We start from the raw sequence: 57,921 nt of genomic DNA on the forward strand, positions 1-57,921 counted from the left end.
TATGAATAAGTTCAACTGAAAGGAACAGAAATGAATGCTGAGAATCTCATTAGGCACTTAAAACATGAATAATTTTCATTTGTATTAGCAGGATATTGATGTTTTATTAGCACTGCCTTATTCTGCATGGCAGTGAATGGTCAGTCTATGTTCCCTTACTTTTTTTTCTTTACATAGCACCTTTCATACAAAGACTGTAACTCGGGCACTACAGAGCGAGCCGGGTCTTTAGGGTTAAAAGACCCGACCCTGCACCTGGCCAGCAGAGCCTCTTTAATCCTTAATTCATCTGAGAGCCTGCAAATGGCCTCCAGCATGTCAACTGGTGTCTTAGTGTGTGTCCTCTCTGGAGGATGTGAAGGTAGCTATAGCATGTAGCTTAGCATACAGCATCAGCTAAATTTGCCCTGTGGATCAGTATAATTGCTGTCTTCCCACTTGCAGTTACTCCTTTTGAGTGTTTTTGCAGAAAACTACCTGCTCTGTTTTCCATTTAATTTATTTTCATCCAAATGACCTCAATAGAAAATTTAGTATTAGCGGAAACACGAGCAAGCTCACGTTTGAGCATATTTGATCTTAAATTAAAAAATACACCTTTCAAATTCTCTTCTACTGTCAAAATGACTTTTGAGAAGAGTTTTTTCATGAGGGCGCCTCTGAATATATTCACCATAATATCGGGGAGCTGATTTTTTTGTGGGAAAGTTCTCGATTACATCATGAAGTCATAATTCAATCATGTTTACAGTAGTGAGACAACAGGTTTTCTTTGCTATACATTCCGGTTTGTTTCATCAAACCTTTATTTCCATGGTAGTCCGGGTTTCTTGACCTGGCAGCAAGCTGCTTTTTCCCATTTGAATGGAAAATCTTACACAACAGTTGCTGCATTTGCATACATTTTGCATATTCCAGAAAAGTACACATACTGTAAGCACTGTTCAAACAAATCTACACATCTCTAGTTAACTTTAGATTTAGAATTTTTTCGTGGCTGAAACCAACCTAACAAGATGGAGTCCATGAATCACATGGTGTGAGTCATGAAAATGCATCACTGGCTCATGGTAGATCCCATAGTGACTCACTACTGCCTGTGGCGTCTTCGTCTCTCGCAGAGATCCCCAGAACCTCCCCGAGTGTTGTGTTCCACTGGCGAAGAAAGGGAGAAAACGTATTCTACAGCAGAAAGTTTGATTCGGACAATTGCCAGATGTCTTCAAGCGTTTCGAGCGCGAGCTGACAGGCGTCCTTCTCATCAAAGATCGAGGCGCGTCAGAGACCCGCGTCTTAGAGGAGTGCGAGATGCGTCTTGCTGACCAGCAAGACGTTTTTCAAATGTCCCCCCCCCCTCCTTCGCTCTCAATTTCTCATACCCTAATGATGACCCTAGGCCTGCTTTTAATCACTATTTGTGTTGCCCTTTTAATAATTCTTCCACTTTCCTGCACAATTTTAACTCCAGAAGCCTGAGACGGACACCGCTGATTAACAGCCTTATAGACGGGACATCCCCCTCCCCACCGGCGGCTCCTTCACAGACTGCTTTCGCTGTATCGTTTACCAAGGTATAGGCTTCATTTAAAAGACTCTGACTGCCACTCAGCTCCACTCTTAAGAGACTGTACCAACTCTGCTGTCAGAGCAAAAAAAGCCACCAATTACAAAAATATCATCATGGAGAGCCAAAACTAAATGAGGTCCCAAGTTCCACTGAAACCTTATGCTAACATGTCATAACCATGACAAACACACAGCCCACACATTATGTTATATAAGTGTTTCATGAACAGGAAAAGCAGATTTAGCGTGCAGATTTGACTTTTGCTGTCGGGGGAACCGGACACACAGGTTTGAAAAGAGACCGTTGAACCTTTGATCACATGACTGATGCTTTTTGGCTCCTCTTCATTTGTCCTGTAAATGTTTGTACTCCTTTGAATAGTCAACTAGCCTTTAAGGTTTCGGCATCTACTTTGAAGTCCTCTCATCATGCTGCTTTACATATATTTTAGTAGGAGGGCCAAAACAAACAAACAAATAAGCAAACCTAATTTCTTTGTTTCATTTGAATTTCATTTTAACTCACAGTCACCATGACGCACTCCCATTCCTTCCACCCATATCTATTTAAAATCTTCACAGAGACAGTTTATCTACAGTATGTATTTATTTTTTATTTTTCTTTTATCTATTTTTGAGCAATGAACACTAAATCTCCCTAAAAAATTGGCGCTATTGATCAATGAGCTCTAAAGAAGCCGCAGTGTTGCATATCAGAATGTGCAGTAAAAGTAAGAAGTCGAGCCTGAATAACAGCTGTATTGAGATAAAATGTCACCCCGAATGCTGAGAGAAAACAATCTCAGCACAATATGGAGAGTGAAGATGAAAAAAAATGCACTTAATCAACTAACATTGATATTACTTCTGGCAATTAGGAGCATGCTGGTAATGATATGAGTTTTCAGCTGTAAATAATTATGCTGCCTGCAGGCCAGATTTTAATTCTCGGCTGTATCTATAAACAATAATCAAACCAACAGCAGCAGGCTAAAAGTTAGAGATTTGTGGTTCGCAGAACGGCAGCTGAGGAGCAGCTTATTGGAGCCCTGTGGTGTTGCCAGTAGTCAGGGTCACCTTCAGGTGCTCTCCCCTCCACACCCTCATGCAGAGCTCTATTGATCACCCACACACACACAGACACATACACACACAGACATGCATGCACATGCAGGTGCACACAGAGTTGAAGTCACCCAAAATAGCATATTCATACAGCCACGACACAAAAAAGATGCAGGTTAATCACCACTGTTATGAGCAAGAAAATGCACAGAGAAGAAAAAGCAAGATATTAAATATAAATACGAGTCTAACTCTCACTCAAACAGGAGACGGCTGCCAGCTGGTTTTAAAAGGACTAAGATGAAGTGTATAATTAAGGAAACACATGAAAGCTTGCACTGGGCCCGAGATTAATTAGGCGTGTGTCAATACCCTCATCAATATCCGGTTAACTAATGACACATGGCCCAACCAGGGCTATTGATCTCCTCCAAGTCTGCTGTGCTAATAGGTTGAGGCTGACATTCGGTGGGTAAGCTGACAGGAAACTGTAAGCAGAGTCTGGCAGCATGCAATCTGTGCACTTCGCAGGGCGCTAAATGCAGCACAATCAGAAACGTCCCCTCGTGTCATAAGTAGTCAAATCATATTCCTGGAGTAAGAACTCATGGGGTTTCAGTCACGGCCACAACTGAACCTCGGCAGCTTTTCTAGAATTCCCATCAGTTTATTGATAATTAAATATGACCCCAAAGGACCAAAGATGGGGAAAAAAAGTGAATTCCGATTAATGGTGATAGAATAGCCAACGTCATAAGTTAGCCCTACAATGATTGTAACGATAATAATGAACGCTCGGATGAAGAATGAACTAAGCCCCGTGCCTATACAGGTTAATTAGGAAGGATAACGTCATTAGCCCCTCTTGTGCCTGCACAGAGAATTAATGGGACGGGATGGAAATTTAAGTCTATATTTAATCGCATAAACGATTGACAGCTTAGCCAGGTAATGGGAGGTTTAAATCAGTGGGCATTTTATTTAGATTCCATTAAACCAGCCTAATGAGCAAAAGACTCCATTGGTTTACAAATGTTTGTGCAATCATGTATTATTGTGCCTTGTTAGACATTTAAGCATAGTTGATTTGATAGGCATTGGGTTGCAATTGGACAAGATGGACATGCCCCTCTTCTTCTTTGTGTTTCAGTTCAATGACGATCCTATATGGTTTATGATGGGCCATTAGAAGATGGAGTGACCGATAACTGCTGTGTTCTATATGTAGCTATCAAAACGCAGACTCCTACACAAGAAATACGTCTCTTTCTTAGATGTGCAGCCAAGAATAAATAAAATGAATTATTTAACCTCCAGTTGTTGTTGTGGCTATACCATGCTAATTAAACAGCCTTTTACAGAATAACCCTGGAGCTTCAATAAAACACTTCTAGTTTTTTTCTCCTCAACATCCAATGACGAAAATGACAGAATAGTAATACTTAATGAAATTTAAGGAATTGTATGTTGTTTTCTAGTTTGGATCCAGACTGTACATCTGTGTCTGGCTTTCATTGTGGAAAATTTGCATTTGTGTTGAGTTTGGTACCTTTGCACTGTTTGTTGATATCCTGGAGAGGAACGTCTTGATTGACAGATGAACTCTGCTCCCTCTCCGGCTGCATGTACTATGAAGCTGCATCACCACTCGCACCGCCACGGCACCACCCATCTCCTGGGTAGCCTGACCTCCGCTGTGCGCTGTAGGAGGACGGCAATGTCCTCACCATCCCTCTTTTAATCTTTTCTTTTTTAAAAAGCCGCGTACACCCAATAGTTTTGGTGCGAAAGGGACTTCATCAGCTGGATTACCTCCTGGTTTACGTTTGTATGCTGTTGCCTGTCTAAATAATGCAAGGGGAGCTTTTCTGTGAGGTTTTATATTCACAACGGCTCTCAACAACGGGGCGACTCCTTTCATTGTCATTGTTTTTGGGAAAACAGATGATAAAGAACTTTGCCTGAATGTGGCCAAACAATAAGCGAATGTGTTTGTTTTAAGAGTGCACGCCAGGCGTGCCATTAATAATTGAAGATGTCTTAGAACAAAACAATGATGCAGAAGACTGGCACATAGATGGGACTCTGCCTCAGCACAAGTTCTACTATTTACTTAATGCATCCATTAAACAATGACTGTTATGTCTACTGCTCTGCCTTCAAATAGCATACAGACCCCACTTTAATCAGTCGACCACTATTTTTCCTTTGGAATAACTCAATTTATACGACGATATAGCTACCAGACAGTCTCTTGAAACCTGAGATGCAATGTGCTTTTTCTGTTGGAGAGCTGTGTAATTTAATTCAGACTTTCTCCGTTACTTTGGGTTTCTGTGAGTGAGAGCGAACACGAGCAGGTTACCTGACACTGTGAGCATATGTGTGTTGTTAGGAACCACATTATAGTCCCCTTGACGACTGAAGTGTAGCTGACCACGAGAAGGAAAGAGACGGCTCGCCGATGGTAACAAGTCTTTCTTCTCATCCTAGAAATGAAAGCAGCTGCTTTTTTTGTTAGCAGGCGATGTGTCTGAAGTAGCTTTGACAGAAGTGAGAGGACTTGTAAGGGAACATAACAGTTTCTGGAGCAGGTCAGCCTCTTCTCTACCTTCATTTTGATCAACATCCTGAGCGAGATTGTCAAACAGCAAAAGCGGGCCTCTGTTTGGAGGCAAATGAAATGGTCTGTGTGTCCCTTAGTGACTATTGAATTACATCCCTCATCCACGATGGAAAGAGAGGAAGCAAAATTGTCAAGTGAAGATTTCAGGGTGCAGTTTACCTTTGAATAAGGGAAGGGCCTTGTTTAGCCCAACACAGGCCCCACTGTCGTTCCAGATTAGGAGCTAATTGAGCTTAGCCAACAAGATGACAGAGGAGAGCGAGATGGGAAGAAATGAGGTTTGGATTAATAAAAAATGTTTCCTTAGCAATCATTTTCAGGGAAAGGCTGCAGTGGTGTGATCATTCATTCTCTGCAGAGCTCAGACACAAGAAATATTTTCATGCTCAACACATTATGCAAAATTTACAAAGGTTAGGTCTGTTTTTAGGTTAAAGACAAGACTGTGCAAAGAGGACCTTGGTGTAATGTGGAATAAAGCTTAATGAATGAGTCCAAATTCAACTTCACAACCCACAGTTGTGTTCTTTTTTTTATTTATGTTTTTTTTTTTTTTGCTCTTTTGCTATCAGCAGGATGCTCTTATTAATGCAGGGAACAGTGTTGCGATGTGTGAGTCAAAAGTTTTGGAGGTGCACATTTATTTTATTGTTCATTGATACTCTGATCCTGCTGTGGATTCACATCTGCGTCTCTGCGGATCGATGCTGCTAAGTCCAGCGAGTGAAATCAAACTGTGCCTGATTTCAGGGCGCTGCTGTAATATATTCTCATATGACTTTTGACAGGAAGCCTGAACTACAAATGCAAAAATGAGTCAGTAAGTTATTTGGTTACAGTGGTGTTGGCATGCTCATTGGTCAGGGAGCCAAAATCTGGCAGAGAAAACAGTTTTAACAACGAAGGCACCCTTTTTTTTTTCTTTCGGCATCCACATTTTACAGCTTGTAAAAAAACATTTGCACATGCACTCACATCCACAAACAGCTCTATTAGCAACTTGGAAAACAGTTAATTACAAGCAAGGATTCTTTTGTGGGGGTGTCTTTGTGTCATCTTTAATTCATTAAAACACATGAAAGAAAACAATCTTCATTTGTTCTTTTGCGTGCTATTTTTTCCCACACACGGTAGTTGTTGACAAGGTTTTTATTTTTGGTAGTCTGTGATAAGGCGCACGGATATCCTGTGGTCTTAGGCCAGCTAATGTGTGGAGGACTGCGCACCGGCTCTGCTTTCACTGAGTTATTACACCGAGTGTAATTTGAAACAATTACAAAAACACTGGCCCACTTGTTACAACACTCATTTTGCCTCACATATACAGACCACATATTCAATAGCTTTACATGTTTTTCAATCACACCCAGTGGAGCAGTGTTCAGTGTGAAGAAGTATAGCATTTCATCCGAGCTCGCATGCTGTGGGATAATCTTTCACATTTTGCCTGGGGTTTGTTTTGCTATTTCAGCAGAAACTTGGTGCAAGCCATGTGAATTACCCTAGGAAAAGACGATAAAAATCCCAAATTATATCCTATCAGATGCAAATGAATAAACTATTGGAATTATCGGGGCAAATAATGTGTTATCTCTGGTAATGAATTAGGTTTATTGTCCCTTATTGTCCTATGAGATGCATTGCAGCGATAACAGTTTTTAACAGGAGCAGAAGAGAGATAGTGCAAGACTCAGATGGATGGAAGCATGTTGTGCTTCATTCATGCTAATAAAAGCCTTCTAATAGCACTTTTAATTCTGGCGATCTGAAAGACATTTAGTCCGTTGTGGCTTTTCCTCGCGTGTGGTTCAGATCGCAACAATCCACCAAACTTTAGAATCTGTCTAATTCGTTCTGTGGTGATTTGCACTTTCCCCGCTCTCTGTTTTGGAGACCTCGCCGTTGTTCAGAGTCCGGGGTCAGTCCGTGATGATCTCTCCAGCAGCGTGCAGCGATGGACACCTTGAACAGAGTGAGTTGTGTTTCACTTCTGGCCCTGCTTAGAAATGTAGCAGAACAGAGGACAGTCAGGCCTCGAACCTCTCTCTCACTCTCACTCTCCCCCTCTCTCTCTCCCTCTCTCTCTCCCCCTCTCTCTCTCCCTCTCTCTCTCTCTCCAAAGGTGCTGCTGCAGTCTGACCATTGACATTTTGCATTCCTCTGCTCTGCCTCTGGGTTTCCAATGGGGGATTGAGGGGTGCAGAGGCCAGTGCCTGGTTCTCAAGGGTAAAAACAAAAAGGCTCTTGAATATCCCAAGGAGTTCCCATGATCCAAGGAAAGACCTTGATCTGACCTGTGTCAAATTTCCATACTGCAGATTATGACACACAAAAAGTACATATCTGGCTGGTTTGTGATCCATTTTGTGGCAGATTTGCAATTATTTTCAGGGTTTCCTTGATTGGATTAAACTATGCAAGATGGCGATCTGAAAATAATAACAATTTGTGAAGGATTTGTCTTTCATTTTCATTATCAAATGTCATTTCTAAGCCAGCGCAAAACCTCTCAGTGACATTTAAAGGTGGAAAGTTTTCAAAGTCATTTTTCAAGGTTTTTTCCTCCAACATACATAATCTGTTAGCATCAAAGGAGCACACATGCATGAATAATTGACTAATTCACTTAAAGGGGGCCAGTGTAGATTAATTAAGCTTGAATACTAATTATGTTTTCTGTCTAGAGCAACTGACACAGTTGTTGTTTAATAGGAAACTGTTGATGGGTCACGTTTCCTCTTCATTTCAAGTAGAAAACAATGCTAACTATGGGCTCATTTATTTAAAGGCATTTTTAGCACTAAATATTTAGCAATGTTGTGATGTAAAAAAAAATGAAAACAACATTATTTAGTCATATGTGATTACAGGATTTGACATCTTCCAACTGCTGTTTCTGACATATATTCTTTGTTTAAATGTAGAGGCTTATATTCACTACGTGAAGCCCACACCGCAACCCTCTACAAATAGACACAAAACCTTTAACCTACAGATTTTCCAACGCAGTTCAAAGTCAGCGCAATGAGCTTTACATTCCAATCATTTTCAGAAGCTGGGTTGTCCTTGTCACACAGGGTGCTCGTCAGGAAATTAAGCCTTAAATCTGTGTGTGGAGGTTTTGGTCTCCGCTCCCGCGGCCGGCAGCACGAGCAGGGACAGAGGAAGACAGCTCGACGCTCAGGTCTTGTTTACAGCTGCGTGGGGAAGAAAACAGGCAGACGTAAATGAGGGTTGACGGTTTCATGAAGCACAATTGGTTGATGGCAGATTCAATGTGACTGGGCTGAACTGGGCGATGATCCGTACAGTATGCAAAATTCCCTTTCTAGCTGGTCTATGCCCACCAGCCCCTAGCAGCACGCGGTCTTCCCCAAGCCCTTCTAGCTATGCCTTTGAATGCAACAAGAACTGAACAATGCTCTGTTGTCCTCGATTCCATTTGACAACAATCACATTTTGAATAGAGGAGGGGAAAAAAAAAACTTTTTTATGTCACCCGTTTGATTTTTTCCCCCGTCTTAATCTTACTGCAAAGTAAGCATTCATGTTTGCTGCAAGCAGAGGGAGCGCCGCTTAAAGCGACATGTATGAATGTCTTCGCAGCTCCCACGATGAGTACGCCTGCTCTGATATACCGACGTTTTTCTGGCATGTGCCACGAATGTAACATGCTTCCGTGCGATGTGTCAGGCGAATGGTACGAATTCCCCGTCAGTCAGTTTACCCTCCCGCAGAAGTATTAAACGGCCATACGTCTGAAAATCCAATTTGTTTCCTGAGCCTCTCTGATGCTTTTTCTTTTCTTTTTCCCCTACTGGATTGAATTGTTGTTTATCGTTTTAGAAATGCAACATCTGCACGTTCCATCCGGTTATGGCACATTAAACAACAGTCCTTGTATTACAAGGAGCATGCTGTCATTGTCAGTGGGGTCTTGGGAGCGAGATGAGAACCAGGCTTTTTTTTTTTTTTTCTTAGCTCTCTAGACAGAGAGGCTCACATGGTGCTGTGTGGATTAAATTTTTAGTGACAATGACCCAGAGCTTTAGGCCTGGGGTGTATGTATTGTACTCCTTCTGTGTGCTTTCCCTTGTGTGTTTACTCTCTCATCCCCACAGAAACTGAACTTAAGGCAAGAATATAATCAAAGTAATCAGAGGACGTATTGATATTTGCAGTACATGGATGGAATTTATTTTACATGCTGACAACCCTGGGCCAACCTCTACAGGATAACTGCTTCAGATTTAGCCTGGAATATCACAAGAAGCAATAGTCTTTTTGGAACAGCTCATTTCAAACATCAACTATCATAGCTGTTGTAAAATTGCAGTGTGATGACAGTCTCGATTATGTTTTATTCTGTAATTATATTTGTGTAATATATTGTTTATTTCTATAGCCTAGGATGCAATTCTATGTGATTTGTGCTTTGATTTTCCCCCCCTCATCTCTCCAAAGTGCCTTTAGCGCTGATGGGAAAAAAACAATAATCTGCAACATAAAGTGCTTTATCATCCTTCATTATCATAATATGAGGATTAATTACTCGAGGAAGAAAATGCATCAATCCCAACACAAATGTTCGTAGAATATGACTTAACCACAAAGCTACAATATCGAGTAAATAGAATTTACTTTAAGCATGGCCTATTATTTTAAATTTAAGGTTGCCTAAAATGGTTCCGAGGCCCTAATAACAATCAAAATTTTAATACCACATAATGAATGCAAATGTAGCTTATTTAAAGTTTACAGCACGATGGTGCTCCACTCTTGTGCTGTAATATAAATGCTCATTTTCTTTTATTAGTAAAATGACTTGATTCATTTTCCGATAATCGTTTCGGGGAGTTTCTCAATTTGTGAACGTGCCCAAACAATATTGGTGTTGCAGGAAGGTGCGCGTGCCCTGTGAGGTTGGGGGAAAGAAAATAAAGAAATATGGAGATCCCTGTGCTCTCACACTACACAGCGTGTGAAGCCCAGAAAAACTGATGGGTATCCAGTTGAAAAGAAAATGGTTTTTAAATAAGTTACAATTAGATAAGCATTAATCTCTGTGATAGAAATGAATGTCTTGCTGTAGGGCTTGTTGAATGTAAAAACAGATTTAAAAAAAAAAACCCTCCTCTTAGCAAATTGGTCGGGAACTAGTCCCTCTCTATTTTAATTGCTCTGTCATTTAGAGCTGAAATAAGCCCCCCCATGCTCATCCTGCCCCTTCATGGTTCCTTTGAAACCAAATATTGTATACAAATACATGCTGTTCACGGGCAGCAGCACAGTTCATCATTGAAATCTGCATAAAATGATTGGTAAAGTGCTCCATACGCTCTTCTTCCTGTGTAAACATATCCATAAGGAAAATAAGTCCTCTGCATCGGGCTGCATCTCTCTTATTGTTCCTGCTCGTCTGCAGGAATGAGACAATTGGGGGACTACAGTTTGTTCTCTTGATTTCAAAGAAAGACAGAGTTGCTTTTGTTCATGTAGACCACCTACAAGACTGGGCCCTAACCCCTCCCCCCCAATGAATGACAAATCAAGTTAGCATAAATTATCTTTGCGTCCCTGCAGCCACTGAAAGAACAGAACACACAAGCCAAACATCAATATCCCAGCAGAGAGCGGTCGGTCATCCAGTTTAGAAAGAAGGATTTTATTGTGACCTTCATTACACATTCATGTCAACTTTTCTTATCTATTTATGATAAAATTCCTTTCCACTCCTGTTGTTCAATTAGTGCTTGACCCCTTTAGCGGCGATGTAAATTAAATGACATTTTAGTGTCACCCCATATTTAAAATACTGTGTTAGTTGCGGATCATAAATGATGATCTTCATTCTGCAGCTAATTTATTCATTTAACAATTTCCCTCCAGAAGTTACAGCAGAAGGCTCTGCAGCAACCTAAGCAGAAGAAATCCAAGTCGGCTGAATTTCTGATGGGTGAGTCCTGCTTGATGAGTTATTGCTCATAATTTGTGTAAGGATTAATTAACTAATTACAGACAAATGGCCTTGGGCTAAATTTTGCTCTTGCTTGTCAGGGCACAATTTGTAATTATTTTAATAATTTCTTCTTTTCCTCTTTTCCCCCCGTCTTCCTTTGCTAGACTCTTAAATTTGAACCTAATTGTGTTTTAGTGTCACTCTTGGAGGATGCACTTAATCATTTCTGGGAAAGGAAAAAATCAACAGGGGGAGAATGGGAGCTGCATTGTCCCCCCCCCCTCAGATCACTGTCACCGAGTTGTTGTTGTGCCCCCTCATGTCAGTCTTTTTATTTTTATTCATGTTTCTACTTATTCTGTCAGGGGGAAGATAGAAAGACGCTATGGTTGGCAACAGAAAACGCTAGCCGTTGATAAAAGATGAAGCCCTTTTACATTCCTGAAGTTGGGCTGGGGAGAGCAATTCGAGGTGACAGGCCAGATAGCACCCTTGCAGCTCACCAAGAGAAAGAAATGGCGCTGCAAGCCCCTGCCAAAGAAAGAGGTGAGGCTTCATTCTTCATTATCCTCAAATTTGTTGACAGCAGATATGTTCCTGATCTAACCTTTCTCTCCCTCTCTTTCCATTTCTCTCTCCGTTCGGGGGTCCCTGCATTCCAAAGCGAGCGTGTCCTAACAAGCATCTCTCATATATAAGTTCTTCCTCCGCTGGAGAACGCTGTGGTAGTGGGTGTTCTGTCTCAATGTAGAAGCACCCTCGACACAGTCAGCCTTGACTCCCACTCTCGGCTACATGCCTTGTGGTGGGCTGGAGTCATAGGAGAGTGCATTTACATATGCTACTACGCTACCAAGCCGATCCGCTGTCTGTGTGTTGTACTCACAACGCCCCCGAAACACGGCTTAAGGCCAATCAGGCACTCGAATATGCCCCCTTATAATTCAGTATGTCAGGGAGAACTCCTGAGGAACGGGATGGCAAATTAGGATGCGTTCAAGGTTGCAAGTGTGCCAGTTTTCTCAGGAATGAGTCACATGCTGAATTCTCGATTTAATGCCGCGTATTTTGCTTTCGCTGCGTATGGCCATTATTATCAGTTATTGTCATGAGGAGTTGTTGCAACTTTGCCGCGCCGTGCAGGAATGACAGGAAAGCGAGTGTTTTTCAGGCAGGTCAAGTCAGAGCTCAAGCACATGTGCTATAAGACTGTTGAATCTGCCCTGGTTTTGCTAAAATTGTTCGTTTGTAGGTATCTTGTGGAAAGGAAAGAGACCTTCCAACCTATGTTGTTGGCAAACATACCAAGGTCATGGCAAATTAGGCAGATTAACTGTGGATTACTAAATATTACTCAAGGTTTTGGAGCTAATGAAGGTTCGGTTCATTAGTCTAAATTCAGTGTTGCTTAATCATGAATTTTTCTAACATTACAGCCATTAAATTCTTGAGCTTTTGATTTTGATGTTATGCCGAGGTCACCAGGAAATCTGACACCAATCTTTGGTTTCGCAATAAGATGATATGTAAAGATTACAGCCATTTTCTCATCTTCCCCACAATCTAATTTAGGGGTAAAATACTGTTTATTAAAAAATAAATGCAACATTCTCTTCCACTGAAATGACTGACTTACTGAATAAATGACTGAATGAATAAAAAATTAAGGGGCAGTGAATGATTGATGCTGATTCTCAGATACTGTATTTCACTGTTTAACTTTGAGTGTGGAGTAGGAAAAATACCAGAGGTTACAAAGTTATGTGGATATAACAATTTGTTTTTCGACTCCACAACTGGTGCAATTGGAGTCACATATCCAAGTCATGTAATGGGAATGATCTGGGGTTAAGAAAGCTTCTTGGTGGGGTGTACACTTAATAGAAAGACCCCAAAGCCATTAGATTCCCATAAACTTTGTGGAGCATACTTGATACCCATAGGTCAGTGATTGCTAATAAGAAGTCAATGAGACATGGGCTCAGGTTATTTTTCTTTGGATCTACTCCGCCCGCTCCTCTAGGCCTCTGACCTTGAAGTATTTAAAAGGTATTGTTTTTAAATTTGAAGTACTTTTGAGCTTGTAGACTTTCTCATTAGTTCCTTTTGAACACGTCAAACATACATATGGCCGTCGTATTTAAGAGATTGCCTGCCGTGACCTTTCGCGGCATGCTAATTAGGCCCCAGAGCAGACCGTGGAAAGGTGCAGCAGTTTCTTTACCACTTTCCTCCATTTCTGTGCTCTCGTCCTTTTCGGACTCTGCCTTATCCGGCAGGAGCTGCTGCCCCAACCTCTCAACGGCGCAGTTTCAAAATTAACATTTCGCTTCATGTGCTTCTAATAACCACTAACCTGAACCTGCCTCTTTTCCCCCGCCTGACTACCAACTGGTCTTTCTCTCGTTCTCTCCTCTCTCGCTCTTTCCACAGGAAATGAATGTACCCAAAATTACTTTGACCCATTGTCGGCGGAGCAGACAGACCCAAGGCATAGCGGGACGGCCAGGGTCAGCGCTGAAGATGAGCTGGAATTAAGTATGCCATTCTCTGCCATAATGGTTCTCCTTGGTTCATTAAAGTGAGGTGAGAGAGATCACTGGTAGCAGGCAGCTGGATGATCTATGTAAATACACCAAGTGATGGCATCACAAGATTTGCCTGCCAACCCGCTGTCATTGACGAAGGTCACGTTTCATTGGTCAGTTTTCATTTCTCGCTTGCTGACATGCAGAGCCATATCAATAGTTGGTAGCCCCCTCCCGAAGAAGGCCTATTAAAAGGGAACTCTTGGGAGTCAAGTAATATGCACGTTATAATGAAACATGGTTATTAATGGAGAAGCCATTTTACCTGTATCTTTCAGATATCACCGCCGTGTAATATCAAAGGTTTGGCCAAGCCAAAGCTCATCACATTATGACAAGCCAGCTAACATACATGCTCATTCCCCTCTTACTCCTCTGCATGGGCATGAATTTCTCAGTTCCATGGCGAACAACTGCAGTTTGCGCGTTAAGATGTGATTTGAATTGAACTGTTTGAGTTGAAATTGTAATTTTGCTGCACAAAGGTTAATATCATTTTAGTGTCGAATGACTGTGTCATTTCTTTTACTTGTAGTGATGCTGAACACTGGTGAAAACAAGCAAAAAACTGTGCTGGATGACACCTTCATAAACATACCTGGAACCTACAGTATGTACATGCACATACACACACGCACACAAACACACACACACAGAGAATTACATAAAGGTACATTATTATTACAGTGTCTTAAGTACTTACAATACCAGCATCCCACATACCTCCATGTTGTACAATATGTGTAAATAGTTAAATGGTAACATACACAGGCAGCACATCCTTTGGTACAAATACAACAAAGATACAATGTACAGTCAAAACCTCAGCAAAGTCTCTGCTTTCCAAGCACTGGCATGGTTTTCAGTTTCGTAGGCATGCCTTTACTCATTAGCTCCGTCTCACCGAAACATGTAGCCAATCTGGCATTATTCAGTTGGTTTAATCTTAGCATTGTTCTGGGGAGAAGACAGTTGCACCACATCCTGTTGACAGGACTCACAGCTTCCTTGTAATTCTAGAGAGCAAGTGATGGGTTTAGGCCCGTTTCAACGTGGTAGAATTTAGTCGGTTTGTATTATTTGCCTTTGTCTCAGATTTAGCTGTAGCGCTCAGATTAGCAGCCCAATCCATTGTCTTGGAATGTTCATGAAATCCCACAAAAAGTAAAGAGGATCTTGGATTAACAGTTCCTCCGTGCAGTATGTGCAGGGAAGGAAAAGAGCTCTTACTTCTTTGCTGTTGGAGTCCAGCTGTGGCGACTGCCAGTAAGCACTTCACTGAGCTACAATAGATTTCCAGACAATCACCTTATGTTGCTGTATGGATGCCTCCCGCCGGTGTAGGCTTGGAGTCTTCTTTGCAGGCGCGGAGCAGGCGCTGCATATGTCACAGTTGATCCTGACATTCTGCGACTGCTTCCCGGGCTTTTGTGTCGGCTTTCGCAGCCCGCCTCTGAGCACCCAAACATTTCACAAAAAGCAGCAGGAATAAGGCAACGTGCTAATGAACAAGACAGTGGCCAGTGTTTTCATTCCTGGGAAGAGGAATTAGGAGAAAATCTCCCCTCCCCTGTCTTAAATCTGCAGTCCATCCCTTTTATTGTGATGAATCCATTTGGTTTGGCCTGGTGATAAAGGGGCATTTCTGTTCGTTCTTTTAAGGCGGGAAACATTGACATCAGCCTCTATGTGAAAAGCATTACGCAGCTGGTTCACAAACTGGACTGTGCACGTCAACAAGAGAGTTCCTCGTGATTTCTATCACCGAGGTGGCACAGCAGTTCTTGAGACACGCCAACAAGTTGTCGCGCTTAGTTATGCTTCTCTTTCAGCAAAGTGCTTACTACAGAAAACTCCAAGGCCAACTTCCGTAGTCGAGTGGAATATCTGGCTAAAATGAATGCAGGATGATAGATTTATGCTTTTAGATTCGGTTTCTGAAGAAAACAAAGGGAAAATTATGATTTGTCTTCATATATCATACCCGTTTTCATCTGTGGCCTGGCTTCCCATATATCCCCTATGTGTGTCTGTGTGTGCACATGCACGCGACCCATTCGTGCATGCCCACCGATGCGGAACTCTCGAGGTATGTTGCTAGGCTCCAGGGAGGAGGAGGTGTTGGGGGTGAAGGCAGGTGATCTGGTGCTTCAGTGGCGACTGCTGCTCCAGAGTTGCGATGCTGCCTCGGGCTGCAGGCCCTCCAAGGCGCATACTGGGGCTGAGGCTGGCACTCTGCTGGGAGGAGAGGCTGGACATGAAGCCCAGAGGAAGATAATGGGCAGAGAGAGCACTATAAAAAGTAAAGCTAACCTTTGATTTGTCATTATTGCGTTTTATAGGCGACGTTGCATGAACTCTTGCAGGTTACACCTTTTGTGCTCAGTTGTATAGAAATCACAACGCCATATTTTCATTTTGAGAAATGTTAGAACTCGGCGACATCACTTTTGCAGTGCGTTATTTTTTGCAGTGAGGACCACTGAAGAGGTGATTCCCCACTACGCCCAGCAGCCGCGGGAGCATGTGCAACCTGACATGATCACGCTTGGCAGCCTTTCACTGCAGCAGGTCAGTGCTACAAAAAGAAATATCTGTGTCATCATCCCATATTCACCAGCACATCAGCCATGTCCATTATGTCGCGTATCGCTGGCTTTCTCTAATGGACATAATGTGCACATGCACGTGTACTGTGCACTGTGTGTGTGTGTGTGTTAATATCTGATGTTTTATTTACCTTTTGCCCCATTTCTTTATCTTCAAGCATTTTTCTCCGACATGATATTCAGATACTTGATATAACAAAATACCTGCATTGATTTATCTGCATATGTGCAACACAGAACTGATCGTTTATCCTTTTTGTATTTTGAACTTTGTTGTGCATTATTACTGAGGTCGTTCAAAAGCTTTTTCATCCAGCCTTTTCAAGAAAAATAGAGCATGACTGGTTCTGATTTCACCAGAGGTTCATGGGGAGATTGTCAACTAGTGTTAAGATCCCGCGCTCCTTTCAAAACAAGTGTTTCTGTTCCGTCAGTGAAAATAGAAATGCGAGCTGCAAAAGGGTCTCCATTGTGTCAGCAAATCTAGAATGCAAAGAAATGCAGCGTTCATGCATATGTGAACAGGGCAGAACTTGTATCAACTGTATTTTTAGTTGTAATCTCACTTGAAAAGAGAGTAGGAGTATCTAATTATATGGAAAGAGAGTCAACATAATTGGGAAAAAAATGGCTCAACAACGCTTCACAATCACTTGGGAACAACAGCAACAGTTGACTCATCCTCCCGTACTGGATAATCATTGGCATCTACTGTGTACTGTATCAGAGTTGGGATCAGTGTTACCTTATTCTGCTGTAATATGTGTGTGCGTCCCCACTGTTTCCACACCCACCTCCCATTGAAGGCGCATTATCCACCAGAGATTTCACATCTATTTTAAAAATAATAGCGTTTTTCTTCGTTCTCTATTCTGCCATACAAAGCCTCTACAGGGCGAGACGCTGTCACTTAGCAGTGTCAATGCATCCGAACGGGGAGTGTGAATGTGCTGACTGAATGGAAAACTGGCAGAAATACTCATCAAACGCTACATGTCTTTAGGGCCTGGCTCGGTATTGATTGCCTGCAGATTGCATTACAGTTGCTCCTTGTGCTTAATTCTGCCATTATGGTGCCCTGCACTATTTCATAAAGAAAGAGAAGCGTGCATGTGTATTTACACGTATTTTGCAGCGAGCGGCTCTGGAGGGACGGCTGAGGAGTGAGTGGGCAAAGACAAAGGAGAGATTAATGGCCCTCTTCACTTGGGACGCTAAGGTAAATTCCCATGCAGGTATGAGTAGTTTATGCTTGTACATATTTCAGGGTTCAACATACATACATATAAATATATATATCCAGCAACAGACAAACTCTTTGTGTGGATGAAAATACTCATTCTAGTAGCAAAATTAAGACATTTCCAGAGGTGAGGCCATTTTAGTTGGTCCCAACAACTTTATAGGACTGTTTGAGAGTTAAGAAACGGTTTTAGGGTTAAATTATGTAATATTTTTCAAAGGAGCATCTTTCCCAAAGTGACGAGACAGCCAAAGAGGCACTGCAGGCCGGGCCGAGTGCGCAGCTTCGCTGGTGAGTCTAGACAATTTCAGATTCCTCTCCACATCTACAGTTGATGTCACATGACTGTAATCATTAATTGTGTGAAAAGTGCTCGCATTCCCAGCGACACCCTTGGAGTCATGTAATTCATGTGTTCTCCGCATGGCTTCTCCCGTCAACGGGTATTGCATTGTGGGTAGTCTGGCTCGGGGGCAGAGAAATCTATCCATGCCATTGGGTACGGAGGCACATCAATTCCTGGTCCATCCGCTTTAGTCAGAGATCACATATCAAATCTCCCAGTGTGAGCCCTGCAGGCAGTCAGCTTAGCATGTTTAAGTTTTTAGTAATTATGGACGACCGTGCTGGCTGGCAGGATCAAAATCAAGAAAGTACCACACACATCAGTATCTCTCCTTGTGTTTGGTTGTTTTATGGGTGGGTGGTAGTCGGACACCGGCTCTGTCAGATGAATGTTGTTCGTAGTTTAGCGAGATGACCTCCTCTCAACAGCCTTGAACCCTGCAAATTCCTTCTGATATCAATGGTGGGTGGCTATTAGACATGGGAGACTTTCTGCGCATCACCTGGGGCTACTTCTGCCTGAGATTTAATGAGAAATGATTTCACTTCTCTGCCTATTCCTGCGAAAGAAAGAAAGAAAGAAAAGAGCAGAGATGCAGAGCTGACTTGTGGTTTTTGGAACAAATGTGTAATTTATTTGTTTCCACTGTTTCTGATTTAATGGAGGTCGAGTAATTGCATTAGGAAGCACATTGAGCATTGTTGTGAACTGATGAAAGTGCATGTAATACTTTTGATAGGCGAACAGAGAGGAGGAAGAGAGCCATAAAACCAGGGCCTGCCTTTGATGCTGAGCATTTATTTGTTGAATTATCCTTCCTTTTACAAGCATCTTATCCCCAGTCACAGGCAGGCCAGGGCCCCTGTGATATTGCTTTATTTTGAGGAATTAAGAGAAGTGGCAACGAGACTGAGCAAAGCAAGCGTTTATTACATTACAGCTGATAAAATTGAAAGGGTGAGAAAGACAGGGTGAGAGCAAAAGAGAGAGAGAGGGAGGAAAGTGTTTTGCTGTGCTGTTATTAGATTGAGCTGTTGTTGGCCACAAAGAGGAACAGCAGAGTTCAAAATGCAGGTGGCAGTTAACAGGGTTAGCTTTTTGTGTTATTGCGTGTCTGTATTTGTGTTTCTTTACACATGCAGCGATGCAGCCATTGAAAACCTGTCAGGCAGAGCACTGGGGGAAGTCCAAGAAGAAGCAAAATGCAGCCATGTGTCAAACGTCCCAGGATTCTCCTCTTCCGTGTCTTTCCCCCAGTGGCAGGTGAGATATGATTGCTATCAGCACTGCAGAATTAAACCTGACACATCCTACTACTACTACTACTACCACTAATAATAATAACAACGATAATAACTATAGTAATTCCAGAAGTTACTCAATGTCTCACCAAATCCCACATTGACCATTTCTGCAAATGCTCCTGTTAGGCAAACATGTCACATTTCAACAACAACAGCACAACTACAGACCACGGGAGGTAGTTTGCTGACATTATACTCAAATTATATATATATATATATATATTTAAGTGCACAAGACTTCAAATATTGCTATATTATGACTCATGAAGCAGGCAGGCGTCCTAAAATCACATGACATCATCTTTTTTAGAAAAAATTGATCCACAAAAGTCAGATGTATAAACATCAACCAACTAAAAAAAGGAAAAAGTGATAAACTGCCATGTTGATCAGGAAGCAACCATATTAAAGATGCTTGTTTGTTTGAAAGGACTCCAATGGTGCAATTACCTATTACCCTAATGGGAAAATCCAACACCTGAATTATTTCATTCCTTTTTATTTCAGTAGGTACACACAAGGCTAAAGTTATTCTATGTAAAATGCTAACGTTCAATCACACAATTTTGACGTTAAAGTGAAAACAGAACTCAAATTTTGTGACTGCAATGTCAGCAGTTTTGGAGTTTTTGGTGTTACAAAAAGGGAAGAGAAGAGCTGCAAAAAGGTGAAATGGGAAAGACAGAGGGAAGCTGCAGCTTTAGTGTGAGCATATGAGCTGTAGGAGGAGTGTGCTGTTGTGTTGCATCTGGGGATGAGGCTGCCGTGCCACCATGCTGGCTTAAAGATGTAATGAATCTTCAGTCGGGGGCTTTTCCTTCCAGGGTGACAACTGGCTTTGAGGAAGGTTGTAAATGCAGGAGAGATTGTGGTATAATTCCTCAGACTGGCGTTTGTGCCCCCCAGTCACCATTCGATTATCTCCCAAATTGCTGTGTTTCACTGAGATAAAGATTTTTTATGGCTTGCTGACTTGAAACAACCAGCAAAGGCAGAATAGGGGGCAAAAGAGGGAGAAGGGGAGAGGAAAAGAAAGAAATGGCCAAACCTGCCACACATAGTAATTTCCTTTGGTAAATGACAAAATCTTTGTTTATATGACATTTCCCTAGAATTACTGCAGCGAGATGAATCTGAAATATAAAATGTCACATTTGGCATGCAAAACTATGAAAATATATTTCTGTGCAAAATTCATGGAGGCATTTAATTTAGAACGCGTTTAATAACTAAGGCAGTCTGCATCAGTAATCCTGCCCGGAGGTCCCAAAAAGATTGTCATATTTATTCTCTCCTTTCTTCACCCCCTCCTTCATTCCAAAGCCAAAATATTTTAAGGGTAAATGTTCATTGTTAATTAAGATTTACTAATTAAAATGAAAATAAATAATGAGGGAGCTTAATCTCTGAATATTAGCCCATACTAAGAAAGAAAGGAAGTTTTTGTACGTGGCATTTCCTGTCTCTATTAAGAGTTGATTCTGTGTGTTCAGTCAGTGCGTGGAAAGCCCTGAAAAGATATTTCAGTAAAAGCGAGGCCGCTTGCCAGGAAAACCATGGAGGATCCCTCGCTGGAGCCTTTGATCTCATCTGTAGGAGTGCTGTAATGTTATGGCACTTTAGGCACCACTCAAGCTAGGGGCAAACAAACCAGCCTGCTTCACCTTTTAGCCTAACCTTTGTGTCCGACGACACTGGCGTTAGAATGCGATCGATTTCATAATGCCGATCTTTGGGACGCACGTTGCAAATCGCCAACCAATGAATGTTTGTTCTTTGTATTTCTTTGCTTCCTCTTTTCTCTGTTTCCCTCCTCCTCTCCTTGAAGCTCAATGTATTCCAATGTGGGGGTTTAGAGGCTGCCATCACCTCCTCCCATCTATGAGATGTGTGGGCTAAACCGCTTTGCCACCAATTATACTTATTTCACTTCTGCCTAAATTATTTTTGGGTGTTTTTGCTTTACATTTCTTCTCTCTCTTTTTTTTTTTTACATATGTGCAAACATGGCGAGTAGGATTAAGGGGTTAGCACACACCTTCACCACAGACACTGGCTACTCTTGATAAAATTGTACATGTGTGGAGTGTGTCAACTAAACAACTTTCAAAATTCTACCAGTAACACGCAGTTGATATAGGGTTAGGGTAGGGTAGGATACAACAGGATAGGGTAGGCTAGGTTAGGATAGGATAGGATAGGATAGGATAGGATAGGATAGGCTAGGATAGGATAGGATAGGATAGAGTGGGGTGGGGTAGGGTAGGATGGGGTGGGGTAGGGTAGGGTAGGGTAGGGTAGGGTAGGTTAGGATATAGGATATGCTGTCTGTGTGGATGATAGACTGGGTTAGCTGTACGAGGACAAAGTACATAAGGAAGAGAGGGGGTAAATTGGAAGAGAACATTGGATTGGTTTGAATAATTGAGGATCATTATCTGTTAATTAGTAATAGATAAGTAGACTCTGATCAAAGTGGAATTACAGTTGGGGGGTCATCAAAATTATCAGCCATCATATTCTGGGGGCCCAAAACACATCTACAGAATGTTCATTAATCTTAAAGACATCTTATTATGTTCTTGCTGATCAAGGTAGAGAAGAGGCGACCTGAACTAAAAAGTGCTCAAGAACCTCCTATAGTCAATGTCGGTAGCATTTCTTTTTAAGCATGATTGCATTTTTATTTAATGCTAGTTAGAAAATGGCGCCACTGAATATGTGTTATTCTTCATTATATCTAATTCAGAAAATAAACTGTCTAGCCATTATAGCCTATTGCTCATCTTAAGCCTTAAAAATGACACCAAAACAAATAAGCAAATAAGTCGGTAGATGTAGCCTGAAGGTTAAAAATGGATGAGATTACCATTGACAGGACTGATGTACCCTGTGGCAAGACACTTAGTCACTAAATTGTTATTTGAGATAGGTATAAAGCCTGCTCAGTATTTTGAATTTTTCTTAGGTATAGACTTACTGTATATAAGGACTAAAAAGTGGAAAACAAGGTGGGGTCAGGAAGCACTCATTCACTATGTAAACAAAGCTTATGTACAGAGAACTTCCTCACACAACATAGTCACTGCAATGCAACATGGCTATGTTTGGTAACAAGGCGTCAACATAACAGAGTATTTACAACACTGGTCAATACTACAACCTCACCCCTTAAACTAAATGTTGTGGGACTATTTATGTTTACAAGTAGACAGCAATTTACCATTGAGCAAACACAAGTAACAGCATATGCTCAACACTTGAACGCACTTATGGACTTTTCTGCTCAGGAAGAATGACATATAGAATTTTGGTCATACAAAAAAACAATACTTTTGTTCTCTCCACAGTAATACAATTATTAAAAGAGGTATGTGTCTTAAAATATACTGAAACTGATATAACTGAATCCAATTTTAAGCTTTGAGCTGTGTTGTTACAGGAGAAGCAGGAAGCAACCCCTCAGACTGTGGAGGTGCGTTTGCGTTGCTTAAGAGCCACGAGAGACAAGCTACCCCGAGGCCTCTACACGGTCAGCATGAGCCTTCACAGCCGTCTGGGGGGTCCGGCTGTGGCACCGCACAGCGAGAGAAGTCAGCACCAGTGGTCCGTGTCCACGCAGCCAGTTGAGCATCTCGGCCGTTACTACAGCACAGGCCTGAACATTAACCAGAGCCTGATGATGGTGAGGACGGTCATGAACAAGGCTCCTGCTGCTGTGTTGTTATGATATAGTTGAAATTCAGTTGTCTACCCACCCGTCTATCCGTCCATCCGTACTTATTGGAGTGAAAAGGTTCTCGAAACCTTTGGTTTTAGAGCGAAACATGAAGGCTCTAAAATAACCAGCCTCTAAGTTTTTCTCCAAAGATCACAACATGAGGTAAACCACAACTGGTGACATTAAAAATAACATTTAATCCAAATCAAACCCAAAATCAAATATTTTAACTGATCAAGGGAAGAATGATGAGTAGTAATGGAATGAAATTGAAGCCCAAAAGCAGTGCAAAATTCAGTGCCTTAACACCTGAGCTTAAACAGCAAAGCTAAGCTAAGCTTGGTCTTGAAGATGATCCTGAAGTGAAAACCATAGAAATGGTTCTAATCTTAAAAGGATCCATTTTGACCAGTGGATTAGGCGTCCGCTTATGTTTGTTCACTCCTCATGTGTAAAAAGCAAGACAGATTTAAAGAAAACCTTTAGACAGAAACCGAAGCCACTGTCCCTACTGATCTGACAGAGTTCTGTTCAGGCTCAGAAAGGGTTGCTTCTGTGTTCTGATAGCAACACTAAAGGCCTTAGCGTGAGCGTTCAGCACATGTGGACAGCATCAATGTGCTGGTGGGAGTATTCATTCAGATGATATTGTCTCTAGCTCACATCGAGCATGGGGCGAAGGCTGGCATGAGCTAAATATAAAACCAGGATCTGATTTAGAGTTGAACAAAGAAAAAAAGAGCTAAAGAGCTAATGTCAGTCTTGCCTAACTGTGCTGTGCACACAGACCTGTTTTTGGTGTCCTTGTTGATCTGATTTTGTCTGAGGCTTGGCTGGGATGTTTTCCCTCTCGTGCCCACACTATAGTGCGTGATTTTAAGAAAGGCTGTGCCTTCTAAGAGGAAATGAGGAATTAGTGATGGTAGAAAGAAGCCAGGAGCTTATTTTTCTTTCCGCCCTCTTTCTGCTTTCTCTTATTTCATTGGCCCTTTTGTCTCTTAGTTCTGGGTTGGGATTGAAGAGTGTCGCTCAGTCTGAGACATCTTGGATAAGTTGGCCAGTGAGCGACCGCTTGAGTCTAGCATACCTCCTTTAAAAAAAAAAGAAATATGTGAGATATTATGATTGATAGTTGTTATATTAAATGGGGGAAATGTAAATAAACGAATGAAAAACGTTTCTGGTCAACGCAGATGGAAATTCATAAAGCTTTGAATCTTTTGTTGCTCACCGAGGAAGAACTGAGTCATCTTTGCACAATAATAGTCACTGTTTTTCTCCTCACAAGCCCTTTGTGGACACATGCGCTCTTTATTTCAAAACAAGACAACACGGGTCTGTTTTGGATCAAATAGGACATTTCTGATGGCTTAAGCAGCTCCACCAGCAAAGGCACGAAGTGAGGATTCCTCCAAAACACATCGTGCCGTCCCACAAACCTGATGGAAACGTTTCCCATCTACACACACACGCCAACGCCCGTCTACTTACAGGCACTTTAAACAGATACTGTAAACGTGCAGGTGCCTGTTTGCGTATTTCTTACACAAAGGGGCTGAAAGTAAATACTTTCAATACATCCAAATCTAAGAGGCGCGACCAAGTTTTGCCCCTCGTGCCCTCAGATTGAGCATTAGCATTTCAGAGTAGTGTGGAAAAAGCTGATGATCTCGAGGTTGGATGGGGTCACGCGTTTGACATGTTTTAAGCTTTACCTGCATTTTCCATTCCAAAAGAGCAACAGTTTACTGCGGCTAAATAAGCTCGTATTTGCGTGCCGTTAGCTGCTGGCTTTTCGCTTGGTGCGACTTGTCCGTTAACATCAACAGCATCATCAGTTGGACTGAAGGTGCTCACACACCACTGAGAATTCAGTAACTGCCAGATCACAGATACAATCGTTTTGTCTACCAACTTTTTTGATGTCTTTATCACTCAAACATCTCGTTTCAAGCAATTGGCTGAGTTGGACGGGTAAGAATGGCAGTTTAGAGGGATATGAAGGGAACACGGAAATAAGTCAGAAGAGATTCCAAGTCTAGGATGTATAATAAAGTGGCTCCCTGGGGGCTTCTGTCCGGTTTGGTAACCTCTTTGTCTGTTTGCCATTGGTTTTGTGGTTGCAAGCAAGTGTCTGCTCTGTCCCTGCATCTGCATTTGTGTGCATACGTTGGTGCACGTGCCTGCGGGCTTTCAACTTTGCCTGAGTGCCGCCTCGGATGTGTCTCCAGACCGTACCGGCAGCCTGCGAGCTCGTTCCCTCCACGGTCCTGGTATTCCAGCTCATCGCTGCACCGGATCAGAGCAGCCGTGTCTGCAGCTCGGTCCATGCTTGGGGGGCATTTCCTGTTTGCGGACCAAACCTCTGTCACATCCAGGGCAGGTGTGTCAAAGTTCGCAACACATGTATTTCCTAAAAGTTAAACCAAGCCATAGGAACAGTAATCACTAAAATGTTAAGTGTTACACTGTTTTTTGAATGTAGTTATACTCTAATACGTAATTTTCTTTATATCTGCTCCTTTTATGTACCCGTATCCTCAAGGTGATGGTCAATTTATTCTGTCCTTTAATAATAAATAAAGGAAAGCATCAACTGTCCATCTATACTTTCTTTTCGGTCTATTTTAATTGGCAGTGACATCACTGCTTGTATTTCACTTCCCAAGGTTTAAAACCCCTCTGATCAGAGGGCAGCCCAGCGCACGTATGGACCAGTTTAGGAAAATGGAAGCACTAATCTCCTCTGATCTAGACCGCTGGCTGTGCAACCTGTATTTCCAGGTGTGTCTTTGTGTGTGTTAGTGTGCGGGTGTGTGTGATTTGCCAACGTTTGACGGCGTGTCTCTTTCAAAGATGCTTCTCTTCTATTTCATAGTAAATTCCTGTGAATCTTTCTGACTATTTATGAGTGCCTGAAAAACACACATCTACATCAGGGAGAGGAGAGACTGTGTGTGTGTGTGTGTGTGTGTGTGTCTGTGCGTGTGTGTGTGAGAGATGAGTAATGTAAAATAATGATGAATTCAGGCAGATGGGAATGATTTTTTTTTGTCATTTTTTATGATAAAAAGCCTTTTCAGAAATATACCAAATTTGGACATGGGGCTAATAGGAACCATGTATGTGCCCAACAATCCCGGATGCATTTAAGCTGATGCATTGATTAGATTGGTAAACATCTTAATTGCATTAAAAGCCTGGACGGATCTGTCTTGTGTTTGTCTCTTTATTCGTCCCTTTGACTGTGGCATGTTGTTTGCATTAGAGTTCCTTTTTTTTTTTAGAGAGGGATGAAACTAACCACATTCTTGCACATCTGACAATACACAGCCTGGAAGAATATACAATATTCTTACCAGTCCCATCATTGTCAGGCATGGCACACTAGGACAAGTACTAATAGCTGGCTTTGTCTGCAGCTTGATCACTAGCACCTGTAGTGTAATTGCACACACATGCTGCGTTCCCACAAACAATGCTGATGGAATGGAATGACATGAACACAACTGCTGATGATGTTAACATAAGATTGATGTTCTCTGAGCTCACGTGCAGTCCTCTAACATGCAGCTGTCTCCGCTGGTCCAGGTAAAGATGACCTCTTCAACAGACCCAGAGGATTTCAGAACTCCATCAGCACTTCCTTCTCATCCTCTGGCGATGCCCCGAGCTGGGGCCCAACATGAGCCACCCCAAGGCAGCCTGCCGTGCCATTGCCAGCTATCATCACATCCTGAGCTCCTTCCTCAGCCACTTCGTCCCCAAACCCAGTGTCATACTCAGCAACGGTCTCATGCTGGCCCAGGCTGCACAGCAGGGGCTGCGCTCCATTCTCACCGAGGGTCTTCTCCCCACCTGTCAGCTGATTCTGCTTGCTCTTCCTCATTTCTGCCAGGTAGGGATTCAATGATAAAAACCCCCAACTATGCCACAGTGGGAAGAAAATGTCACCCTAATGTCACCAGCGCTGGGATGGGAAGAGTGGCAGACTTCAGCTGTCACGCTCCTCCGTCGAGGTGAATGCTTGAGGGCAGGGCTGGGTAGACACACTGGGCCGACTCTGACAGACAGAAGTCAAATCAAACTAACTCTGTTTTCTTACATAGGCCCCATTAATATTATCTTAAATATAGAATGAATTAAATAATGTGGAAAGTACCATATAAAGCTATGGCAAGTATTTTTGGTATTTGGTAGATCCATCAGATGTTAAATGATACCAACAGGAAACAATAAATTAGAACCTGGAGAAAATGATTTGGTTTTCTAGAATAACCTAGTCAATTCAGATAATAATCGAACTGCTGATGACATCTACTCATGCTATAAATTCGAGATTAGCAAGATGGTTCACTGCCAGCATGTACATATTTTATTGTAGCCATTAGTTAGTCAATCTTCATTATGACAGTCGACTAATTGTTTTCTCTGCAAGAGACTTAAGGGAGTTGATGAACGAGACAGTTATTTTGCTCATGTTTAGAAGATTGTGGCATTAAAGAGAGCTGTATATTTATGTCTTTAGAAGACTAAAATGCTAAAGGGGCTTAGAAAACTTGTCACTCACAAGTACTTCCCAGCTGACCAGGGAGTGGCTAACAGGAAGAAACGGGACATCTTTGAGGCTTTTTATTCAAGTTGGCATGTTTGTCTTTGTAGTTTCTTATTTTTTTTCCATTAACACTGCAAGTAGAACACACAGATATTTAAAGATTTGACTCTGAAAAGCGAAATGAGGTTTTTATTAATGTAGCTCAAATCCATCTCTTAAGCTCTTAGTGCTATCTGCCATGGTTAAACCCCCTTTTGTAGAAAATAGTTCCACTGATTAAAATGAAATTTAAGACAATTATGTTAATTTGTGAGGTGTATCTGTAATTTTTGTCCAAGGTGTAATTTTGACCTAGCCTGCGAACTTGTACTTGGATGATAGTAAAAGAGAATACAGCCATGAGTTTTCTAAGTTCAGCACACATTGCAGTGATCATTGCTGCATTTAAGAATTGGTTGTGAGAAATGTTCATCTCTCTTACTGGATATTTTAGTATGCTAGTCAGATTCACTTATACCCTGATATAGCAGACATGCTAATCTGGTGGTCCAGGCAGAGTTATACTACAACTGTAACCATGTCCAGAGGTAGCTAATGACATCTGGTATACAGTAAGTAATCATTCCCCTATTGAAAAAATGGTTTCTGCCTAGTTGCAGATCAGGAGATAATATCCTGGCCAACAGCCTCATTTGGTATTGATCTACTACAAAGGCAAATGGCTAGCCTACTTTGTTATTAATACATCCAACATTTTTCCTTTTTATCGCACGCACAGCTCATCTTTATTTAACAATTCTCAAAAGTTTCTGGGGTGCTCTGCTTTAAACATCACACAGGCTTTTTAATTACAAATGAGTTGTGACAGGTCTGCTGGGTAGCACCCTGGCCCATTTTAAACGTGATGCTAGCTGACAGCTCGGGAGTGTTCTCCCACCGCTGAAACATGTGGAAGAAATTGGTCTTTTACATTTCACAGCTTGTCGCTTCCTCCACCGACTGACCTGTGACCCCCCCACAGAGATCCTAACACCCACATGGGAAGTGTCCCCAAAGAACTGACTTGCCTTTCCAGAAAGAGAGCGACAGAGAGAGCAGCACTAAGCACTCTGGGAGATTTCTGTCCTACCGCCAAGCCAAAAGGTACCAGGCCTTTATAACATACGGTACATGGCTGCACAGCAACATTATCGCAGCCAGGTGAGGCGGATAGGGAGGGAACCTGATCCATCAGTAAAATACAAGATCAAAAGGCGTCCTGTACAGCACCGCAACCGAGGTGTTCGCCCATCTGCCTTTGACTCTGACATTTGCACTTTACGTACACATTGATCCATTCATTTTCCATTACCTCTGGACCAAATTATGGCAGTCAGATGCTGTCAAAAAGGACAATTTTAGCCCAACTCCAAATGAAGATCCCATACTTGCTGTAGATGGAGAACAGACTATTCCTTCTCCGTCTGTTCTCTCGCAGGTCTGGGAATGGGAGACATTTCTTTCCCATTCCATCCCTCTCTTTTCCTAATGTGCAATATCGCATGACTTTCCTTAAGAACCAGAATTTCCCTCAGAATCAAAACTAATAAAACCGCATGTCACTCTAATAGCATACGCACGGTGATAGTGAAGATCTGTAGAATTTCATCCTTAATGAATGAATCCCCACAGAGAAGCCATGGCCTGAATTGCATCTATTCCACATCCAAAACCTGACTTTTAAAACCAAATACTTTTGACTGAAGCATCTGGAGAGCATTAATGTGTTGGCATGTATGTATTTTAGTCCATTGCTGTCAGACAGTCATATTTCTACTTTGCCCAGCTGACTTGTCCAAGGATAGCCCCATGATTTTGGCTGTAATGTAGCGACAACCTCGAGGCTGATCATTGGGTTAAGTGACCTTTCACATTAACTGAATGATCCAGTTACAATGGGTTTGTTTGAACCCAAATGACTAATTAGATTAGGATCATGATTGCCTTTGGTGGCTCGCTAGAGGCATGTGGATCATTCCCCCAGAACTGTATCACAGCTTTATTTTATGCCTGTTTTTCCTCAAACAAATGTATCATATCATTCATTCCCTTGAGCACCAGTGGGTGAATTTTAAAATGTATCCTTTAACGTATCCTTTAAAATGTATCCTTTAGCGTCAATCAGCCCCACTCTGCATCCCACAGATTAATTCAATAATGTACAAATTCCAAATGGTTGGACTCTTTGTTGTAGAGACACACACACACGTAAATTCATGCAAAAAGGTGTTGGGAAACAAGCCCAGAGGGCTGAATGCTAGAGACAAGCATGGGAAGAGACAAACACACCCATAGGTGACAGTCTTCAGTCCAAATCCTCTGCTAATGATAAGACACCTGAATCTTGTGTGTGTTTCGGTGAGCACGATAAAGATAGTTTTGACTTTCAAGAAAGCCTGACTTTATCAGAAAGAGTGAGGAAAAACTCTTCGGTGTAGGAATGTATCCTCATTACTATGCACAGAGCGTCTGGAACCGCCATTGAAATTCAATACAGGCAAATAAACTGTTGTCTGAAGTGGCACCAAATGCTCACAGTATCTTTGCAACATTAGCATAAATCATGACATGGACTCGGGGGTAATGCTCCAGTCGATGACCTTCGATCCCGCAGTAACTTTGGACCGGCCGTGAGGCCTCGGTACACAAGGACAGCCATCGTAGCCCAGCTGCCTCTCACTGCTAACACATTGATGGGGGTCTCGACAGCATCATGGGCCTCGGGCTTTTTTCTTGCTGTGGCCTTTTTTGTGTGTGAGAGCGAAAACAAGTGTTGAGTTAAGCTGTTGTGGACTACAACTCTTATTTTTACTAAACGTATTAGCATACTTGTTTATAAGTCCCCCCCCCCCATCCTTCCCCACATTCAAGGCATACATGTGCATGTGCACTTGCAGAAACATAGCTCAGAGCACAGGTTGATAACAAGGAGTTTGTTGCTGGCCTTGAGTGGCCGGGGGAGGCTGGAGTTGTGGCAGCTCTGAGTTCACAGACATAGCTGTTAGCTGTCGAGGCTGCCTCCGTTATCCTGGTTCCAGTAAGTCAGTCTTGCTGGAGAGTTTGTGTGTGGTTTGGTCCTTTAAGAAATTAAATCTGTGGCGTCCGTGTGAGCACATACACATAAAAGTGCTGACTCTACAGTAAGACACACAATAAACACAAGCAAGTAACTATCAGTGCTCGGTATATTTAAAACAGCGCCCATTCCTTTAATGATCATGCATTTCTCCCCATTTCTCCCAGTAGGATGCAGCGTGTCATCCTACTGTGATATTTATCAAAGAATTACAAGAAAACAAGACCAATTATTTATTTAAATAAAAGAAATGTATTAATATAAAGTGATATCTGCGCTAGTATGAAATCTGACTCCCTTAAAAAGCGCCTTAACCCTTTCTGCCATTTAAGTCCATTAAAGCTGTCAGAATTCTGATGTCATGCAATTACATTTAATCCTGCTGCATAAGGAACTGATGTTGTCACAGGTTTTTATATAGATTATATAGATGTTCCAAAGGGGGGGTTCACAGCCTGAGATACTACATGCATACATACATACACACACACACACACACAGATATATAGATATATATAGTGTCAAGCTAAGGTTTACTTAATTGCAACCTCCAGGCAATGGAGGAACCCTTTTTTAAATTCTGTGAATGTTAATATGCTAAATAATGCAGATCTTCGACTCTTCAAGCATGAGACACACATCTGGCGGCTCATTTAAATTACAAAAAAAGAGAGCGAGGGAGAGAGGAAAGAGGGGGAAGACGTTGCATTAAAAAATCTTGAAAAGTCATTTTTTAAAGATAAAATCAATGGCAAGGTTATTAATGTCATTTTTACCTTTGAAAAAAAAAACTACAACGACTTTATTCTTTTTTAATTGCATGCAAAGGCTCTGCACTGACTGTTGCAGACAGAAATGACTTCAGTTGTCACCACGTAGCAAATGGACAAACTATAGAAGCTGCGAGAGTAGAAAAACATCATGCAGCGTCTTCATGTAAGGAAAAAAGTACTTTGACCAGGTGATGAAGAAACATTCGACCACTTTTGTTGCTTTCAATAATGCTATCCACATTTTGACATCTAAATATCTGTTAAACATCCTCCATGACCAGTTGTGGTTTGCAGAAGAAAGCAACCATGCACCTGTGAACTGTGATACATATGCTGTATACACACACACACACGCACACACACACACACACACACAGACTTATGTTTCTGCACTCATCTTTGAAATGCAGGAAATAATTCTTCCTTGGGAGCCATTTGTAGGAACCCAGGAGAAAAGAGCGATCCATGCCAGGAGAAAGCAGAGGGTGCGATTCACTACAAGGTAACACTGTGATTCGAGTCTTCCCTAACCCTTGAAATAGGCACCTTCTTGCTTTCTCTCTTCCTTCCCTTCCTGCCGTTCTTTGCAGCCCTTTCACACACCTCCCTGGCTTATTATCTGACATTTGTCAAAATACATTTCACACTAAAAGGTATTTTTCAGCCTTCAAAGCCAGTTTTGATGTGCTTGACAAGCCAAAGTAGCTCAAATTCTGTGAAATCAGCAAAGCCAGCCAGAATTTTTTTTTCTACCAGATCGTTCTAAAGACGCCTCTTCCAGCGCTATGGAGGACTACGGAGCAAAATGAATCGAAGCTTGTGTGTTACCTGCCATACTGTAGAGTGCTAATTATTAAATTACTTTGTGTGCTGATCTGGCGTTGCGGCTTCCCAGTCTGACGCTGCTATTGCGCCTCTGTTTCGGCCTTTTGTGGATGGGATGTTCTTTTTGAGGCATTTTGAAACTTGGGAACATAATTCCAACCATCACACTCGTGCAGTAGATACTGTCTCTGTCTCCCAGCCTCATCCTTCTGTGTCTAAAGATTAAATGCACCTCAAAAATGAGTTTGATGACAGATTGTATTCATCTATAAAGACAATTATTAGTGTCCACCCTATCTGCTAAAAATAAGCCAGACGTTATGGTTTGCAACCAAGTTGTCTTGTGATTAATTGATGTGATCTTCAACCTGCTCCCCTGTCAGAGCGCCAGGGATCAGATTTCACCCCCTCAACCTGTAGTGCAGGCCTAATTAAAATGAATTTTCTCTAGGCGACCACTTTGCCCATAGGGCACGAATCCGGCACTATACGAAAAAACCCTCTTAAGGTATTGCATTAAATTTATTGTAGGGAGACACTGGAGAACATTGGGGTTTATATATCTCCTGCTCCCGCCTGTGCTTGCTTTCCTGCTCCTTTCCACCTTTTTATTGTGATCATCACTCTAGAATCCAAACTTGCTTTGGCAAAGATTGCCCTATGAAAAGGAATGGAGCTTTTATGGGGCCATGCCCATTTACTACTTCCTGTGCCTAGTTTATCTCAGAGGGAGAGACAGAGGGGGGGATGTGGATTAAAAAAAAGAAATGGGGTGAGATGGAGTGAGACAGGAGCGGGAGAATGACAAGGGTTGCTTTTTTCCAACTGTGGATCTCATTAGCATACATCAGTGAGTATTTCACAACTTCAAGCAGGAAGGCAATAAGCCCACCTAAGGGCAACCCAGGCGGGGCTGACAGGGCAGGGAAAGCAAGCCATTAACATGTTGGCGGCTTAACAAATATCATCTGCTCCCAAGTAGCTTGGTGAAATATTTAAAACCTCACTTCCTAACTGCATCTTACTGTGTTTATGACTATGACAGTGAGTGACTTGTATAAAAGAGGGGGAAAAAAACAGTGCCAGCTGCCCAAATATCACATATTTAACCCTTCCGCCATGTTTCCCAAATGAACTCAACTTGAATGATGGTGTGCCGTATGCGATTTTGCCGCCGCTCTTGTCTGATGTCAATTTGAGGCACGCTTGAGATAAAGGAGAGACTCCAAAGTGTCACGCACGCTGTCACTGTCACCGTGTGCATCCCCCAAGATAAATTCAGAAGCCTGTTTCCTGCTTTGATTACAAATGACATCCGCGTGTGTTCCCCCTGATTTCTGCTCCTCACAGAAGAAGCCAATCAAGAAGACAAATAGCTGCGGACCCAGAACGAGCGGCAGCAGCGCGGCGCCTCGGCAGGCAGACAAACACAAGATGCAGCCTTCGACAGAGAACCTCTCCGTAGAGGAGATGGAGGAGTATACGTTCTCCCTACAGTAAGCCTCTCCACTCATTACTCTGAGATTTGCACAGCTCAGATGTAAAGAAAAAACCAATAAACATGTAGATGACAACTAGTTTATCTCACAGAGATAGATGCTGACAAGCAAATGGGCCTCCTGTACAGCTAGAATAGTTATACACTCAGTATATGCACGGTTTTCGAGGAGAATCCCAGATTGAGCCGTCACTCTAATTTTGTTTTTTTGCTCCGTAGTCATTTGCCAACAAGTCATAGAAAAGAGGCTTCAAGCAAGAAAAATGAATCAATTAAAAATGTCAAGAGAACTTTTAGACATTCCCCAACTCAGAAGTCTAAAACTATGGAGTGTATGTAAAGATTTCAATGCAACACAATTAAGCTATGTCGGGCAAGCTTTATTTTCATGCAGCTGAGCCACGTTGTTCCCTTCAAGTCTGCATGTTTGCTGCTGCACAACCTCTTGCAACAGAGGCATTTTAGAAAAAATGTGTTGGCCTCTCTTTTTGTGGCTTAGAGCATTTGATTTTAATGAGAAAATAGAGTTGCATGAAATAGAAGAATTTCAAACGCCCTGGTCTGAATGTGTTGAAACAACAAGGTGTGGCACAAAGTGCCCACAGAGCATCATATAGGCTGCAAGCAAAATAGCTCTTTCAACAGAAAAAGTCAAAGGTATTTGTTTTTGTTTGCATGTCAAAGAAATTAAGGAGAGGAAATTAATGCACACACATGCAGACTTGGGGAAGAGTCTATGTGGGTGAGAGAGGGAGACAGAGGGAGATAGAGTTAGTCTTCCCTGGAGATTTAAAAGTACCCATGTTTCCTCATTTCTGGGAGTTGGTAATTTATAGCTGCTGGTCACATATTAAACAAGATCAGAGACTACTCCCTGACATCTTCTGAACATACTGAGGGAATTCAAATGATTACCAGTGTATCCTGCCAACAAATGACGACACAGGGACTATCTTGAGGGAGCGCGAACGCAAAATGAACACTGAACTCAGGCAGGCTGCACACAAAGGGAGATAATTAAATGGTTTTCACAATTATTCATATTGCTGCCCCTTTTTTTTTTCTAGCTCTGAGCAGTCGCCGGGTTTGGTTATAGGTGCACAGTGTACTGAGCAGAAGTCTCAATGGTTTCCCGCATTGAATTCATCTCTTTACGTGCACACATTACGGTATATCTGAGCTGAAGGCTGCCTTGTTGCCCCGTGCCTAATCAGAGCATTAGAAAGATAAGGTGGCAGTGTTGGCCTTCGGAATGTCCGAACCTCCCTCCTGTCTCCCACTGCAGTCTGCACACGTCTGAAGGACTGTCAGCGATGTAGACAAAAGGGATTGTTCACTATTTATTTTATTTAGTGCCGTAATTGTGTGTTTATTTTAATTTGTGCGGGCTGGAATGTGCATGTGTGCGAAGACATCTGCACGTGCGCAGATTTGATGTGGATGAAGATTCATACTGCAGCGATTGAGGGATATTACTGCCATCTATTGAGCCACCAGAGACGGAACTCGCGGAGGTTTTTATGGGGCGTCCCAACGCAAATGTGCAAATCTGTCGCTCATGTATTATTGAGTAAAACGCTTAGAAACAAAGATTGAGTTAGAAGGCATCACATGAAATTTTTAACACAATGCATTCATTTCCAGAATGCCCCTGACAGAAACACTTTATTTACAAAATTAAATAAATGTAAAGCAATGCACCGAAACAGCGTATCCAGCTCGACAGTATGTGCACTAGCCATACGTTTGTAAGTACCGAGCAGGTCACCCGACTTATGTGATCATTTTGATACACATAAAGGGAGCAGCTTGATTTAAAATAGCACGGAGATGGAGTTCTGTTAGGTTGCCAGATTTAACATACATGTTACATACATCTGTAAACCACTAAGTTTAAGGGTCACCTTTATTATTTCTTATGGCGCAATGTGAGAAGGGTCTGTCCAGCCGGAGGGACGACCTCCAGCAGCTAGAAAATCAAGTCAATAAAAGTGAGTTGATCAGCAAGTTAAATAAAATAAAAAAACACAAAACTGCAAAGTACAAAAAGGTGATGCAAAAAGCACTGAAAAGGGCTGAAAAAGTGTGAGATGAGTGCAAATTCTGTTGGGGGGGGGGTTGGAGACACTACTGGTTCTACTGCTGGCACAGCCCGTAACGCCTTGGCTGGCACATGAGGGAAACAACGGTGGCCTTTTCAAGAGAGACTGGCTGCAGTTGGTCCAGCTGCTCCCCCCAGTCCCCTGCCCAGGTGACTCTAATGAGGGGGGACCAAAGGAAGGGAGAACAGGGAGAGAGAACCAAAACACGACACCGGAAACTCCAGGACTATGGCACCATTTATTTCGCTGCATTAGTGATGTATGGTTAGATGTATGGCCCACCTCTTGTTGCTTTGGCGAGCTCAGAACTTCGTCAATTGACCGATTTTGCATCTTGTCTCAACACTGTCACCCAAAATGTTTTTTTTTCCCTTTTTGAGCAGAGAAACCTGTTTTAATCAAAGTCATCCTCACATAGCAATTAGATCTAATTAGTCCAATTATCAAGATTCTAATTACATTGAAATATACCCCCCAAATCTCATATCAATTATAGTATGTGTGACTTGTCCTGATCAGGAGACGGAAAGGGAGCCAGAGAAGACAGAACTGGGTGGGAGCTAGAAGAGAAGAGCGTCCGCGTCCTCCAGAGAACCAGTGACTCTAGAAGGGACTCCAACATCCCCAAAGCTTTTATTCCTAAAGACGCCAGACGTCTGGGGATAAAACGTCACTCAACTTTTATGGGGTTTTTTTTCTTTGTTATTATCATTTTCTGAACTATTTTGTTACTTGATCTGATGTTATGAATATTTACATCCCAGCTTTCTGTTTCAATTATTTGATTGATGAAAAGAGCAAATTTAAGGGACGGGGTGTCCGAGTAGATAAAGCTTATTATTTTGATTCATCAAATTTTGTTATGAAAAGAGTTCCTAATGACAATTGTCACCTGTATTAAACCAGGCCAAGCACACACGCAAACAGGCCAAACAGACCTGCACTCTGTTACCACCGCAGTGCAGCCTGACACTGTACGTGCACCAGCAAAAACATGCACACAAGTGCGCTGTCTGTTCTTGTTGTGGAGTCGGCGTGAACACACTGACCTAATTTCTCCCAGTTAGCTCGCCTCGTTGGGGACCAACAATCCTCTCCGCCCATTTCCCCCAACTGAGCTTATCAGAGCATTCACTCCCTGCGTGTCTCCATCTTTCTGCTCCCACCATCTGTTCCAGTGTGTACAGCCACACACTCCAGTGTCCTGATCAGCAGTGAAGAGTCGTTCATGTGCTTTTGTTTGGAGTGCTAATTACACAAGATCATAAGACATTCTTGACTTCCATGTGGGAGGTGGGAGCCTCTGCTGGAGAACAGGCTTCAGGTCTTTGGTCCCAGGCACAAGAGAAAAACACCTGAAATAACACTTAGTTTCAGGCTGTCAATCTTCCGCCTGTTGCGGCTCCAAACCTCAACTCAGCACAGGGGTCAATAAATTCTGATGTAATGCTGGTAGTAGAGGTGGGCGGAGATGGCAGTCTTGTTCACCCCTGGGTCTCGGGTGCTTTCCAGAGCTCTATTCTGCATTGAGGGGGCAAGAATTTGTCTCTGTGTGTGTGTCCATGTGCAAGTGCACGCATGGGTGTGTGAAATAGAGGCCCCTGGCTACCTTGGCCCGAATGCATATGTTGGGTTTTCTGTGGCCAGACGTGCCCCGGGTCACTCTGGATCTCTCAGGCGCACACACACACACACAGACACACACACACACACACACACACACACACAATCAACACGTTGCTTCCTTTATGGAAATCACAGCTGTCAGCTCCCCGACAGGCCAATGTTGCTGTGTGATTGGTTAATGTGCAGTGATGTGGGTGTCAGTCAGAGCCGACTGTAGTCCCATTGGTGGTCTGCCTCAAATGAATGTTTCCCACAGACACGTAAGAAGGGGAAAGAGGGAGTCGGTGAGGGGGGGATTGTGACAGGAACTATATGTGGGAGTGTATGAGTGATTGACTTTGATTTGTGCCTGAGAATTTGTGTGTGCCAGAGGTGACACTTCCTCACTTCCTCTCCCCTCTTTCATTCTGTAATCACTTGCTCCCCACACTGATGCAAAGATGTGGAATTGATGGCAGAAGAAAACAAACGTCTCCCTGAGAGTACTAAAGGAATTTTTACATGTACATGCATGTAAGCTAATGGACTGCAGTACAAACACACGCTAATGTGCAGAGTTCTGTGCAAATAAATATGAGCTTGTAGTCAAACATCACTGAGGTGGCTGGAATATCACAACTGACAGGCTGCAAATAATACCAATTGCAAGTCAATTGCAAGATTTAGGAATCAGCAGCACTGGCACACACACACACACACACACACAGATGTATATACATATATGTGTAACTTATGATTCTGTTGAGGGAAAATCAAGCTGTATAAGATGGATGGATGGATGGATGGATGGATGGATGGATGGATGGATGGATGGATGGATGGATGGATGGTGGACAGAGGGACGGATGTGTGTCCCTGTGTCATGGCTCATGTCACACACTCCCCTCATCCGTTATTAGAAGTATTTTCTCTTTGCTGCGGCTCCGTCTGACTTCATTTCAGGCTCTTTCCTCCGTCTCCTTCCAGCTGCATCGTTATGCTTATATTGTCCACAAGTCAGGAGCCAAGGTCAAATCCATTTGTATCCTGAATTAATCTTCTGGAGGACCTGTCCAGGTCCATGTAACAACCCTTGCTGCACACCTTTAACAAATAGATAAATACATAGCTCTTCTGCAGACAGTTGTTGATGCAATAATAAGGGAGTGTGCATCAATGAACAGAAGATTCAGTCATTCCTTCCTACCCCAATAGAGAACGAAACAACCTGTTCCACACTGCTGAGGCCTTTTGTTTAATGATTTGTCTTTAATGCAGAGCCTAAAGGAATGTGCATTAAAAGGTATACAGCTGCACCCAGAGCTGACGGTTTTAATCCCCTCTCGCTTAGTCACGTCCTCTGTGGAAGGGCCACACCCATGAAGGACAAGCTCCAGTCAGAGAAGCTCTCCAGTGTCTCTGTGGAGGCTCAACAAATTACTTCTGATCATCTTTTCCTTCACACCTTCTTTGCCAGCGAGATTATGAGCCATGTTTTTAATGTGATTTGATTTCAACAGCACACAGGTTCTTTTGATAATGGATAACTGATTAAAATAAGAAGACTATAGGATGATAGTAATTACCAAAGCACTTTGTTGTGCTTGTTATATATTCCAATCTACTACTAAAACTATATCTCTATTTAAGTTTCTCATTGAATCCCATATTGGATTATTTCAGGTTCTGAATCTGTCCTAACAAAGTGGACCCCTACGTATGTGTGTGTGTGAGTGTGTGTGTGTGTGTGTGTGTGTGTGTTGTGTTGCTGTTTGCGACTTGTGTGCCTGTGTGTTAGAAAGTGAGAAAGACAGAGAAGGAAAGAATGTCCTATAAAAATAAGTAATAATATAATTAATAGTAGTAATAGCAGCAGTAATAATAAGTTAGCTCCCTGTCCCTTCTTTGGCATCATTCTGCTGCCAAAGTTCTATTTTTGTCTACTTTTCCGTGGTAGAGAAATGATAATTGATGCTGATAAAACAGGAACGGCAATGTTTGGGTTTGCTGGGTTCTCATCAATGCAAGTGTGAGTTCGTTAAAGATGATATCAAAGATGACTCAACAGCTCAACAGCCGTACTTACAGGTCCCTTTATATGAGGGCCATTCCCAACACATCATGAATTCTCAGTGTCTTTCAGGACTTCTTGGAAAACTGGATCAAATCCCAGCTATGCAAACAAAGATGTGATATCTTCATTTCTGCTTCTTGACACCCAATATAATCACCATCCCATAATCACCACAGCACTCACCAAACAATAATGGTATCTGCCACTCTGATCTATCTGTTTTCACACACTTTTCCACCAGTCGGCCTTTATTTGGGGAGAGATCCCTGTTTTTAGTGCAGTTATGAAGGATGCCTGTGGCCCAAATATGAAGAAGGGACAGAAAATAACTTAATCCTTAAAATGACAGCATTGAGTGGCCTCAGACTGGAGTCTTTAAGCCATCGCAGCATTGTTGGAGGGTTACCTTCAGCCCTGGAGCATTCTCATCCTAAACCTCCTACTTAAAATATAAAACCTATTTGCCACCCCCAGGACCTCCCCCACCCCTCATTAACCATTACTTTGTTTTGTCCCTCTGTATTTTCATGCTGTCTACTTAACCTGATCCATTCTGGGAAAACTCACCGCATTCCCACCTGATCTGAAGAGATGCTGTGATGTCCAGGGTTAGGTACACAATGGCATGTTTCCGGGGGGGGCGCGCCCTTGAGCTTTGGTGACTTTGGAACTCAAAGCGAACATATGAGCTGAAAATGAGCCGACAGCTCCTGGCCCAGATTTCACCGAATAATACAAATTGCAATTAAAATATGGCATCAAGTGGCAATACATGCCTGTTGAAATGGTTCTTTTCTTCTCTGGGCTGCAACGCCACATGATATTAGCCATTCAGGGAAGATGCTGTGATATTGCAATGAAACATCCTGCGTGCCTGCAAGATAAAAAGGCCCAAATCCCCTCCCCAACATCACCCCCACCCCCCCCATCTACCCCTCCTGCCTCTCCCAAGCCCACATTCTACTTTTGTAATTGGAGGTGCCATAATGAAATCAATTCAGTGGCGATAACAGATTTCACATCATGTTATCAGCCTTCTGTGGAAGAGGCCGCCACAAGAACATGTCTAAAAATATTCCTCTTTCATGCATCATCAATATCTTCATTATATGAAAGACGAGCGTCAGGTTGGATTTACCGTTTTACTTTAATGCCACTTGACAGGAGAACATCTTGCCTGTGACACACAGTTTTTTCGTCTCTTGTATAATTCCACTTTTGCAGGCCCGGAGAAAGCAAACTTTCTTGGCTATATCATAAAAAAAAAAACAGATTTTTTTTTACTTTACAACTTGTCATCTTTGACGGTGAGACTGCACACATTTGAGTGCATGTTACTATAAATGGGTCCTTTAAAGATCAAGGGAAGAAACAAAAACACTACACTAAACAGCGTCCATGAATATACTCCGTGCGTCACTTCCTCATAAATAAAGTAGTTTCAAAGAGTAATAAATATGAGCATTACAGTTCCAGCTGTAATGGATTCCTTTGTATGTACAGCACATGTCACTGACCTCACACAGGAAATGTATATTTTCTATACAAAATCTCTCGCAGAGCTGACCTGTAGATGACTCACTGGTTTTTGCTCTTCTCTCCAGTTTATTACAGCCACACTTTGAATATTAATCAGCTCTGACTGCTGACTGAGCAGTTTTTTCAATGACTGCCGTCTCCTCCCCTGTGTGTTGTTTGCTAGTCCATCACTCTTGTGCACATCCCCTAATAAACCTGATGACTTTAAATAGAGCTTTAACGCTTCAGAGAGCCCTCTAATCTCATGTAAATGCGACAATAACCCCTTTTTTGTGAGAAACAAAAACCATCTTCGTCACTGATACACTGCAGGAAACAACACAATCCTGAATTTTGATGTGAGCCTAGCTTAATTATCTGGAGTCGGGGGAGCAATACTACTGATTCTGTGGTTTGTTTCCCTTTTTTTTCTGTTTTTGCGGCTTTAGGCAGTGCATCGTTTTCCCTAGACACACACTACAAAGTGAATTCGAACTGTACTCTGGGACACAGTGCTGAAATTCAAGGATGTCCACAGGCAAAGGCCTTAAGTCACACTCTGTAATCTGAACTATAGCACTAACCACATCCACTTTAGCCTGGATATAATGCATGCCAGTTAATGGGGGGCCGTCAGCATTTGATTGTGTAGACAAGTTAAGCTTTAATAAATGCTTGTCTGTAGGTATAACTATGCATACTCATTAAGGAGAGGCTTTTTCGTGGCCTTATGTGTTACTTTTTCAATACAGGCCTGCTAACCGCATATAGTAGCATTTCTTTTGCACTGCTTCTTTAGCTTGCCTCTCTTCTGTTCCATCTGTGCCCTGTATATGAAAGGGAATAGCTGAGCAGGCCTGACAAAGGGCGGCACAGAGGTGTGGAGGAAAGCTGAGCACTGCTGGAAGGGATTCAGATCTGTTTGTGTGAAAATGTGTGTTAGAGTAGATTAGAGTGCTTGTGTGAATGTGTGTCAATTTGAATACCGCATCAGGAAAATGTTGCATTCAGAAGCAAAGTATTAACTGATTTACACCTGATATGCAGCTAAATGATGAATCTGAAGTAAAAGTGGAGGCGTATTGGAGTGTCACGATCCTGCTTTACTGTCCAAAAGTACGAATAAATTGCAAATGATACCAGCGGCATTTCTGTTTCTTTTGCGTCTAAACAGACCGACACCGCCTGGATGTGGCTCCTCTGCCTTACACCTGTTTGAGCGAATGCGTTTGGCTCGCCGCATGCTGCCTTCTGAGCTGGGCCTGCCGTTGTTACGGCAACGAGGACCGCGCGGGAACTGGCGTGGCTGTGTTCGGCAGCTCGGCCTCATTATAGCGCTGCTGGCTTTGATGTGGTTTGTGAGGCTCTACCTGCATTACTGCAGCCAGTGGCTCTACCTCCAGGCCATAGCAGTTCCTGTCAACAAGTGAGTTTGCTGCCTTTGATATTGCCACAAATGCATGATACACATGCACACACGTAGGGTGCTAAATCCTTCAACGTGGAGGGCAGACACGTATACTGTTGGGCAAACATGCACTCACAGGCAACATGCACATGTGCACAAACACATGCATGAAGTGTGAGTGTGGTAAACCGTTATTAAGGTGGTACAGCATTCACAGTCCTTCATGTATCTTGAGAAATGTTCTCACACAGCCACACACACACACACATGCAGGCACCCCGGATACGCCCACATCATGTTGAGAAATGCCTTTTTCATTATACATGTGATTTTTTGTTATGATTTGATATGCTACATTAATAACAGGGAGCAATAAGAGACCACACCACTGTTCAATCCCAATTCACTGCATCAGAATGGAATAAAGCGGCTCCACACACGCATCCACGCACAGTTTCAGTGCAGCGGCAGGAGCGTATGCACATTATTACTGAAAATTGATCAAAGTAGGCAAGAAGAGAGAGAGAAGAAGAGGGCGGGGAGGTCATGGGAAGTAGAAAAGAAAAGAAAACAAGGGCATCAACACTGGATGACAACTTCCGCATGTCCGATTCAGCTTCGCTCCCTCCGAGCAAAGATCCCATTTCAAGAAGCAGGCAAAGAAGGAGAGAGACAGAGAATGAAAGAGGGGGACACAGAGCGCCAGGCTGATGACAGGCCCCTCCCTCTATATCTTTTTTTGCCCTTCTTACCGATAATCATCACCACGGGCAACAGGCCACTCTGGTGTTTATTTACTTATGGGGTGTCCTGTCTTGGTTTGTTGTTACTTTTTATGCAGCGTTACTTCCTTAAAGAGTCTCAAAACATGCAACACATATAACATTGGTTCAGGATTGATTTATTTGAATCGGAATAGGATGTTCCCCCTTTTCTTAGCACTTAATGACCATTCACATTCAGTCAGATGAGTTTGTCTTGTCCAAAAGCAGTTTGGACATTCCAAAACATTTCAAGAGAAACTGCATCTGATCTGATGTAGACACCAGGATTGATTAGATATTCCTCTTATCCACCGAATGACACATAACTGAAGTTTCTAAAGGGAAAACACGTGTCGAGTGTTAACCGTACAACATCAAGCTCCCCATAAGTACAGTGGTCATTGATGTGGTATTCTTCACACTGAAAAAAAAAAACACTTTTGGGGAATTGTGTGTGAGCAGATTTGCCTCAGAAATAAGACCAATGAAGCTCCCCTGTCAAATTAATGGACAGGATCTGAATGCTTGGCTTTTGGAGCAAATCAAATGGAAACTAATGAGGAAACACTGGACTTCTCCTCTGCTGCCACTGGTTTTACCTCCTCCTGACTGATGGGAAGATTAAGAAACTCATGAGGCTTGTTGTAAACGCTCTAACTGGCAAAAGCAGAATCCAGGAGGAGCTCTCAGATTTCCGTTTGAAGGGCATCAGGTGTGTTTTTGACGCTTTGGTTTGGCTTAACTTTTAAATTATATCCGATTGTGCTGTTAAGACATCAGTTGCTATTTACCCGCACATTAAAGTCATCACTCTGATGACATGTGATGGACAAGCAGCCGTCCTTGAGTTCAATCACAGATGAGGACCAATACGTATTGACACAGGCACACACTTCACACTCATCCACCATTTGTGCTGCCTCTCCTACCAGATTCCAGTTTCACGCACACACTGTGGACATTGTATATCAGAGTTCTTTGCTTCACACCCGGGAGGAGCTGGCGATGGTGATGGTGGGTCCCCTGACCTTGAACGCAGTAACGTTCCTGCTGGTTCTGATCAGATGGGGCTGTCAACAGATATTTGGCTCACTTCCTTCCTTCACGTCAAAGTTTATCATGGCTCAGGGAGTGTGGACAGTCCTCGACCCCCTGGCAGTCTTTGCAGTGGACGCCGTCCTTGGGGTAAGTCACTTAAAAATAACTTGGACTCTTTAAATAGGAGTTCACTTTATCTTGGCAAAGAGACCGTGGATTCAATCAAAAAAGGTGGTTTTTGGTGATAGGGTGGAATTTGACAGTGATGCAGTAAGCCAGAAATAATGTCTGTTTTTGTTGTAATATAAACAGCTAATGAAGGCATTTAAGTCAAATGTATGCCTCATGTGTCCCTTTAGCATCTTGTCTACAGTCCTGAGACACCAGTGGGTGATGCAGCTAAGCTTTACTGGCACTTCTACCGCATTGACCAATCAGGCGTCTCCGGAGTGATGATCACTCTTTTCCTCTATGCTGTCCTTTTCCTGCTCTCTGGCACCATCCTCTTCATTTACATCCTAAGGTGAGATATATAAATGACCCCATCTATTCCGTATATTGGGATTGTACTGTTTGCGTTACAACCTCAGAACTTTAGAAGGATTTATCAAGCGAATACATTTTATATCGTCATAAGTCAGTGTTTCGATCTACTGTACTCTGTCAGAAGGAAGGAAAAAGCAATACAGCTGATTTTGGTTACAGTTAATATTGATTTGGGGTTTCACATCTGACCATCCTGGTGCTCAAGACAGGCCATAAAGAATAGAACACAACTCAAATTGGCGTTTTATGCCTCTGGCGAGATTTTACCAAACTTAAAGACACTTTTCTGAAACATTGTGGCTCACATGAGCTTTCTACACTCCAGCATCTGTTCAGAAATAACCCCAAACCTTCCATCCCTGCAGCTTTGTGACATGTTCCATCATCTTTTTCCCTCATCTGTCTGAAGAAAATGTTTTTTAAAAAAAGAAAAAGAAACAGAAAAAATGGCGGAAAATAGAAACAACTGCTGAGTTAATCCAGTTTCATTTTATAGTGACATGGAATTACTTATGTGGTTATGCATCAAACTCACACATCTCCACTCAGACACACATGTGGCAGTACGCACAGCTGCCTCTCTTCCATAAACCATACCTCGCAATTGGTTGGAAAGTTGATGTGTTTTGATATAGCATGAACACGTAACCCCCTTTACATGATCCGATTAGGCTGAATGTTTTTCATGGTTGCTATCACTGCAGCTTTCACACAGATATACTGTATGTGTAAAGACTTGTGTGTGTGAGTGTGTGTATGGTGTGTGTGTGTTGCAGATTGAGGTCATCCATATATAAGGGTTGTTATGGTTTTGCACCTGGAACAATTTTAAGATATGTCTATTGAGCCTCCTTTTATTTTCCAAAGTATATATATATATATTTCTATAAAGTCAAAACTACAGAATGCAACTCTCAGCATTGACAGCAAACCAAAGCAGTTCCCCACCAGTCTTTAAATCAAACTTTGCATTTTGTCTGTCTTCAGACATTATTGTAACTGACACTGCCAGCAGGCTAAAACACTCACTGCTGCCTACAAATTCCAAGTTTAAAGGATGACTTTTACACTTTTTAACAATAGACAAATCTTTATTTATTTTTTTTTGCAACATGGAGCAAAAGAGTAGAAGGGTAGGCTTATTGCATAATGTAACAGTATTCAGCCAAGGTGTTTGTCCTACCCTAATGCAAGACCAAATTCCATTAAGGGCTGAAAATGTAAGAAAACCTTTATTGAATTAATCAGTTTGAGATTGGCGGGCAAGGAAAGGGTGCCATCTAATTTCAGTAAGTGGTGCGCTTATCGGGCTCTGGCTAAATGGACAATATTAAAACAGCAGCAGGGAATAATGACTTCTGCCACTCAAGCGCCACGCGGGTTTGTATTGAATGTAGGCCAGGAGGCTGAAGCAAGGCTGATAATTTTATGGGTTACAGTTTCCTATTGGCTGTAAGGAAGGGGCTCTGACATAGAGCGTGACCTATTTCTAAAAAATTCCCTCGGGCTATATGTATAGATAGAATGGACTCTTATCCTTTTTAAATTACATTTTAGGCAGCTTTAATTCACTGGTTTAAGAAAATGCATCAGCAATGTGTTTTACATCTCTTTAAAACCAAACACATTCGTGATGTTGATGATATTGCAGTCCCACAAAAATCACAAGGGTCAGGCGGAGGTTCAGTTTTCGTGATGAAGTTGTGTATGGAAAGGCGTCGACTGCACAGCAGTTCACGTGCACACATGATTTAATACATAATTCTAATCAAACATGTCCCTTTTTCCATAAAGTCTTATCTAGTGTGGAAATAGACACTGGGTAGCTATGACGACCATATCTCTCCATGTCATTGCCTGTACAACTACTCATCAAAACATGTTTTCAGATATCCATAAATAGATAGATAATAAATATCCACAATCATGAATTCGCCCATTGTTGTCTGACCAAATATAAGCTAGATACTAATGCATACAAAGTGCTTAGGTAAAACCATCAGCTCTATGGCTTGGTCAGCTATTTAGCATTTTGTAAAAGATTGCAGAGATTATACATATGATCAAATAACAGATTACATTCCACTTTTAGCTGACAATGTTGCTATGAGAGATCACCATGGATATTTTCTATAAGTTTCAACACGTCCTTAAGCTGACCTCTTCGCTAAAGAAGAAAAAAATGAGGGGGAAAAAAATGAGAAAAACCTCATCATCAAGGTCACATCTCAGATATAAGTCAGGGCACTTCCGACAGTGCGGGAACGAGTCGGTTTTAAAGCAAAAAGATTCAAAGCTGGTTAATTCCTCCCAGAGACAGACCGCATAAATGAATGAGAAGCACAATTCAAATGTAGGGTGAAAATGAATCCATGCTATTCTTGTGTCTGAGGTCAAGATTCTACAAACATTCCTTCTCCCAGGAGCGATGGGGAATGATGCTGAGTTCAAAGCTCTTTACCAGCTTCTTGTATAATTCCCGCTCTCCTTGATGTTGGTTTTATTTGAGAGTTGATTACCCTCTGACAGGCTACAATCTCCATGGAAGGGCACAAGGTCTCCTGGTTTTGATGGCCAGCCAAAGCATTTGTTTACAGACACGGTGGATCTTTTTTTAGGGTTTGGCTGCGTGCACCCATGTGTGGCAAAAGAAAACTAACACTTTGGTGATGTGAGCTCATCTGGAGGTATGAATCAATACCCCTTCTGCTGTGCCAAACGATTCCATGTGACTCAGGCTGGTCTCTCCAGACACATCTGCAAACAGCGCGTCAGTTGCATCTGCCATCTTTGAAGCTCGACTTTACCACTGAAGAGGATCCCGGGATCGGACTCCCACACATTAACAGATAAACAACCGCACAGGCATACGCAGACAGCGCTACAGTTAGCTTGCGTTAACAAAGCGTTCCCACTCGGAGGCCAATTTGTTTGATTCTTTTTTCTCTTTCATTGTGTGAGAATTGATATATTACACTCACACTGCAAACGTGCTTTGTGTAATCAATAAAAAAGGTTCATGTGTTCTTTCAGCAAGCCGGGATCATTGGAATTTGACCTGTTGAAGAGAAACTAGCCCATATGACAGGAGAGAATATGATCCTGGTTGCTAGGTGCTTGTTTGTTTGTTTGTTTTCCTTGTTGTTCGTTTGCTCCTGACAGGAGCTCATGAGACCCTTATTGGGCAGAAACTGGCACCATCCCAAGTTACTGCTCCCTCACACTTTCACTCTCCTGTCTCACGCCTCACCTTCCAGATTCCACAATGATGGCCGCATGCTGGACGTCTTTCAGCGGCTCACAGCCAAAGAGGGTACTTACTTCACACCTCAAGACCTTGAAGTGTCCATTGAGGAACTGAGCTACATCGTTAAGAAAGCAGAACAATGGAGAGGCTTTAACGGGGAGCGGCGCAAGGCAAGATGACTGGAAATGATGCTCTGCTCTTAAACCTTTAAATAGAAATTAAGCAAAAGGTTGTTTTTCTAACCAATGAAATAGCTCAAAGATCAGATATCTGTTAGACTGTCTGTGCACCAGATTTGTGATGGGAAGTCTGCTGGCCTGCGAGTGTCATGTGATGCCAACCGTAGCTTAAGTAAAGTAATGACACCTAACAGAACGTAAAAACTAAGTTCATTTTAATCATTGCATTAAATTTGACAAGGTAGTAAATTAATCTCAAAGGTACTTACACACAGGCGTAATTACCAAAATAAAAATTTGCTGCAGGCTTTCAATTTCCAAAGATATTTTGGAAACATAAAGAAGCACTGCATCATCAACACACACACCATAGCTGCAAATACCACAGCAAACACTCTCGTAATACACAGTGGAGATTGCAGAATTCTGCTATGCAAAGACACATGTCCCCATGAAATTACTAATGCTGGGGAAAAGCTGTGGCATGTTTGACAAGCCAGTGAAGGTGTACCAGCGATGACACCGGGAAGGGCAGTGAATTAGAGTCTAGACCTGATTTAAAATCTTAGCATAGTGATTGAAAATGTGACTTGTTGAGATAAGGGAAATGGAAGAGCACCAACCAACCGCAGCCCTTTTTAATTTATTCTGTGGGATTTCTTAGTGGTACACATTATTCCATGTTCTCTGTGTTCATTAACTTCTGTGATCTTTTCCTGCACAAGCTCACACAGCTGGAAAAGTCTGAAATGGAACCATGAACTGATGTAGTTCACCACGAGATGCGACTCTATGCCATTTTGTTTTAATAGGCAAATGGAAATACGGCTAATTACTCAATGTTAGCAGTGACATTGAAAATTCTACTACTACTACTACTACTACTACTACTACTACTACTACTACTACTAATAATAATAATAATAATCTTAATAAAGGAAATAATGGTGGAAATTCTGAAACTGAGGTCAGCAATTTGCAAAATGAAGCAAAAGCGTAATATTTAGCTTTAAACATGGTTAACTGAGCCAGCAGTTATAAAGCCAACGTAGCACTTGGTCTAAACAGATGAGACGAGTTACTTGTGTCTCTACCTACACTCATCTGAAGGTATTTCAACACTGGGAGTGCTCTTTTCCTCCAAAGCCTTAATGAACTGCAACACAGTCTCGGAGAGGTGACTCCTGTTAATGGGATGATAATACATTTTATTGGGAGAAAATTGAACTTCCTGGTGTTGAGAGACTTTAAAAGGAATTACACCCCTCAAGTTTGTGATTAAGAAAATGCTTCATTTAGTTCCTGATGGCCTCTTGTCATGGTGGCACTGTGGAAGCATCCTTGAACAACTGCCCATCTCCTTCCACAGCAACACTCACATGCTGCCTAATTTGCTCTCTTTAAACAGATAGAATGCTGAGACATTAACACATTCTCCAGCAGTGTGATGATAATTTAGGGTTATTGCTTTTTATGGTTGTTACAGTGTTCAAGCCAACCATTTTTCATCAAAATAAGATGGGCCTCGCCATTATTTTATAATTATTGTTACACTTTCTCCCGTTAAAAGGGTCACTTTCCTAACTCAGCAAAGACATATCCCTATTAGACTAATTTGCCTACATGCAAATTTTTTTTGTCATTTTCCCTCATTAACAATTTATCATAGACTGGGGAAAAAAATATATTCATGAAGGCAGGCAAAGGAGCAGCCCGACAGAGCCGAAACTAATATTTTGCAACTCTAATGATTTTTTTTGCATCTCTAATTAGATAGAATAAGGTTGATATGATTAGGTCAGGATGTAGTGTTTTTCATTAAAAATACATTTCAGAAACTGTATTCCAAATGTGCCCTCGCAATTAAATAGTGAGTCTGATGCATTCCTTATTACAGAGCCAATTAATATCAGAGGCAAGGGCATAATTTTAATAACAGTGGGCCACGAGTCCTTCTTAGGTGAGAGAGGCGAGGCATGAGGGGAAAACAAGGCAGGAAGAGAAGCTGCTGCAGTCAGAAACATAAAGAAGGACTGCATTGTCATTAAAAGATATGATATTACAGCAAATCTGATAGGAGGTGACTAATTACAGTGTATTTGTTTGAGTCTAATTTGATAACAGTTGCATGCTTTACTGTGCAGTTCTTCCGAGGTCTTAAAGACAACATTGTCATATCAGCAGATCTAGAGATCTTTTTTTTTTGCAAGAAACGTGAGTAATCCAGAAGCTGAGTGCAGTGTGTAGTGAAGAGTCAGCAGGAACTGAGCAGGTAACCCGACCCTCTGGTAGTGGGGTGACCCAGGAATGTAGACCAGTTTCAGGGACACTGATCTTTAATCTAGACAACAAACTATTAGCTGCAGTTTGAACACAATCCTGACTGAACACCTGAAAGTGAGGAAGACAAATCAGCACAACTAAATGCAAAATGCTAATCACAAAAGGTTTGGACACTTTGTTGTGATGGGAGGTGACTTAGAAGTCAGTACGATGACTGTGGTGCTGTAAATTCCCTCCAGCACTGATGCTGCGGAAGAACAGTCCACCTTAAATAACCAACTCACAAATGGCCCATCATTGTCAAGCTTGTAATTTTCACAAGTCAGACATAAAACCTCATCTAATTTTTACTTTGGCACCAGTTAACTGTGTTGTAGAATTCTCTGAGCCCGTATGATCACTCCAGCAGCTCCAAGGTTTAAACAGGTAAAGATGTCAGCCGTAGCATCTGCGGGTGAGTGAGTCATGATTCCAGCTGCCTGCTCTCTAATTCCACCTCAGAAAGGATAGAATGAATCAGAATTCCCGATCTTTAACCCCAAGTGTTGTGGAGAACAGCTGAGGGGGAGAGCATTAACTTAACCCTAACTCAACTTTTTCATTTTCAAACTGAAGTTCTGGTTTAAGGTGAATTCCTTCCATAATGGGAATAAACAAGTCAACTTTTTGATTATTGCTAAGTGTTAGCAACCTCCACATCATAGCAGAGTTTCAGTAATGAGCTCCATTAATTATGTAAAGGCAGTGATGCAGATGGACTTAAATTAATTGTCTCCTGTCACCCCGTTGATTATTGTACCTGGAAGGGAGGTGTTCATTTCTGTAATACTTAAGCAGGTATGCAAACTGCTTTGTCAGAGTCACCGCCTTGACAGTGAAAAAGGAGAGTGGCACCAAAGCCCTTTTTCTAGTAATTCACCATGAGGGAACTTCCCCACCGGTGGTGACGCTATTGTGATAATTGAAGGAACGAGGGAGAGATTAAAAGACGGGGAGGAAGAGGAATAAGAATGGGTTTGTGCCGCAGCCCCGGAGATGTTTTCGCAACGTTTACGTACCTTTGTCCCTCTGTCTCCGTATGTCGAGGTAATGAATTTGGGAACACCTGAGGTGCTTTGAAACAGCCACATGGTTGGTAACGAGTAAACCTGCTGAGAATGAAACACCACGGATCGGACTGTGAATGATAACTTCTCATCTCTGGGAGGCTGGTTATTAATCATATAAAATATGATCACCATTTTGACCTACAGCAGCAGTTGACGATACCACTTTTTACTGCTCTCAATTACTTTGTTTCAAAAAGAAAACACAGTCTTAATGTTATCTATCTATCTATCTATCTATCTATCTATCTATCTATCTATCTATCTATCTATCTATCTATCTATCTATCTATCTATCTATCTATCTAGCTATCTATCTAGCTATCTAGCTATCTAGCCATCCTGCATCTGTCCATCCACTTGTTTCTGGCTCTTTGCTGTGATTTATTCAACAGTTTGGATTGTACACCTGCCACACCAACCTAACTAAAGTAAAGGAAGAAGAGTGAGGCAGACAGAGGGAGCAGCAGACTGTGACTGGACACACAGGAACTGTCAGTCACCCAACAATAGAACCCTCAGCTCCACAACAGAAACCCACAACAGTAACACAGGAACACCAGCAAGGGAAAAGAGGAGCTGAGTGCATTAGTCGAACAGAGAGGTCGTTTAGAGTCAGAAGGAAGGTCCAGGATCTGTGTGTGTGTGTTTGTGTGTCTGTGTGTGTGTTGTGTGGGGGATGTGTGTCTCAGCAAGAGGTCAGTGTCCTCTGACCCACCATTGACCCCTTCCAAATAAGAAATGTGGTCACCATGCACATGTGTGAAATCATCTTCCTACTGCAAAATGTACTTTGGTACACTGCTGCGGCTGTGCGTGTGCAGTTCTAAGTGTAGGTGCATGCATGCAAACCTCTTGGTGCATGTGCATGTGCATGTCACATTAGAGTGGCTTCTTCAATTACAGCGGATGGGGGTTTATTTAGTGGACAGCGCTGAGGGCCCCGATGGCCCCAGGCGATAGCAGGCAGGCAAGGACAGGAGCAATGCAGCAGCAAGCACAACGTCCAGAGTCAGAGCATTAGGGAGCTCAATATGAGACATGACTGCAAAGGGTACATGCCTGTGTTCCTGAAAAGGTCACGGACTGTGCTGGGCAGTAATGTGTGAAAGCGCTGTGCAGTGGTTTACAAAGAAGAGCAGAGAGAGGAAGATAAATCAAAACACCCACCTATTTGATTCTCACATAATTTGGTGATGTGACTTTTAAAAAAGCAACTTGCCGACCGGAGAGTTTAAAATGATATAATCTGATAGAGGCATTCAAGAAAAAAAAATCTATCTCTGGTCCACTTTTGCCTGTCTGAGTCTCCATTGTAGAGCTGTAGGGAGCTGTGGGAGGCCCAGAAAAGAGCCTTTAGAATGTGGTTGATGCAACGGTTAGGGGTTAAATTCTGGATTATTTTAAAATTCACCGTGTTTCATGCCGACCTTTATCTGGGGCAGCACCAAAAGATTGAGACCAGGCCACTTGACTGTATGAGCTTATCCCAGTTCCTCATTTCCAGCAGTAGAGAAAGAGAGGAAAGAGAAAATGTTCCCGTATGAACTGGTTGGTGTGAATCGTTTAATTACAGGGAGTGTCAGCTGTATTGTTTAATGTGTCCCTCACAATTAATCCAGGCAGAGGATGTCATTATCTCCCCAAGCCTGGGCCTGAGCAGGCTTTACCATCAGAGGAAAAAGAGAGACTGAAAAACAGTCAAAAGAAGGATGCCTTTAGCAGCTGCTAGAGGATCCATGTCGCACAAAAGGATCACACTATGATTCTTGGAGATTACATCAAAACTTTGTGTGCTTCAGATTGTTTCTGACACATTTCGACTTTAACTTCTTCATAATAAAAAGCTTCGCTCATCAGCTGTGAAAACATCCAACTGGAAGAATTTAGATGAATGCCAGGTTTTCACCGCTTTCCATCCTTCCCTTCTTAAAATCTTCAATCAGACCTTTAAACTGGGCTCCACTGCCATCCCATAATATGAAACAGAAGGCAACAAATTGGGCTCCTGAAGAGTACAAAACAGATGAACGCCACAGCACATTCAAAGCAAACATGAGGAGTGCTTATTTTAAGCCCAAAGTCAGTTCCAAACCAACCAAAGCGCCACTGAAAGTTGAGGGGGTGACGAATGCTGCACGTGGAGACCAGCACCAGGTGATGGAAATGGAATTCGAGGCCCATGAAGCACTTCCCACATACGCTGATCCATTTTCTAGAGAAGACGGAGATGAGGCATATGTGGTTTTACAGCTTAAACTTGAGGGATGTGATTCTTTGCGACGCTCTGTTGGTTAGTCACTTCTTTCCTGCACTGTCGCTTCCCTTTCTTTCAAGAAGTTGACCTTGGTCTTTGCCTGCGGCCCAGAGGGGGAGAGGGAGGTCTGGCGATGGCGACAGGTGTCGAGTTTTTTTTTATTTTTTTTATAGGATTATAGCCACATCCTTAAAGAGGGCAGCAAAGTGTATGTATGTGCACAGGGATAGTAACTATGTGAGGGGAATTATGTGCACGTGTGTCCTCCCAGCTCCCCTATTCTGGTTACTCACTTGGAAACTTATCACCTTCAGCCTCCAAGGCCTGATTAGTTTGAAGCCACTCCAAAATCAAATTTCCAGATATCAAAGGCAACCCTCAACTTTGGCATCTGTCTGCAGCATCTTAATATGAATCCCGGTCGCCCCACATTTTTAAAAGTGAACACAACGTAGTAAAATGCATGCGACGTGAGGAAACACATTTTCACGTGGACATACACACAGACTCACCACAGATGCTGGATGCGTTTGGAAAGTACCTGGGTCCGCTCCCTTACGTTTGAAAAACCTGATTAATCATTTGTTGTTTTTGCAATACTTTCATCAGTGTGTCGACTTTAAATGCATTCATGAATTTAATACGTCGAGTCTGATTTCAGGGGTCAATATTGAGGCAGGGAATAAAGTTGCACTTAAGCTTCAAGACGCAAACCATAAAAAAATGACCTGTTTAGGGTGACGAAGTCTAAAATTTGAAGATCTGGGTTGTTTACTGTAGGCTGAGAGACGGCTTTATTTTCTACTAAGGAGATTAGTAACAGTAAATTATGCATATCTTATTTTCTGGATTATCTCGGGCACATACAGATACTATCTTCCTGGTTAATCTCTTTTTAACGTCACTTTATTCTGACTGTTTCTTGTTTACCTTTACTCGAAGTCCAATTCGATGTGTGCTACTTTCTTGAAATAGTGTATTTTTGCACTAAAAATGTGTTCACTCACGTTGGCATATTTATAGACATGATCTTTGCTTCACACACTTTGATGGGATAAAGCTACTCCACCGTAGTGGCTATTTTGTACATATGTTTGGGGTTATGTGTGCACCACTACATGCAAATGGCCTGCCTGTCTCGTCCAGTGGTGCGTTTAACCAGACACAGACCTTTGCTTCAGCCAAATCACGCCCCAATGCAGACAGTGTGCATCCGTGCCATTTTCAAGCTGCTCTAATTATATCCGCCGACCTTCGACATATTGGCCAGATTTATAATAATAGCATATCTATTTCTATCCTAATGGTTGACATTGCTTGGCTTATCCATGCATGTATGTCGTCGGGCTTTTATGCTTTATGATTTGGTCTGTTCAGAGCCATGTGCAGTGTTTTGTAGCCTGCCTTGGCTTTGTGTATATGTGTGCTTATGCGGATGCCTTCAAATCTGTGAATGAGCATGTGCATTTGTGCACAGCAGCCTCTGAGTTGTGCATTTCCACCACAGTCTGTGCGTCTAGTTTTATAAATCATTGCTACAGCATGTGAGTTCAGGGGGCGTATATATGTTGGTGGGCCTGTTCACAAACTGGAGCTGGCACATATGTTTGCATGCCAACACACAATCTGTGGCATGAACCCGGCACTTTGAGAGGAGTCCAGTATTGATAGATAGGGCAGCAGTACCAGAGTAAAGCGACTGACCTCCTATAGTTTAAAGAACCTCTGTGCAGTACAGACTCCTCACCCCTTTTTCTCCTCTGCCTCCTCCCATCTCTGAACCCTCTTGTTCCTTCACTTCTATCCCTCCCCCAATACCCTGCTGCCTAGCCCCATGTGCCCGCAGGCCTCAGAGATGCACGCATGCGTTGCCTCACTGTGTGAAGCTTTGTCTGCTCGTGTGTGTGTGTATGTGTGTAGAGAGTGTTAGCATGGCAGTGAGTGTTGCCGCGCATGTGCCTTATTGTGTGGAGCTGAGGATCTGTGGACAAAAGAAGCAACCATTTGTCTACCTTTATTCTTTAGCAATAATCAAGAAACTCCTGTTCTGTCTGGTCAGCTGTTTTGTGCCTTTTTTTTTATTTTTGAGGTGTTAAAAAATGCATAAAAGGTCTGCAATGAAAAGGACAAGTGATAGAAGACTATAACAACAACAAAGAACAAAAATGTATTTGGCCTTTTAGTATTCCTCTAACTCGAGTAGGGGAACTTTGCTGATACAAAAAAAAATGTGTTTTTCTTCATCACTCAGGAATCAGCCATAAAAAAGTGCATTCTTTGTTCAGACAAGTCATGTGACCAAAGTTTGAGCCAGGTAAGTGAGTGGAAGATGATGTGTGACAGGTGAGATGCAGAAACCCTGTTTTAGTGACTAATGCAAACTTAAGGTCAGTGTTTCTCTGATTCATGTTGAATGAAAGCTGGATCTTTGGAAAAGTATAAATAACAACGAGCCATTGGAGGGGTGCAATAGCTGTCTCATGAAGTCTGAGTCTGCACCTCAACAGGGGTCATTTTGTGAGAAAATGGCAGGGAGACCATGTTGGCCACCCAGCACCAACCTCTGCACCCCCACCCTCTAGGCTTCTTCATCTCCCAGCTGTAGTCGGAACCACAGCCGGGTCTTCCATGTGCGACTGACACATAAATAACCAAGTCTGTCCGCCACCCAGGCAAATTCAAATGCGTCTGTCAAAGTGATGAAGCACCCGCCCGCAGGGAAGCATTGTTTACATTTTCACTCCACTCTTCACAAAAGTGAGATTCTAATTATTTTCCCACTGAAAATTAAAGCCAAGCGGGACAGAACTAGGAACTGCTCACCTCTGTGTTCACAGCAGTAGCAAAAGAAAAACCAGGTCCTCCCGTGTGAGAGGGAAGTGAGGTGATGGTCAAAAGGGGAAAAGGCTTATGTCTTTAAAGAGAATTCATCTGGAGGTGCAGCTTCACAGAGGTACTTCTGAGCACATTACAAATGGGGTTGAGAGAACCTGAACCAACAGGAAGACTCACATTTCCCACATAATAATGGGCCAAAAATGTGCTGCATTATTTTTCATAACCATGGACACAGAAGGGGAAGCGAGCGTGAGAGAACAAGGCGGAGAGGAAGAAGATAATGATTGAATTAGTCCATGGGAACAAGCCAATGAAAGGTAAAATTAGACAGAGGGAATGAAGGGAGACATGACAAAGGTGGCATGTATGCATGGGAGTGATGGCGCCCTAGTCTGGATCCAACGTTATCTAGGAGGAGAGACCTCTTTACCCATCCTTCCTCCTTTCCTCACTCACAAATACTTAGTTACACACATGTAACACAAATGTGAACATAAAGTAGAGGATGAGGTTAATAATATTTAATTCCATTAATCACCTCCCCTAATTTAAATAAACTAAAAAAGAATAGGGGTCACTTCCTCAAGATTAACAAAATGATTCCTTTTAGAATGTGGAGCACTGAATCCTTTTTATTGTTATTGTTTTGTCTCCCAAAAAACTATCATCTCTTACCAGACATTTCCCCCCTTTTTTTATATATGATCGTATTACGTTCAATAGAAGGTAGTGACCTTTTTTTTACATTGCCTGAAATTAAAGCGCTGACACTGAGATACAGAAGATGGGAAAGTGTGTTTTCATGAAGCCCCGTCTGGAGCTGTACTTTCCCCACTTCCTGTGCCCTTGTCCGTCTCTTCAATTCTGTCTGTTCATTTGCGGTAATGTCTACAAATACCGAAATTTATGTCCCCGCTGGAAAACATGGTTTGCTCTTTATAGTCCTCTCTTAAAATAAATAAGGCCCATCTCTCTTGATGCAAGTCAAGGGACTGATGTAGACTCTATCAGATTTCTAAATACAGACCCCAACAATAAATCCTGCCTTGATTGGGTCTGAATTGGGTTAGCCCACTTGAATGCTATCTGCTTAACCCACAGCCGGCCTGCCTGCTGCATGCAGGCATTGAACCTAAATCAATCACTTAGTGCTATCAAATGGA

At 42.3% G+C, this 57,921-nt stretch overlaps 1 protein-coding gene across 1 annotated transcript; it reads left to right on the plus strand.

The window, feature by feature from the left end:
* Nucleotides 1-13,692: 13,692 nt before the first annotated feature.
* Nucleotides 13,693-48,274, plus strand: ofcc1 (orofacial cleft 1 candidate 1). Its single transcript, XM_029843152.1, has 16 exons — nt 13,693-13,754; nt 14,340-14,414; nt 16,278-16,375; nt 17,549-17,632; nt 17,877-17,947; nt 19,145-19,265; nt 22,749-22,991; nt 25,259-25,410; nt 25,697-25,811; nt 26,619-26,925; nt 31,881-31,972; nt 33,646-33,791; nt 42,267-42,518; nt 44,197-44,449; nt 44,662-44,825; nt 48,106-48,274. Coding segments are annotated over exons 1-16 (2,343 nt in total). The 5' UTR covers nt 13,693-13,753.
* Nucleotides 48,275-57,921: the final 9,647 nt, after the last annotated feature.

The sequence above is a fragment of the Takifugu rubripes genome, chromosome 10 (assembly GCF_901000725.2).
Source record: "Takifugu rubripes chromosome 10, fTakRub1.2, whole genome shotgun sequence".
NCBI classification, from domain to species: Eukaryota; Metazoa; Chordata; class Actinopteri; order Tetraodontiformes; family Tetraodontidae; genus Takifugu; species Takifugu rubripes.

Excerpts from the sequence above, each read along its gene's own strand:
- ofcc1 (XM_029843152.1), top strand. Across the intron at positions 25,411-25,696 it reads CTCTGTCACATCCAGGGCAG|GTTTAAAACCCCTCTGATCA; the intron begins GTGTGTCAAAGT and ends TCACTTCCCAAG. Across the intron at positions 44,826-48,105 it reads CTCTTCATTTACATCCTAAG|ATTCCACAATGATGGCCGCA; the intron begins GTGAGATATATA and ends CTCACCTTCCAG.